The sequence below is a fragment of the Fulvia fulva genome, chromosome 8, assembly GCF_020509005.1.
Source record: "Fulvia fulva chromosome 8, complete sequence".
Lineage (NCBI taxonomy): Eukaryota > Fungi > Ascomycota > Dothideomycetes > Mycosphaerellales > Mycosphaerellaceae > Fulvia > Fulvia fulva.
Genome location: NC_063019.1, coordinates 3777766 through 3849250, shown reverse-complemented (window position 1 = coordinate 3849250; position 71485 = coordinate 3777766). Strand labels below are relative to the sequence as shown.

Here is a 71485-nt window from a genome sequence, read left to right as displayed (position 1 = left end):
TATCTAGTAGCTTCCCCCCTAGAAACGCGTACGGGGGAGTGAATTCGAGTCCCTACTATAGGTAGTAGAGGTTAAAGTCGCCGAGGAGTACTTACTTTATGTCTTAGCTTAGGGTCCGCTCTAGGTAGGCGAGGGTTCCTAGTTCCCTACTCGTCCGACCCCGCGGTAGCGGGTTATAAACGTTATAGATCTAGATAGGGCCTTATGTCGTATCGATCTAGATTAATGTTATGTCTCCTAGGTTACCCTACTATAGTAGTATAACCTTCTACGACTTAAGGTCTATAGTCTTGCTTACGTATAAATATGTCCTTAGGATAACGCCTCGTTAGCCCGCGATTACGGTATAGTATCTCCGGTCATTATAAGTAGCTAGGAGTCCTACGTAGGGGTTGATCTATAGTTCCTATACCGTAATAACGTAGTACCGTAGCGGGTCTAGCTCTTATAGAAAGTAGCGCTAGACCTTGTCCCTACTTTTGTTTACGTTATACTATACGATAGTAATGTCGTCGTATAGTATTATTCGTTATCCGTAAGGTCTATCTCCGTGCTAACCTACTATATCTCCTAAGCCTATATCTCGCTATCCGGCTAGCCCTAGGGCCGCTAGGGCGCCCTAAAGATTCGTATTTAGCCTAGTTCGTTAGTAGCCCGGTTAAGGTGTCGAGGCCTACCGGGAGGTAGATACGTTTACGGTTAGGTTCCCTTGTTCGTCTCTTCTACCCTCTTCCTTTTACTCGGCTCGAAGCCCTTATATACGGTAGGTCCCTCCTACTATCGTTAGGGGTACCTAGCTAGTAGAGAGGTCCTTGCTTGTCTCGCTCGTTCTTATACTACTATTCTAGCTAGGCATTAGCTTGAATATACTAGGTGCCTTCTACCGTAGTATACGTACCTACTCTCCTTTTTAGGCATTCCCTTCCCTAGTATAGGCCTACGTAGAAAGGACACCTTAGGGTCTTCTCCCCGTATTTTAGGGCTATATTACCGTACTATTAGCATTAGAAGCATTATAGTACCCTATAGCTACTCTAATAGATCTCCGTGTCTATTCTCTCGTAGTTCTAGAACAGTCTATTATCTAGTATCTAGTTAGCTTGTTCCGCTATCTCTACCTAGATAATAAGCGATAAATACGTCTTCTCTCGGTCTACTATCTTATATAGCTATACCGCCTTTGTTAGTCGTACTCCCGGGGAGGTGTTCTAGTTCTATACTTAGAGGTAGGGAAGGTCTTCGACCTTAAATATCCTAGGGACTCCGTAGGCAATAACGGTATACTATTAGTAGGAGACTCGTACCGACTTCGCGACTTTAGTAGTCTACTCCTTATAGGTCTCTAGCTTTCGTCTATTAGACTCTTATACGGTAAAGAGTCTTACTACGCCTATTGCCTCTACCCTCGCCCTAACTACCTCCTTTTGGCCGATTCTGTCGACAATCTCCTTGCTTATTAGGGCTACGATTTCTTGTTTCTCCGCCGGATTAGTAATATATAGGCGTACCGCCTTACTTGCCTTCGGAGGGGGTTAATTCTTACCTACTACTACTATTGCCTATATAGTTAGTCTCTAGGCTACCTTCTATATTACTTATTAGATTGTCTTCGGGATTTAGTATAATAGCGCTTTTAGCGCTCCTAGTAGCTATACTATAGTGTTCTTATATACCCGGGCTAGGTGTTCGTTATCCCCTAGTAAGTTTTCCGCCTCCGTATATAGGGTCGTCTACGCTATATTATTTGTCGTTAGCCTCTACTTTCTATATAGTAGGCCTTAGCTTATGTCCTAGGTTTTCTCTTAGTTTGTTCCCCGGTTTAGCTCTTAGTAAAGAATGTTCGTAAGGCTATAGCTCTCGTTAGTTACTATCCTTCGCTACTATTCGGGGTCGCGCTTCCTAATTAGGTAGTTATCCTCCGTAACTCCGTAACTCTAGGGTCTACCCCTAGGGGAACAGAACCTTAGTTTTAGGGTTCTTTATACTACGATTACGCCGCCGCTAGCGTAGGCGGGTCGCTACTACTTAAGTGGATTACTCGTCTTAATAACGGCTATCGAATAAATAGTCCTCGTCAATAGCCAATTTATTAATAATCTCGGACCGTGATCGAGAATCCTTATCCTTACTATATAATATCGTTAAGAACATACCTATAAAGCGAGCTTAATAATTATCCCGAAAGACTTCTTTGTTAGCCTCTTCTTCCTCGTCTTTATAGGTAGCGATATGACTCGTACGGACTTTAGTCCCTTCTTAGCTAGCTAACTTACGGACGGTAGTAAGCTAAGACTATAGATTAGGGGTATTTACTACTCTCCTAAATAAGGTAGTCTTAAACTAGCGACTATACCGAAACTAGTCCCGGGTATTAACGTTTAGAAACGTAGTCTAAAGGATTTGATTAATCTAATAGGTCACTCCCTCCTCCTTAGTAACGGGCCTATCTCCTATACCGTACTATCGGACGTAGTTATTAATCCTTATCGTCTTCGTATTCTATAGCCGTTTACGCTATACAAATAGGGCATTAATAGGCCCTACCGGCTATTCCGAGAGCATAGGCCTTAACTTAGCTCGAGGCTTAGGTGTCCTTCTTCTAAGAGTCTTCTCTAACGCTACCGTTAACTAGCTTCTACTAGCCCTAGAACCGGCGTCTCTAATTATCGCTACCTCCTACTAATAGAGTTCTTCCTACCGGATCTCCTCTTCGAGTTCTTATCGTATAGCTTTAGCGGCCTCGGGTCGTACCCTTAATACCTATATACTAGACCTAGTTCGAGGATTCGGGTTCTTTATAATTCCTAATAGAGCTTTGCCTCGAGATTTATTACTCTAGATTAGGTAGGCCTTAACCTTAACCTCGTCGTAGTTTATAATTTTACTCCCTTATAGAGCCGGTTCTTCTTCTTCCTTAAACTAGATCTAGTAACTACTAGCGGCCGTCGGTTACTACCTAGATCTAGTATCTTAAGGGCCGTATTCTATAAGGTGTCGGTTATTAGATAGAGGTTTAGAGTAGTTAAGAAGCTCTACGCTTAAGACACTAGTATAATCTCGACCTATCTATTGTTTCTAAAGCGTAGGGATTTTTATGTCCTTATTAGATAGAATTGGGCTATAGTGTTCCTTAAGCTACGGAAGTATATAAAGGAGCTTAGGTTTACTATAGTCCCGTCGGAAGTTAAACTTAGGGGGATTTAGATCGGTCTTCTTTCCTAGGTACTACTAGTTGTTCGTCGCTAAAAAGACATACCCTTATAAGATAAGGAATAGTATCGCGGGATACCTATTAGCCTAATGTTCCGTACTACTATAGTTATAATAGCACCTATTAAGCGCTTTAGACTACTCGCGGTTCTATAACTACGGGCGCTATATTAAGTAAACCTATAGTTTAGGTACGCGATCGGGGTTCTCTAGTTATATAGACCTTTAATTTTTACTAGGGTTAAAGGATCTAAACTCCGCCGCGCGACCTTATTAGTAAGCTTAAATACTTATTTCTACTATTTTCTAAATAACGTTATCGTCGATAGTAGCGGAAATAGCTATTTTATTAAGTGTATTAATCTTAGAGATTAAGCGCGGTATCTACTTTATGACTAACTAATAAAGCTACGGTAAAGTAAGTAGAAAGTCCGTATATACGGCCTTCTATCCTTCTTTACTATTAGCGATACTTGTCGCCTCGTCTAGTATCTTTTAAAAGCGCCGAAACTTCTTAGGCTACTTTAGATAGAGCCTACATTTCTTATAAACTGCCTTAGTAACTAACTCTAGGAGCCCCTAAAGTAGAAGACGGCTACGGGAGCTATTATCGAGGTCTTCGGGATCAATTAGGTTACTAGAGGCTACGAAGAGACGGATAAACTCCTTTATATCCTATTCCTTAGGGCTTTTCCCTTACTCGGCCCGGACTATCTCTTCTAGATATTCTCGACTTCCTAATATCGAATAGGTATCGAATCTCGAAAATTTAGCTAAGAAGGACCTCCTAAAGGTGCTCCGCCTCACTTACTATCCCTCTAACCTTATTACTAAACGTCGGATAGTAGTCTTATAGTTACGCTCGAAGCGACCCTAGAAGTTTTAATTAATAGCCTTAGTAGATACTAGTCTATAAGATCATTAAACCTCTCCTAGAATTTAGTAGCGTTCCTACTATTAAAGAGGGGGTTTTCCGGACTCCCTAGAGTAGGGAAGCGAGGTCCTACATTTTCTATAGTAATAGTAAGACGGCTAAACAAGGCTACTATCGTATCCGGACTATAGGGCATTCCTAACGTTATAGTGCCCTTATTTTGGTCATCCTCTTCTTAGCCATTTCGTCGTACTCTTTCCTTACCCTTATTAGAGCCTAAAGCCTCCGGGGTGTTGTCTTCGTCGCTATCCGAGTCTTCTATCTCTTCTAGGATTATAGCCTCCCTATAAGGCCTATAGGCCTTCGTTAGACTTTCTAGTAACTCTTAGCTAGCTCTAATACTAGTAAACGACTCGAACCTCGATAAAGACATAACTAAAACTTATAACCTTATTTGTAACCTTACTTATAACGTTATACTTACTTTGCTTAATACTAAGAACCTTAACCTTAGGTGCCTTAATACCTTAAGATTTCGACTTCGAGTCGACCTTAAACTTGATTTTACTAAAATAAACTAATAATACTAACGTACTTTACTACCGAGCGGGCTATACTACCGAGCGGGCCACTTTTACTAAGAACTATACCACTTCTATAGATATAGCTATATAACTACTATTATAGCGTATATTATCTTCAAACGAGGCCAAACTGACCTTAGCTATCTAGGCTACGAAACGCGACGCGACAATTACGAATCGACTTACTATAAAGGTATACGACGCGTCTCGAACTATAGTAGGGTATCGATTGAATAGACGACCTCCTCGGGGTGACTATAAGCCTAATTCGAAGAAGCTTATAGAGCTAGAAGAGAGGGTGATACTTGAGTATATACTCGAGCTAGATCTTAGAGGTTTCCCGCTATTAAAGGCTAGTATATAAGTAATAGCCGATTTATTACTATAAGAGAAGGGTCTTAAGCCCGCTAGTCTTAATTAGATAAACAGGTTTATTAGGCGGTATCGTGAGCTAAAGGTTCGTATAATACGTAGATACGATCGTTAGCGAGCCCTAATAGAAGATCTAGACGTTATCGAGAAGTAGTCCTTACTTATACGTAATATAAAGGAGAAGTATAGTATCCTAAACTAGGACACCTATAACTTCGACGAGATAGGGTTTATAATAGGTGTCATTACGTCTTAGAGCGTCGTTACGGGTTTAGCAAGGCGTAGTAGAAAGAGGAAGGTCGTTTAATAGGGTAATAGAGAGGGAGTAGAGAGATAGCGTATTAGATAGCTCTTATACAATATCACGGGTAGTGATCTATAAGACGATAGTGTAGGGTTACCGTAAAATAAGCGTTGTTCGGTAAGGCTACGAAAGAGAAGCGCGAAGTGTGCGAGATATACAAGGAAGCGCTAAGGCGCGCGACGTTACGTAGTAGTGAACCGTAATAGTACCCCCCCCTTTAGATCGCTATTCGTCCTCGGACGGCTCTGTCTCTATAGTAGTACATCTACGAAAACTATATCATCCTCTAGTCTACCTTGTTTAGCTTAAGTATCCTCAAAACCCTTAATATCCTCCTTCCTATCGATTACTATATCCGTCGGGCGGCTAAGCTAGTACGGCTATATAGAGGCTTAGGGTATATAGTAACATCCTTATTCTAACGCTTATTATAGAGACTTCTATCCGTTATTATCTTTATAGAAGTAGGTACACGCGGTTTTATAGTAGCCCTAGCGTATTAAGTATCCGAGTCTATATCTATAACGTTTGTTTCTATAGAGCTTTATAGATTAACTATAGGCGTATCGACGGCGGCTATAGGATAAAACTCTATCGCACTCGTATTAAGTCTTGTCGAGTAGCGTAACGTCCTTACTTATAGCTTAGACGCCGTTACGGGCGTATTAGTTTACGGTATAACTACCGGTATAGACGTACTCGCGTTCTCCGTAGGCAACTACCTAGACTTAGTATAAGATCGTAGTATACTAGTAACTCGGTCCTTATTAGGTACCTAGTCGTACGGCGGCTTAAAGTCGGCGGGTATAGACTTCGTCGGAAAGTTATAGTAGAAGTCTATAATAGAGGCGGCTACTCCTACTAATACTTCTAGTAGCTCCTAGCTCGGCTCGCGGTATTCTTTTTACTTTACTAGGTACTTATACTCGTCTTACTTCGGTAGTAAGTGTTTTAGTAGTCTTCCCTTTAGCTTAAAATATTTCCTATCGAGTATATCCTCTACGAAGTACTCTTCGGATATTTCGCCGTCGTCGTTACGGGTTATCTCGATTAGAGGCGGCGGTGCTAGGATCTGTCTAGGTTCGGGGTTATTAGTAGCTAGTTATAGGAGCGAGGCGTAGAAAGTATTATAGAGATTACCTAACTAATCGGGTATTATAACGCGGTAAGCATTTTAATACGGGAGTACTACGGTGATCTCGTACGGCCCTACGTTCTTAATATCGAGCTTCTTAGACGGGCGTATTATTAACTAGTTAGTAGTATTAATATAAACTTCGTCGCTAATATTATAATTCGGAGGTAGCTAGCGATATACGTTTATAAAATCTACTTATAATGCTTAAGCTAACACAATTTCTTGCCTTAGATATACGTATATCTAGTTTATACGCTTAGTAAACGCATTCGTAGATTCTATATCGAGTTGTTACTTATAGGGCATAAGCTTTATAGGGGTAGTTAGACTAGTATCTATAAATTCTAGGTTACGACCGGTATTAGCGTAGAAGGGTAATACTCTAGTAGTAGCTAATATATAATTGTTATCTATTATTATACGTTCTAGGAAAGGAGGTAATACACGGATAGAGGACTATTCAATCGACAGCCCTTATTAAGACGGGCAATCTACTTAAGTAGTAGCGACCCGCCTACGCTAGCGGCGGCGTAATCGTAGTACAAAAAACCCTAAAACCGAGGTCCCTTTCCTCTAAAGGTAGACCCTAGAATTACGGAGTTGCGGAGGACAACTACCTAATTAGGAAGCGCGACTCCGAATAGTAGCGAAGGATAGTAACTAACGAGAGCTATAGCCTTACGAACATTCTATACTAAGAGTTAAACCGGGGAACAAACTAAGAGAAAACCTAGGACATAAGCTAAGGCCTACTATATAGAAAGTAGAGGCTAACGATAAACAATATAGCGTAGACGACCCTATATACGGAGGCGGAAAACTTACTAGGGGATAACGAACACCTAGCCCGGGTATATAAGAACACTATAGTATAGCTATAAGGAGCGCTAAAAGCGCTATTATACTGAATCCCGAAGACAATCTAATAAGTAATACAGAAGGTAGCCTAGAGACTAACTATATAGGTAATAGTAGTAGTAGGTAAGAATTAACCCCCTCCGAAGGCAAGTAAGGCGGTACGCCTATATATTACTAATCTGGCGGAGAAACAAGAAATCGTAGTCCTAATAAGCAAGGAGATTGTCGACAGAATCGGCCAAAAGGAGGTAGTTAGGGCGAGGGTAGAGGCAATAGGCGTAGTAAGACTCTTTACCGTATAAGAGTCTAATAGACGAAAGCTAGAGACCTATAAGGAGTAGACTACTAAAGTCGCGAAGTCGGTACGAGTCTCCTACTAATAGTATACCGTTATTGCCTACGGAGTCCCTAGGATATTTAAGGTCGAAGACCTTCCCTACCTCTAAGTATAGAACTAGAACACCTCCCCGGGAGTACGACTAACAAAGGCGGTATAGCTATATAAGATAGTAGACCGAGAGAAGACGTATTTATCGCTTATTATCTAGGTAGAGATAGCGGAACAAGCTAACTAGATACTAGATAATAGACTGTTCTAGAACTACGAGAGAATAGACACGGAGATCTATTAGAGTAGCTATAGGGTACTATAATGCTTCTAATGCTAATAGTACGGTAATATAGCCCTAAAATACGGGGAGAAGACCCTAAGGTGTCCTTTCTACGTAGGCCTATACTAGGGAAGGGAATGCCTAAAAAGGAGAGTAGGTACGTATACTACGGTAGAAGGCACCTAGTATATTCAAGCTAATGCCTAGCTAGAATAGTAGTATAAGAACGAGCGAGACAAGCAAGGACCTCTCTACTAGCTAGGTACCCCTAACGATAGTAGGAGGGACCTACCGTATATAAGGGCTTCGAGCCGAGTAAAAGGAAGAGGGTAGAAGAGACGAACAAGGGAACCTAACCGTAAACGTATCTACCTCCCGGTAGGCCTCGACACCTTAACCGGGCTACTAACGAACTAGGCTAAATACGAATCTTTAGGGCGCCCTAGCGGCCCTAGGGCTAGCCGGATAGCGAGATATAGGCTTAGGAGATATAGTAGGTTAGCACGGAGATAGACCTTACGGATAACGAATAATACTATACGACGACATTACTATCGTATAGTATAACGTAAACAAAAGTAGGGACAAGGTCTAGCGCTACTTTCTATAAGAGCTAGACCCGCTACGGTACTACGTTATTACGGTATAGGAACTATAGATCAACCCCTACGTAGGACTCCTAGCTACTTATAATGACCGGAGATACTATACCGTAATCGCGGGCTAACGAGGCGTTATCCTAAGGACATATTTATACGTAAGCAAGACTATAGACCTTAAGTCGTAGAAGGTTATACTACTATAGTAGGGTAACCTAGGAGACATAACATTAATCTAGATCGATACGACATAAGGCCCTATCTAGATCTATAACGTTTATAACCCGCTACCGCGGGGTCGGACGAGTAGGGAACTAGGAACCCTCGCCTACCTAGAGCGGACCCTAAGCTAAGACATAAAGTAAGTACTCCTCGGCGACTTTAACCTCTACTACCTATAGTAGGGACTCGAATTCACTCCCCCGTACGCGTTTCTAGGGGGGAAGCTACTAGATATAACCGTACGCTACGGAATGGCCTTAGTAATACTAAAGGGAATAGAGACGTAGAAGGCCCGTACTAGTATAAGCACGATCGACCTATACTTTCTATTACGAGAACTTAAAGAGAGACTAGTCTAATGCCGACCGAACTACGCGCTAGAAGCCTCCTTAGACTATATCCCTATCTAAGCGACGCTAGGGGTAAAGGCGATAGAGGAGCTAGTAAACGAACTACGCCGTAACTAGAAGAAGGCACGCTAGGACGACATAAGAGGCTTCCTAATAGCGAACCTACTATAGTATAGAGAACTCGAGACGACAGCTTAGCTAGATTAAGTAGCGGAACAGATTACCTCGGTTATATAGTAAGTAGCGGAACAATATACGCCGTTACTCCGGCCCTTAACGTAGTAGAAGGCCTTCTAGACCCCTAAATACTCTACGAAGGTAAGGGAGGCTAGAAGGGCAAGGCGATAGTAGACGAAGGAGCATACCTAAGAGACGTAGGAGCAATACTATTACGCGACATAAGAGAAGAAGGCATAGATAAGATGCGATAAGCTATAGGACTAGAGAGCGACGATCGGGCTCGTTATAGAAAACCCGGAATAGATATAGAGACTTACTAAATAGGTACGACTACCGAAAGAGTAACAAGCCCCTTACTTCCCCCTAATCGTAGACCGCGAAGGGATTGCCTAGGCTACGCCCCGGGGTAAGGCAAAAGCGTTAGCCGACTATTTCTTTTCGACGTAAGTAGAGGTAGACCTTATAGACATCGGCCCGAGTATATACCCGGAACCCCTAGATATAGATTAGACGGTTAGCTCTAATATAGTAGTAGAAGTTATAAGTAAGCTAAAAGGACGAAAAGTCCTAGGCCTAGACAGGATACTAAACGTACTACTAAAAGAGTATAGAGAAGAGATCGCGCCGAACCTTATAAACCTATTTACCGCGTGCCTACGGCTAGGGTATCACCCGAAGCCGTATAGAGAGTCTATGATAGTAGTGCTACGTAAGCTATAGAAGGAAGACTATACTTAGCCTAAGTCGTATAGACTAATAGTACTTCTAAATACGATAGGGAAGGTCCTAGAAAAGATAGTAGCCTAGAGACTTACGTAGCTTACCGAGGACAACTACGTACTCCTAGTAATATAGATAGGGGGAAGAAGCTAGCGATCGATACTAATAGTAATAGAGCTAATTACGGAGCAAATTCAGACCCTCTAGTACTACGGTAGGAACCGAGCGGCGTCCTTACTATCCCTCGACATTGTAGGGGCCTTCGATAACGTCTTATACTAAAGGCTAATATATATCCTATAGCAGAAAGGTATCCCCTAGTAGACAACGACGTTTGTCTACTCCTTTCTCTAGGAACGGACGATATACCTAGTCCTAGGAAGGTATACGTCCGACCCGGTAAAGGCAGAGACTAGAATACCTTAGGGATCTACTCTCTCCCCTATCCTATTTCTAATATTTATGTCTGATCTAATCCCCCTACTTACCTCTCCGCAAACCTTAGCATCGGGGTTCGTAGACGATATAAACATCCTAGCCTAGTCAGACTCGATAGAAGAGAACTGTCGCCTCCTTAAAGATAGGCACAAGAAATGCGAGGAGTAGGTAAAGAAGTATAGTGCCCGGTTCGCCCCTAAAAAGTACTAACTTATACACTTTAGTAAAGCGAGAACATACTATAATATAAAGGCGGCGGTAAGAATCTAAGGCTACGAGACTAAGCTATTAGCGGAGCTACGAGTACTAGGGATCTAGCTCGACCCGAAGCTAAGCTAGAATGTATAGATTAAGAAAGCCTAGAGTCGAGCGCAAGTTAATAAAGCCTCGATAAAGAGGCTTACGGCATCTATATAGGGAGCAATATTTGATAAGGTAAGAGTAATATATAAGGCGATCGTTAGACTAGCTATATTGTACGGGGTATAGATTTAGGGAACAGGAGGCGTAGGTAAGCCGATCCTAAAACGGATAGAGTAACCCCTAAATAGGACATAGGTAGGCAACCTACGTAGGGTACTAGGCGTATATAAGACAACGTTAATAAGTACGGTAGAAATAGAGACAGGAATACTACTAATCGGCTAGTATATCCGGGGAATGAGAATTTAATACGCGGCAAAGACGATAGGTTACCTAGTACAAACTACGATCTAGGAGGCAAAGAATAAGATAGAAAGCCGCTACCGGAGAGGGGTAGGACATAGGACAAGCTAAAAAGAGGATGACCTTACTACCTTTACGGCCGTATAGATAAGTACCGAATGGCTAGCACGAAAGGAGGAGGAGCGTAGGACTCGCTAGGCCGGCGGGAGTAAGGCTAAGACCTAAAGCCTAGCGGAATAGATAGCGAGCTACCTATAGGAGCAGGACTAGAAAAGGAAGCCCCCTAAGACAATAAGCCCGATAGCGCTCCGAGCCTTCTAGAGACATAATTACTAGCTATATAGGGACCTAATAAGGGCCGAAGTAAGCATAGCGATCCAAATCAGGTCTAAATATATTAGATTAAGGGCCTACCTATTTAGGAGACGCGTACTAGATATCTATAGCCTAGCCTACTAGTGTGGCTACCTATCGTAAAACCTAGAACATATACTACTACGATGCCCGTAGTAGGCGAGAGGTAGGGGAAATTGGGCACCGAGCGGGAAGGAGAGACTATAAGTTAATTATTAGGGACAAAGGTAACATTCGCCGAATCTCTCGGTAGATACTATAGTAGGGATACCTCTAGTAGTTTAGCCTCGCGAGCGAGACGGAGGAGTAGATAGATAAGAGGCGGAAGCGAGGGGGGTTGTAGATAGGGTAGTCATTAGGGTAGGCCTATAACACTAGCGTACCCCTAATAAGGGAAATTTAAGACGATAACTAGGAGGAAAAGATAGGCGGGAAGGAGGAGGGGTTTTCACTAATACGGTTTCCCCTCTATATATACAAAAACAAGATAGTATAGCTATATAGGCCAAAGGGCACTATAATAGCTTAATGAAATATCTATCTATCTATCTATATAATTGTTAGTAGTAAACTCGGCAAGTAGTAACTAATTAACCTAATTATCTTAGGCGTAGTTAATATAGGCCCTAAGGTAGAGTTCTATAACCTTATTCGTGTTTTTAGACTATCTATCGGATTCTAGGTAAAAGGCCGTCGATAGTCGTTATTAAATACCGAGTAGGGAGTAAACTCGTCTCTAGAACGTAGACGTCTACTAGGAGCCCCGATCCGAGACGATGCTCTTAGGAATGCTATAACGAATAAAGATATAGCGGATAAAGATATATACGATATATAGGGCGTCTATCTATAGCACTAGGATCAGGTATCTCTCCTTAGTAAGCCTATCTGTAACTATAAGGACGTTCTTATACGTTTGTCTATCGGTTAAGCTCTTACTTACGGGCAAATCTATAACGAAGTTAATAGCGATATCCTCCTATACTCCGAAGGGTGCCGGTAATAGTATAAGGAGGCACTAATACTACTGATTTGACGGAACCGTTATTCTATAGATAATATAATTATAGACGAATCTCTTAATCGTTTGTACTATACGTAGCTAGCGGTAGTACCTACTAATCAACTCGAATGTCTTTTTACGGCCGGGATACCTAGCCGCGGGTATGTCGTAGAAACGTTTCGTAATTAGAGTACGAAGTTCTACTACGCTAGTAACTTCTAGGACAAATAAGCTATATCCTCCGTAGGCGTTCTTTATATAGATTATACTATCTTCTAATTTAGACGTACGATCGTCAATCTTGTGTTTACGTAATAGAGGTACTTACTAGTTCTAGGATAGCTATTATATAGTAGCCTAAACGGTCTCTTTATTATATAGAGCCTTGACTTATATAAGTAAATCCTACTATACTACTTACTACGCTACCTCCCCCTCCCGTAGCTCGCTTAAATTGAGCTTAATATCGAGGCGAGCGGGCGGTAGGATGACCTAGCTCTAATACTATAGACGTAGATTGCTTAGATCCGACGGTAGATCTTACGATCGTCTAGTAAGACTATTAGGCTTTATACCCTATATAGCTAGACGATAGGTAATTTTAAATACAAACTGTACTAGGAACTATACCTAGCGTACCTACCGTCTATCAAATTGTTTCGTGCTTATAAAGTATTCTAGGTTCTTATAATCGGAGTAGATAATAACGGGATTGTTATCTATATCCTTTATATTCTCGAAATCGGTATCTATATTATCGTCTAAGTTAACGGTAAGCTTAGGTCTCTATTCTTCGAAGGCGAGGACGATAGCTAATAGTTTCTTGTCGTAAATCTCGTAGTTATACTCCTATAGTAACATCTTCTTAGACATATATACTACCGGTCTCTAGACGTCTCCGTATTTCTATAAAATTACTACCGTAGTAACGAAATCTAAGGCATCTATTTCGACTATAGTTTCTGACCCTAGTACAAAGTATATAAGTACCGTGTCCGTTAAGAATCTATCTTTTAATTCTTAGAAGGCTGCTTCGTATTCTATTGTCTAAACGAATAGTTTCTTACTAGTCTTTATTAAATTCGTAAGGAGTATATAGATTTTAGAGAAGTTCTATATAAACCTTCGATAGGAGTTTCCGAACCTAAGGAATACTTATACATCCTTTAGGCATATTAGAGTAAGCTAGTTCTTGACTACGTCGACCTTTTCTAGGTCTATACGGATACCGTCGACTCCTATAATAATACTAAGGTACTTCGTCTCTATTTAGTAGAACTCGTATAATCAGGTCTAAATATATTAGATTAAGGGCCTACCTATTTAGGAGACGCGTACTAGATATCTATAGCCTAGCCTACTAGTGTGGCTACCTATCGTAAAACCTAGAACATATACTACTACGATGCCCGTAGTAGGCGAGAGGTAGGGGAAATTAGAGGCACCGAGCGGGAAGGAGAGACTATAAGTTAATTATTAGGGACAAAGGTAACATTCGCCAAATCTCTCGGTAGATACTATAGTAGGGATATCTCTAGTAGTTTAGCCTCGCTAGCGAGACGGAGGAGTAGATAGATAAGAGGCGGAAGCTAGGGGGGTTATAGATAGGGTAGTTATTAGGATAGGCCTATAATACTAGCGTACCCCTAATAAGGGAAATCTAAGACGATAACTAGGGGGAAAAGATAGGCGGGAAGGAGGAGGGGTTTTTACTAATATAGTTTCCCCTCTATATATACGAAAACAAGATAGTATAGCTATATAGGCTAAAGGGTACTATAACAGCTTAATGAAATATCTATCTATCTATCTATATAGTAAGGATACTATCCCTACTACCGAGTTATACGAGAACATTGAAAAGATCGGTCTCTCTAGTATACTAGACGATTTTGTAATAGTACCTAGCCCTTAGGTAGTTACCGAGCTTAGGACTAGTAAAGGTTTGACTCGAGCCCTACTTAACGAGGGATCTAGAGTCACTATTATTAGCCCGAGGATAGTACATAAGTTTCGCTTACCTATCGTACCTAGCGCCTACTTGTCCTTTCGAGGAGCGGGTAGAAGAGCGAAGTTTAAGGGGGTAATTTCAAAGCTTGATACTTAGGTATTTAGTATATACTACTAGATCGACATATTTGTCTCCGCTAATTTAGATTCGCCTACGATCCTTAGCTACCCTTAGTATAGGAAGGTACGACTAATAGGCCGTAACTACGACGATAGATTATAGGAGGGAACAATCGCTAGTAGGAAAGGTAAAAGTATAATGTTTACGGCTATTATAGGTACTAATAAGTACAAAACTCTTTAAGAACTTCTATAGTCCTCGAAAAATACGAACGCGGGTTAATTCACGGTAGTTAACCCGCTATAAGTATTAGAAGTCCGGTTTTAAAACAAGTCCGCTTTTCGAGTCTAGTCGGGGAGACCTTAGTAAATTTATTAGGGGCGGGGTAATCTAATAATACGGCGTATTAATATCGATAAGAAGGCATAACGAAGCTAAAACCTAAGCCTATAGACACGACTATCTTCGACTACTTTAAGAACTACCGCGGCCCCGTATTATAATAAAGAGAAAATGTCCTCGACCTTAGCCCGTATTTAAAGAAATTACTAGGACTACTCGGGAACCGCTAATACTTAAGCGCTAAGGTGACTACTAACGCTCTAGGAGAGTAGGTCATTATAAATATGTACTCTGTATAGGGCGACTAGTGTATAGAGATCCTGAAATAGGGCTAGATTAATAGGTAGGCTTAGAAACGAGACGTAGGGTTATATAGACCCGGTATTAGGATGCCGTATATATTTACTATATATAAGCGAAAAGCTAATAAGAGAAGACCTATTAATACGAGCGTTTATAAGAGGCCTTAGTCGAAAGTAGATAGTAATATAGATTAGAAGCGGAAGGCCCTTTCCTAGGAATCTCTAATACTAGTAGGGCAAGGCCCGTTCGATAGGAAGTATCTTATTAAAAAGTTCTCTAGTATCGAGCGCGGCTCGAGGATTATACCTAAAAGGCTCGCTAGTATTAAGGTTAGTATCGCTCTCTCGGCTAAGGAAAGATAGCTATTTAATAAAATACTCTTTAACCGAGAAGGTATCCTAGCGTAGAATTTTAGCTATATATAGTAGATTAGATAGAATGTTATACCTCCTTAGAAGATTATAACGATTACGTATAAACCGTAGTAGGCTCGGAATATTCGGTTATACCTAAGCTTACGAGCGATTATAGAATAGATAATCCGCGCTCGAATTAAGAACAGAATTCTTAAGTATAGTTAAGGTATATTAAGATGTAGCATCTTAAAGGGAGTCAATAATTAGGAAGTGATCTAGTAGCCTAAGGCATCTACGATGACTTAGCTTATAGGGAGATACCTTCTCTCCCCTTTAGCTTAGATAGACATCCAACACAATTAATATATTAGTTCCTAATATATTGCTATATACTCGTGCTATTAGTCAGTTAAAGATTAATCTCTTACTCTACTCCGCTACTATCTACCCGTACCTATTTAGTAGGTTATAAGCCCGGGTTTATATAGGAATAAGAGCAACCTATATTAGTATAGGTTACTTATATCCCTTACTATCGTAGTAGAAAACATCTAGGAATCAGAAGTCTACCCCGTCTATCCTATTAAGGAGCTTAGTTCGATACTAAGTAATAGGTAACCTAGATAAGGACTCTATACGGCTTACTTAAAGCCAATACCTTAAAGATACTCTGTAGGTAGAACTACATCGAGATACTATTAAGAAGGACTTCAAGTAAGTCATTTGAAGCTCTGCTAGGAGAGATAGACCTGTGTCCTAGCCCCGAGACCTTATACCGCTCCTTCTTTACTTTACTAAGTAGGCCTTAGTATCTATACCTACGAACTTTCCTATTCTATACTAGAAGCCTTAGTAGGATCTGAGCCACTACTTTAGAATATACATACCTTGTTTTATTATATTCAATTTATTATAGATTTATACTAAGAGAAGATAGAGGAGAAGGGAGGCAAAATCCTAATTGTTAGGAGGGACAATTAGAAGAGACAGTTCAACCTTTAGAGATATAAGATAGAGAGCCAATTAGCATTCTTTATAATTGATGACCTAATAGAAGTGTCTTATAATAACATTAAGGGCAAGACTCTAAAACTCTAAGAAGAGGCTATAACTAAAGAGATCCTTAATACGCTAATATAGACAAGACATAATATAGTGTACAACTTCAGTATCCTTAGTAGGATTATAGAAGAAGATAAATTTAAGCTTAAGGGCTTTTATAAATCTAGAAGAGCTACTAAGAAGTAGGTGTATCTCTAGAACAAGTATAGCTAGGTGCTACCAACCTATATATATAAGCTTATAAAGCAATTTGTGACCTTGAAGATAAGTGAAGAGTTCACTATTAGATCTGTATAGACACACCTAGTTTCTCTTAGAAAAAAAATTGCTAATGTTGACCTAGAGGTTCAGTATTATAGGAAAGCTAATATAAGGATGACCTAGCTCTTAAGCTCACTACTATCTAACTACTATATAGCTAGGGATACTATTATAGCTTAGCTAAAGATAGATCATGAAAGGACCTTAAAGATCCTTAAAGCTTAAGAAGCTAGGTTAGATCCCTCTAAGGCTAAGTATAGTATAGCAGCCACCTAGGTTAAGCCCTTAGGTCTAGTAAGACCACTCTCCTACCTTCTCTATAAGAAGGATCATCTGATTAAGGACTGCCCTAGTTTACCTAAGGTAAGAAAGGTCCTTAGATCTCATTCCTAACTACTATCTTCCTAGAATACAATATATATTAAGAAGAAGAGAACTCTACTACCCACTTCAAGGAGGACACTAAGAGAGAAGTTCTCTATAGAAGAACTTAAGAAAATGGTAAAGAAACTCAGCTCTGACATACTATTACTCTAGAAGAACTAGGCCTAGTCTTATACCTCTAAAGCAAAGAAGACTAGAAAAGGTTTTTCCGCCTAAGAGTTACGTGACTTATATAGCTCATCCCTAGAGACAATGTCTAATGATAATGAGTATAATAAAGTAGCTTACTCAACTATAGAAGTCTAAGGCAAGTTCTCCTCGTTAGAGTAGTTACTTAACTCCTATACTTTATCCTATATAACTAACTAAAGCTACCTCTTTAGATCTATAACTCCCTTAATAAGGAAGAAATAGATCAAAGTAGGAGGTGGGTTTTTATTAGCCACTTATATTAGGAATGTAGAGATGAGTAGGAGAGCTGGCAGAAAAGTTGTTTTAGAAGATGTCCTACTTATACCTAAGCTAGGAGTGAACCTGGTTTTATAGAACTAGTTTAGCAAGCAGTTTAGTATATAACCTCTATCATTTTCTCTTATTTCCCCTTCTAGTAAGACTATTGTCTAGACAAAGCTCCTTAGGGGGGTTCTATTTATTAATAAGATTTCTCCTCTCCTATAAGAACGGGCACATTACTTGTTATATACACCACTAATAGAGAATGCCTTTGTGACTGCTTAATTAGAGACCGACCTAAAGTAGTAGGAGCTTTAGTATAGAAGATTTGTACACTTTAGGAAGAATTTGCTCTAGAATCTTTATAAGGTAACAGACTTAAAAGAACCTATTCCTATCCCTAAGGATAGCTTTCACTAGTGTAGAGTATGTTTAATAGCGAAGATGAAGAAGTACAAAGGCAAAGTTATAGAGAGAAGACCTAAAAGACTTGCCCTTATATCTATTAACATATATAGCCTACTACTAATCTCAAGACTAGGATTCAAATACTAGCTTAAAATTGTTAACAACTTCTCTAGGAAGAAGTGGACCTTTCCTCTTAGGAAAAGAGAAGATGCTCTAGTTGCTCTCTAGAACTAGAAGATCAAAGCAGAGAGGAAATCATTAGCGTAGCTAAAAGCAGTAAGACTTTATAATATAAAAGAACTTATTATATTAGTAAAGTAGTAGGAGAAGGATTTAGGGATTAGGCTCGAGCCGACTAAGGCATATAACTCTCTACAGAATGGACTAGTTAAGAGGTCAATACAAACCTTAGAGGACTCTATAAGGGCAATGCTTAAAGAGGCTAAAATGCCGGTTGAATTTTGGCCTAAAGCACTAGAGGCCCAAACTTATATAAGGAACAAACTGCTAAATAGCCTAGATTACGATAGGTTTAAGGTTTTACTAGATAAGGCTTTTGATAGTATCAAACCGACTATCAACTATTTGAAAGTTTAGGAATATAAAGCTATTGTCTATATAGACATAAGATCCTAACCTTAATAGGCAAGAAGTAACAAGCTAATAAATAGGGGTAAAGAAGTAGTGTTTATTAGGTATATTAAAAACATAGCTAAAGCCTAGCTCTTTTAGGAACTAGACATAAGAGCTGTTAAGCAACACATATATATAGACTTCTTTAAGGACTAGCCTAGAGGTGATATAGGTCTTAATATTCTAATATTGAATCTACTAAGTAGTGTACTAGCTAGGAAGCCCTTAGGAAGGCCGAGGAAGAACGTATACTTAGGACAATCTACCTACTATTTAGGCGTCTATTAGAGCACCCCCGAAATAGATCAGCTAATTAAGAGCCCGAAAGTCGCTTAGCCGAGAAAGCTGTTTATGTAACTTCTCTAACCTCCGGAGAACGTAGGGAAATTTCAGAAAATCGATTAGCTAATTAAGAGAAGCTCCCTAGATCCCTAGGAAATAGACGTTACTAGGTCATAAGTAACGGTCCCTAAATTATCCCTTAGAAAGAGAAAGGCTGACTATAATGTTAAGGGCTATGACATGAAATAGAAAGCCCTAAAATCTATAGTCCCTAAGCCCGAACTAACTACTAAAGTAGGAGAAGCAATAGACCTCTTAGAGAACCTTGCTGCTTTTCACTAAGCTTTCTTTGTAGCTATGCAATCAGTGGACAGTTCAATACTATAGGATAGCGAATTCCTAGAAGAAGTTAAGGAAATAGCCTTTGTAGTAACTATAGAAGCTATTATATATAAGCAAGAGGTCCTAATTCCAAAATCCTATAAGGATGCTATAAATGACAAGAAATAGGGACATCTTTAGAAGGAAGCAATCCAAAAGGAACTAGATGCTCTATAGAGTAACAACACCTAGGAAAATTCTGTTCTACTAAAAGGAGCAAATCTAGTTATATTAAGATAGGTCTTCGATATTAAGAGAAGTATTAGTCGAGCTATTGAAAAGTTCAAGGCTAGACTAGTTATAAGGGGCTTCTTATAGAAGTTTAGTGTTGACTTTATAGGGACATTTACACCTACAGTAAGACAGGACACCCTAAGGGTGTTTATAGCTATTATATATAAGAAGGATCTTCATCTTTACTAAGTAGATATGAACAATACATTTATAGAAAGTACCCTCTATAAAGACATCTTTATATTACTACTACTAGGAGTTAAGCTTCTACTAAACATAGTGTTCAAAATCCTTAAAAGCTTATATAGACTTAAGTAAGTAGCTAGAGATTGGAATCAACTCTGTGTGTCAAAGCTTAGAGAGATTGGATTTATATAGTTAGAAGTAGATCTATGCCTACTTATCTATAAGAAGAGGGAGATCATAATCCTTATATATATAGATGACATTCTAATTGCTACACTAAAGTTAATAGATGTTCTCTAGTTCAAAAGACAACTTGGCAAGATCTTTAAGATCAAAGATCTAGGTGAACCTAAAAAGATCCTTAGCATAAGAGTTATAAGGGATAGGAAGAGAGGAATCCTGAAACTTGACTAAGGACACTTTGTTAGAGATAGCCTAGCTAAGATAGGAATGAACTATAAGAAGGCAGCACCTATATACTCACCTATAGACAGCTATAAGGCCCTCAAACCTTCAAGCTATATAGATGAGAGGTGTGACAAGGTAGAGTACTAGAGTATCAATAGTACTTCGATATAGCTAGTAACAATTATAAGGCTAGACATTGCTTTTGCCCTAGGAAGGATAAGCTTATTTATGAGTGACCTATCCACCTACTATATAAAGGCTTTAAAGAAGATCACTAGGTACCTAAGATCATACCCTGATCTAGGACTTCAGTTCTTAAAGTCTAGAAAAGGACACCTTATTAGTTACTATAATTCTGATTATGTAATAGACAAAGTAGATAGAGTCTCAATCCTTAGGTATGTCTTCTTCCTCTATAGGGCACTAGTTTCTTAGATAAGTAAGAAGCAAAAGTCTGTAGCAACATCTATAATAGAGGCTGAATATATAGCTATAAATGTATATACGAAGTAGTCCTAATTCCTAGCTTTACTACTAAGAGAAATGGATTGTCTAGAGTTAGTAGGAGACTATTCCTATCAACTAAGAATCACTAGAAACTAGGAGACTGTATCAAATTTGAGACTAGTCTAATTAAGAGGTGACAATCAAGCTGCCCTTACCCTAGTAAAAGATGTACATGTTTATAACAAGTCGAAGTACATTGACATTGCCTATAACGCTATTAGGAAACTTTAGTAGAGGAGGCTTATTGCTATTAAGTATACCCTAACCTCTAAGATAGTTACAGACGGGTTTATAAAACTAAAGACTAGTCTATACTTCTAGAGGTTTGTAAGCTAGCTAAACCTGTTATAAAAAGGTTCAAGTACTATTAATAGGAAGTGAGCAGACTGTAACCTCCTATACGAGATGAGTAGGAGTATTAAGATATAGCATCTCAAAGGGAGTCAACAATTAAGAAGTGATCTAGTAGCCTAAGGTATCTACGATGACTCAGCTTATAGGGAGATACCTTCTCTCCCCTTTAGCTTAGATAGACATCTAACACAATCAACACATTAGTTCCTAATATATTGCTATACGCTCGTACTATTAGTTAGTTAAAGATTGATCTCTTACTCTATTCCGCTACTATCTACCCGTACCTATTTAACAAATACTATTAATAATCGGACTATTAGGTAGTCTATTTCTGATTATAGTCTATACTTATAAAGCTTCTAGCTAGAACTTAACTAGTATACTAGAGTCTTTAAGTATAGCACGGACTATATTTTTAGAGGCTTGAATTAACCTTTCTATAGGTCTATTTTAAAGAGAGTTGTAGGTATTAGTTATGTCTATCTAAGTACTAAACTCCTTCTCCTACTCTTTTAGTAAGGCGAGAATTTCCCTTATACTATTACTACGGATCGTAGATAGAAAGCACCTTAACTACTATTCTACCTAGACCTTCTAATCCCGTAGGGCTATAGGAGCGTCGCTCCTAGCCTTTAAAGGGATTACCTACTTCTTCCTAGAGAAGTTATCTATAATCTTAAGCTAATATTTGTATCCTAGCCTAGAGACTACGCCCTAAAAAGGCCTATAGATGTCAATAGAGACAAGGGCTAGCCTTTCTCCTTTTCTCTCTATAGTAGGTCCCTTAAACTTCCTTATATTAGTAAGGGAGTATACCTTATAACTTAGGTGTTTAGAAGGAATAGGGATAGGATCTTTCTTAGTAACTCTATAAAGGTTTCTTAGTAGTCCCTTACTAAGGTGTACACATCTTCTATACTATAGCTCCTACTAATCTCTAGACTTAGTATTAGCTATAGCGGTACCGTCACGTTCTTAAGAGAGTATACTAGTATACTATAGCTTAAGAATTTCCGAGATCGAGTAGATAAACGGTACTTCTCCTCGAAGTTAAGTCTAGATAACGGGTTTACTAGACAAGGATTTTAGGGTGAAACTAGGTAGTTAGATAGCAAACTATTAGCTAAACTAATTCCACAAAACAAGACTAACTCTAAGGCTAGGAACAAACAAGACATTTTCTAAGACAATTTGCTTTCTAGAAGGACTACCTATTACTACACTTCCTATATATATAGCTTGTAGATAGCCACTCCTAACCTTGATCTACTTCCTCTTTTAAAGAGGCTTTAGTGTCCTAAATAGTAAATCTTAGTCAGTTATGTATAATGAAGCATAAGAGTTAAGTAACTACTCGGACGAGGGGTACTTACCCTTGGCTTCTATAGTAGAATAGGTAACCTTATCAACATTATTATCTTCTAATAGTATCTTAGAGTCTTATACGTCTTCCTAGGTCGTATATGCCCTTATAGGCTTCTTACTAGAGGAGGCCTTTAGCTTACGGCTCTCCTTTATCTACTTTATAAGGTCCGTTATTACCTTAAGGACATTACAAAGGTTTAGTAATAATGACCTCCTATAAGGTAGTGACGGTTGTCTCTTAGTAGGGTAGGTAACTCTAGCTAGTTTGTCCTTATTCCTAATAGCCTACTAAGCTATAGAAAGGTATAGGCACTTACTTATAAACTAGTCACTATCGTAGAGATAGTACGTAAGCTTACCCTAGAAACCCTTCTTAGCGAACATAGCTATCCCTTAATAAATTATTGATTCTTACTTCTCCCTAAGAATTATAAGAATGTCTTATAGTAAGAGATTTACCTAGGTATTAATTATATCGCGAATTAAGCCAAATGAGTCTAGTAGAGCTACTAAGAGTTACTAGATCTTTCTGTCCTTAGTCTTAATATCTTAGAACTAAGGCGAGATTAGAACAGCCCTCCTTATAATTAAGCTAAGCTCCTACTAGGCGTTATCTATTGACTAGTCCTCTATTATCACGAAATTGGTGTATTGCTAAAGCAAACTTCGTCTAGTAGTAAGAAGTCTTCTCTTATATTTAGCTTTAGCCTATTCCTATAACTCCTTCGTATACCGGATCTCGTATATTATCTCTTAATTATCTATAGATAGATAGATATACATCTTATATAGGGCCGTTATATTGTGCCGTCTATACGATGCCTTCCTTATCGCTTAATCTAAAGGAAGGGATGACTCCGATAATATAGAGGGTGTCGCTATAGATAGGGTTATAGCGGGAATGTCCGTAATAATGTCTTCGAGGACCTAGTTAACCTACTTTAATACTAGGTATACTCTTATTAGCTTGAACTATATTTTGTGGTTCTCTCTTATTAGAACAGGTACTACTCTCTTTCTTAAGAACCTAGTCTCGTTCTCTATTTTTTGTAAGTTAAGGGACAGTTTAGCTACCCTTAGGTAAAAGGATATATTCGGTCGGTAAGGATTGTATTAGTACTAAGACACTATAGCGTAACTCTCTTAGTAGAGGGGGTTTCTAAGACACTACGACTTTCTTAGAATAAATAGTTAGTCGATACGAACGCGATGTCCGGAGAGCGACTCTTCTTAGTAAGCTCGCCTACTTATCTAAGGTATTAGTATAGGCTCCCTAACTCGGAGTCTAATAGTGCCTTACTAGGCTCTTTTACGTCTTATATACACCTATAGCACGGCTATAGCTTCCTATATAAGGCGGGTACGGCCTCTAGTCTGCCTTCCTTTTGTTCTAAAGAAGAATAACTCTAATACGACTTTATCGAGGGTAAAACACCGAGTTACTAACCCGGGCTTATAACCTATTAAATAGGTACGAGTTACGTAGTAGTAGAAGATAGCGGATTATACGAAAGACGAAGAAGAACTTAATAGGATAGCGTATATCTATATATAGTATCGCTAGTATTAGTATAGGTAGATACTAGGTGTCCGTAGGTTTACTAGCCTATAGGCTAGTAAACCCTAGTTACGTAATCTAGTTATATAACACACCTATACCTATATACTTGACCTACGGGCTATATGTTCTTAATAGAATATATCCGAGGGAGAAGTTACCGCTTTACTTAGGAAGTTACCGGCGAGGAAAGCCCCGGGGCCGGATAGGATCCTAAACGAACTACTAAAGAAGTATAGAGATTAACTAGCCCTAGTAGTCGTAGCGATCTTTAACGCCTACCTATAGACCGGCTACTACCTAATAGTATTTAAATAATCGACGATAGTAGTCCTACGTAAGCCGTAAAAGGAAGACTATACGTAGGTTAAGTCGTACCGCCTAATCGCGCTCCTTAATACTCTTAGGAAGGCGCTTAAGAAGCTAGTTATAACGAGACTCTCCGAGGCGGTAGAGGAGTACTCCCTACTCCCGGATACCTAGATAGGTACGCGCCTATAGCGATCGACGCTATCCGTAATAGAACTTATTACCTCTTAGGAAAAGGCTTTCTAGTATAGGAATAGGGATAAGGTAGTATCCATACTTAGTCTAGATATATCGGGAGCCTTCGACTACGTATTATACCCGCGGCTACTCTAAATCCTAAGGTCGAAAGGACTCCCTAGGTAGCTTATTAACTTCGTACGGTCCTACCTCTAAGACCGTAGTACGTCGATCCTAGTCGGTTAGTACAAAAGCCTATTTTAAGTAGTCTATACTAGAATCCCGTAAGGCTTAATACTAGTACCTATCCTATTCCTCTTCTTTATAGCGACGCTACTCCTAGCCCTTCCTAGCCCTAGAATCCTAGAACACCGCTACGAGCGGCTTTATAGACGATACGAACATCCTAGCGTAGTCGTCCTTAACTAAGGAGAACTATAGGCTACTAGAAGAGAAGTATAAGATCTACGAGGACTAGGCTAGGAGGTATAGGGCTCGGTTTACCCTAGAAAAGTACAATCTAATACACTTTACGCGCCGGCTACGGTTCTATAATATATAAGCTTCTATCTAGATATAGGGGTATACGATAAACTCGGTAAATTAGCTTAGGATCCTCGGACTATAGGTAGACCCGGCGCTACGGTAGAGGAAGTACGTATAGATAATATTACGGAAAGCTAAACGGAATAGAGCATTATACTAGAGGCTTACTACGTCTATATAGAGGGCGGACTTTCGGCAGTTACGACTTCTATATACGGCTATTATACGGCTAGTCCTTACCTATAGTAGCTAAGTATAGTCCTTAGGCGAGAGGGCCTACCTATTAAAGAGACTCGTCGCGCCGTAAGCGAAGATCTAAAACTAATACCTAAGGAAAGTCACCGGGGTATATAAGTCGATACTAATAAGGATACTTAGGTACGAGACCGCTATACCGCCGATCGACCTATATATCTAGGGACTACGGACCTCCTACTTAGGTAAGTCGGTATAGTACCTAGTATAGAAGGTTATTGCTCGTATAGTCGTAAGGGCCCGCAAATTAGTACTAGCGTATAAGGGCATTCGACCTAGAAACGAGCCGAACTACCGGGTAAGGGACGAATAGCTAGTAATATAATAAGAGGGTAAGAAATCGTTTATAGAGTAACTATAGAGAGAGAGGTAGAACAACTAGGTTATAGGGTATAGTAGACGCCCTTAGCTAGCGGGATAACCTAAGGGATAGTTAGCTATAAAATCCGCGGTTAAGTACCCCCTAAAGCTTATCTACTACCGCCTTATAAGGGTATAGAGTAGTATAGTAACCTAACTACGAAGCAAATATATCGGCCTCTAGGGGTATCTATTATAGAGGAAGGTTCTAGAATATACGAATACTAGCTACCCCTACGGCTATTACTCCTAGAATATACGGTACGTACTCCTCGTCTATCCGAGGTAGTTACTAGGAAGGGGGGAGTAGATAATAAAGGCGAGGAATCGGACGATTAGGGCACTTCTTAATAAAGTTAAGGACCTACGGCGTATTACGAACTAGATACTAGAGAAGGGCTAGCTAGAATAGTACCGCCTAGTAGGAGTAGTATAGGAAGAGAGGACACGGCGTAGCGTAACGAGACCGGCTAGGAGCGGGGGCTAACGGGGTAGTAATATAGACTACGTACGTTTAGAGGGAAAGCTAATCTAGATAAGGAAAAGTTAGGGGCGGGAAGGGTTTTTACCTATTCGGGTTTCCCTTTATATATAACAATAGATATATACCTATATAGGCCGAATAGGGTCTTAGAATAGGGAAATAACAAATCTATCTATCTATCTATATTTAACGACTTTAATAGATAAGAACTCGTAATTAGACTTATCGATATTAATCTAGCTCTAAATAGTAAGATTAACGTACTTTACTACCGAGCGGGCTATACTACTAAGCGGGCTACTTTTACTAAGAACTATAACGTACTTTACTACCGAGCGGGCTATACTACCGAGCGGGCCACTTTTACTAAGAACTATACTACTTCTATAGATATAGCTATATAACTACTATTATAGCGTATATTGTCTTTAAACGAGGCTGTACTGACCTTAGCTGTCTAGGCTACGAAACGCGACGCGATAATTACGAATCGACTTGCTATAAAGGTATATAACGCGTCTTAAACTATACTAGGGTATCGATTGAATAGACGACCTCCTCGGGGTGACTACGAGCCTAATTCGAAGAAGCTTAGAGAGCTAGAAGAGAGGGTAATACTTAAGTATATACTCGAGCTAGATCTTAGAGGTTTCCCGCTATTAAAGGCTAGTATACGAGCAATAGCCGATTCATTACTATAAGAGAAGGGTCTTAAGCCCGCTAGTCTTAATTAGACAGACAGGTTTATTAGGCGGTATCGTGAGCTAAAGGTTCGTATAACACGTAGATACGATCGTTAGCGAGCCCTAATAGAAGATCTAGACGTTATCGAGAAGTAGTTCTTACTTATACGTAATATAAAGGAGAAGTATAGCATCCTTACTAGGACACCTATAACTTCGACGAGATAGGGTTTATAATAAGTGTTATTACGTCTTAGAGCGTCGTTACGGGTTCAGAAAGGCGTAGTAGAAAGAGGAAGGTCGTTTAATAGGGTAATAGAGAGGGAGTAGAGAGATAGCGTATTAGATAGCTCTTATACGAAGCGAGAGTAGTAAGCTACGTAAGTCTAACGAGGCCCTTATATAGCGAAAAGTACGAAAGCGCAAGTACATTTAGTCTAGAGGGTCTCTAACCTTCGATAAGGGGTCGTAATTAATACCTCTAGAGGATACTAGGAGGTAGGAAGTGAGTAGAGAGTCGCTAGATAGTGTTCGGCTAGTACTAAGGCTACGACGCTATAAGCGATATAGCGAGTCGGGGTATAACGTACGTACCTATTAAGTAGACTCGCTAGATAGCGAAGAATCTAAAGAGGAATTATCCTCCTAGTAACGATTCTATAGGATGTTATCGTATTAAGATACCGTCGTAATTAAAGTAGAAGTAGTATAGTTTATAGTAGAATCTAAAGAGGAATTGTCCTCCTAGTAACGATTCTATAGGATATCGTCGTATTAAGATACCGTCGTAATTAAAGTAGAAGTAGTATAGTTCTTAGTAAAAGTAGCCCGCTCGGTAGTATAGCCTACTCGGTAGTAAAGCACGTTATATAATATATAACCTACTTTCAAAACACCCTATATAAGCCCGTATAATAACTTCCTACTATACGCTTGTCGACGAAGTCAAGAAATAAACGAGAATACGGCTTTCTTTATATAAATCGAAGCGTATTTACGAGGAGACAAACGTAACGAACCTATAGCTACGTATTCGCGCGATCGCGCGCGTAATTACCCTCGAAAGAGACCTAGAAACACGACGGTCAAAGAAAGGGGAAGACCCTAAAATTTGCGGCGACCTTCCCCTATAGGAAGGAAGTAATTCTAATAGACATCGATACTACCCCGTCCTCCCCGGACCTACTCTCGTAATAACTAAGGACCCCGACATAACTATAGCGTAACAAACGCCCGATTATATATAGCAATATACCCGTCCGCCTAAGTCTATTTGTATTCTCGTAAATATAAGAAAAAAAAAGTCCGAAATCGAAAGAAAAATCCTCGATATAAGAGATCTTATCCTAGGAGTATCTGTCCTAGTATAAGGTACCCCGGAACAGAACGACCTTCTTAACCTACTTAAGATCTTCCGTAAGTATATAGAAAAAAAGAAGGTCCGTCAAACGTCGTTAATCCTCGTAAAACAAATTAATAACCTCGGAATAGCGACCAAAAAAATCGAGACTATAGAGAAGTAGCCTCGAACCTATATAGCGGTTACGGGATCGAAAGTATTAAATACTACGAACAATTCCTAGTAGTCTACTATCTAAAAGAAGAAACCGACGCTAAAAGGGATAATTCTTAAAAAGAGAATTATTAACGTACTTTACTACCGAGCGGGCTATACTACCGAGCGGGCCACTTTTACTAAGAACTATACTACTTCTACTTTAATTGCGACGGTATCTTAACACAACGACATCCTATAGAATCGTTACTAGGAGGACAATTCCTCTTTAGATTCTTCGCTATCTAGCGAGTCTACTTAATAGGTACGTACGTTATGCCCCGACTCGCTATATCGCTTATAGCGTCGTAGCCTTAGTACTAGCCGAACACTATCTAGCGACTCTCTACTCACTTCCTACCTCCTAGTATCCTCTAGAGGTATTAATTGCGACGCCTTATCGAAGGTTAGAGACCCTCTAGACTAAATATACTTGCGCTTTCGTGCTTTCCGCTATATAAGGGCCTCGTTAGACTTACGTAGCTTACTAATCTCGCTTCGTATAAGAGCTATCTAATACGCTATCTCTCTACTCCCTCTCTATTGCCCTATTAAACGACCTTCCTCTTTCTACTACGCCTTTCTGAACCCGTAACGGCGCTCTAAGACGTAATGACACCTATTATAAACCCTATCTCGTCGAAGTTATAGGTGTCCTAGTAAGGATGCTATACTTCTCCTTTATATTACGTATAAGTAAGAACTACTTCTCGATAACGTCTAGATCTTCTATTAGGGCTCGCTAACGATCGTATCTACGTATTATACGAACCTTTAGCTTACGATACCGCCTAATGAACCTGTCTGTCTAATTAAGACTAGCGGGCTTAAGACCCTTCTCTTATAGTAATGAATCGGCTATTGCTCGTATACTAGCCTTTAATAGCGGGAAACCTCTAAGATCTAGCTCGAGTATATACTTAAGTATTACCCTCTCTTCTAGCTCTATAAGCTTCTTCGAATTAGGCTCGTAGTCACCCCGAGGAGGTCGTCTATTCAATCGATACCCTAGTATAGTTTAAGACGCGTCGTATACCTTTATAGCAAGTCGATTCGTAATTATCGCGTCGCGTTTCGTAGCCTAGACAGCTAAGGTCAGTTCAGCCTCGTTTAAAGACAATATACGCTATAATAGTAGTTATATAGCTATATCTATAGAAGTAGTACAGTTCTTAGTAAAAGTGGCCCGCTCGGTAGTATAGCCCGCTCGGTAGTAAAGTACGTTATAACTCTTATAAATATAGATAACGAAGTAGACCTGAAACGAACCCGCGACGAAAAAATAAGGCACTCGGTACGACCGCCGTAGTAGCCGTAGTAAGAATAAGGAATAATAACGTCGTACTTACGACAACCGGGAAGGTCTTAATAAACTCTCTACTAGAACAGAAAGAAAAGTAGACTAACGCCCTTCTAAAGTAAGCTTAGGAGGTAAGAAAAGACGAAGAATAGTACCGAGTAGCTATTTATAGAATCCCGATCGCCGTAGTCCCGGACCTCGCTACCCTTAGTAAAGAGATAGGGAAATATAACGAAGACCTTACTCTCGAAGTTTACGGTAAGCTACTCTAGCTAATAACGAGTAAAAAGAGACAAACATAACGATATAGCTCCGTAGTAGTCGTATTTAAGACAAAAGAATAGGCCGAGAAGGCTATTCGATTTCGTCTCTACGCGCTCGGACTATCTCTAAAGGTAGAGAAATATATCGTAATCCTAAGAACGATATAATGCCCGAACTACCTTAGTTTCGGACACCTACCGGAGAAATACCGTAGATAACCGAGATGTAAATACTACGTTAAAAGCTACGCTACGAGGGAATACTCCTACCTCGAATACGGTAAACGTACTAACTACGAATACGAAGCGGTAAAGTATATAAACTACGGAAAAGGATACCTAGCTACGGCTAAGGAATACGAGATCTTCCGGTTATTACTACGCCCGAGGACGTAATACTAGAAAACGACTCGATCGACGTAAGGGAACTACGAATACTTTAATATAACCTAAATAGATCGATCGCGGCTACGGAGAGCATCCTAGACCTTATAAATCAACTCGACGTCCGTATTATCTTCGCGTAAGAACCGTAGTTCTTAAGGGAAGAGAACTACGAAAATACGAGGTTAATAAACTACTAGGCCTTCGACTAAATCCGACTAAAGCTAAAGAATAAGGAGATCCGTCCGAGAGTTATTACGTAGGTCCGAAAGGACTACCCGTACGAAATACGATAAGGACCTAGCGAAGAAGAACCTAATTACTAATTCCTCGATTTAATTATTAGGAAAGAAACTACCTAGGTTATATATTACTATAACGAACGAGATCTCGAGACACGGTTGTAAAGGACTATAAACTATATACTCTTTTAATAAAACCTTTCCTATATACTACCGAATACGATCCTACTCGGGGACCTAAACCTATATTACCCTAGGTAGGAACCTACCTACACCTCGCCGAGCGGCTAAGAAATAGTATTTATAGAGTAGATTAATAGACATCATTTTACTATTTCGAATACTATCGGTAAAGGTACCTTCTTCCGGCCGAATATACTTTAGGAAAGCGTAATCGACCTTACTTTTATAAAAGGCAAACTATAACAAAACATAAGGGACTAGTAAACGTTACCTACAAATAAGTCGGACTATAAACCGATCTTATTTACCCTTATAACGTAGGAACCGACAACCTAAGAACAAACCGAAAGGCTCGATTAAAAAAGAGCCGACTAGGAAAAATTTAACAAAAAGATATAAGACAAAGCTATAAGGCTCCCGGACGATTTTCTACTCCGTAATACTACTCTCGAGAGGCTATAAAGCAACCCTTCTTAAGATACGTCGACACTCGATTTAATAATCGAGGAATTTACGGCTATTATCTAGGAAAGTATAAACGAAGCTATACCGAGGGTAAGAGTAAGTATAAAATCAAAGGACTAGTAGAAACCGGAGCTAAAAGTACTACAATAAGGCCTAAACCGAAGCTACCGTTCCCTTTAAAAGGAACGAAGCCTATATAACGCCGTAAGATACCGACTAGTAAAGAACCTCTACTTTTAGAAGATAAAAGAGGCAAAGAGGGACTACTAGAACTAGTTCCTCGAGAGTAACGATCCGAAAAGCGTCTTTAAGGCAATGTCCTATATAAAAGATCGGCGGAACTAGTAAATACCGAGTATAAGAAACCCGGGAGATAATAAACTCGAAGATACGTTTCTAGGAAAATACGAAGTACTCCGGAAAGGACTCTTCCTACTCCCCCCCTCGAAAGGACCTACTAAACTAGATAGGATATACGTAAGGAAACTAGAAATGGCCTAAACTCTTAGAACTAGAACTAGCTACGGTATGTTCTACGAAGAAAGTCAAAGGAAAATCCCTAGGACCGGACGGTATTATATTAGATATAATCGCGAAAGCCTATAAGGCTATCCCGTAAGTATTCTACCGTACCTTCTCGGCCCTTTTCGAAGCCGGATACTATCCGAAAAAGTGGAGAGAGGCTATAGGAGTAATCCTACGAAAAGCCTCGAAGCCGGACTACTTAATACCGAAAGCCTATCGAGTTGTCTCGCTTCTTAACTACCTTAGGAAAGTCCTCGAACGATTCTCGCGAAAAGGCTTAGCTACCTCGCCGGAACGACGTAGCTCCTTTACGACTTATAACTAGGAGGAAGACAAAAGAAGTCCGCTATCGACACGGCCTTTATCCTCCGGAATACGATCGAAAAGAATAAGCGGAAGAGATATAAGACAAGTATACTATTCCTAGACGTAAAAGGAGCCTTTGACTACGTCGCGAAAAATCAACTTCTTACGGTTATAAAAGTATACCGACTCCTAGCCTCGCTAATAGCTTAGACAGACTCCTTCCTATCGGACAGACAGCTCCGCCTACGATTCAACTCGAAAACTAAGGAATTTAGCCCGATAGAGACGGGGATTCTATAAGGAAGCCCTATTTTACCAATACTTTTCCTTATCTATATAAGAGACCTATACGACACCCTAGACGTAGCTATACGTCCACTCTCCTATATTGACGATGTAGCGCTTACGACGAGTTTAATAAGCCTATAGAAAAACATAAAAACACTCGAAAAAGTAGCAAAAAAATCCACGACCTAGGAAAAGACAAAGCAATTGAATTCGACCTAGTAAAGATAGAGTTAATCTATTTCACGAAAGTGAAAGACTTAGATAGAGGGATACGACTACCGGGAGACAACTACGTAACCCCGAAACTAGTCGTTAAATAGCTAGGATTCTACTTCGACTAGAACCTCTCGTTTAAAACGTATATCGCTACGAGAACGTTATAAGTACGATAAGCATTCGAAAGGATGTCCCGACTAGCTAGTACGGGCTTCGGACTCTCGGTAAACGCTCTAAGGAGAATATATAGAGCGTACGTAGTAAGTATAGTAGATTACGGGTCTCTAGTATAGATAGAGGTCAAAATCCTAAAGGCAAAGATTAGGCCCCTATTAGGACTTCAAAACAATATTACTAACAAAATACTAGGGGTGTTTAAGACGGCCCCTACGCTAGCCTACGAAATTGAAAGCGCTTTACTTCCCCCGGGTCTTAGGCTAGAAAGATCGGCGCTATTATACGCCGTAAGGATAGGAAGCCTTCGATAAAATCACCCTATCCGATAAGAATTACAAAGTAACCCCGGAAGGAGAAAAGAAACCCTCCTAGAAAAATCGACGCTAGCCCTCGCTACCTACGTTAATAAGGACGAAATCGAAAAAAAAAAGAATACCTTCTTACCCCGTAGGATAATACCCCCTTCAACCTTACTATAATAGAGAGCTAAAGCGAAGGCCCTCGTAAAACAAAAAAAGAGATAAAAAATTATCTAAGAACATACCGAAAAGAAATAGTACGTAGCTACGGATAGAGAAAAGCCCTCAAAGTATTCACGTACATTCGAAAGACAAACCGCCGGAGAGCTCCGAAAGGAGATAGGGAAGATAGAAGCTAAAAGGGTAACTACGAGTACCTTCTTCTAAATCAAAATCGGACACGGCTATATCCAAAGCTACCTCTAAAGATTCGGCCTTACGATAATAGATAGATACCGCTACGGGTAGCGCAAATCCCCTAAACACCTTCTACTTTACTACGAGAAACACAAAACCTAAAGGCAAACCCTCAAAAAATATTCGAACTATATACCCTGATAAATCGAGTATAATAGTCGAGGTAATAGTAGTTAAGAGTAGTAGACTTGCTTTGTTTCTTGTCCTATCTAGAGGGCTAATTCTACTCTTATTTATATTCAATTATAGACTCCTAGAACCTTCTATACTACGTAATCTATTACGTAGTACACTTATAATAAGAAGCGTATTTATAAGAATTTATATCTCGTAGATTCTATAAAATTATATAGCTTGTCTTCTAGACTACCTAGAGCGTTCTAGATTTTAATATAGTTAGAACATAGCTAGTTCTAAAGATCTTATAAGCCGGTAGTCCGGCGCTAGCCTATTACGGCCTAGACAAGCATTTCTGTACGATCCTAGCGATACTAGGAACTTACGGCTTATTAGAATCTATCGGATTTAATAGTCTACCGCTTTATAATAGTATATCTCGCTAAGTAGCTATAACGTACTTTACTACCGAGCGGGCTATACTACCGAGCGGGCCACTTTTACTAAGAACTATACTACTTCTACTTTAATTGCGACGGTATCTTAACACGACGACATCCTATAGAATCGTTACTAGGAGGACAATTCCTCTTTAGATTCTTCGCTATCTAGCGAGTCTACTTAATAGGTACGTACGTTATGCCCCGACTCGCTATATCGCTTATAGCGTCGTAGCCTTAGTACTAGCCGAACACTATCTAGCGACTCTCTACTCACTTCCTACCTCCTAGTATCCTCTAGAGGTATTAATTGCGACGCCTTATCGAAGGTTAGAGACCCTCTAGACTAAATATACTTACGCTTTCGTGCTTTCCGCTATATAAGGGCCTCGTTAGACTTACGTAGCTTACTAATCTCGCTTCGTATAAGAGCTATCTAATACGCTATCTCTCTACTCCCTCTCTATTACCCTATTAAACGACCTTCCTCTTTCTACTACGCCTTTCTAAACCCGTAACGGCGCTCTAAGACGTAATGACACCTATTATAAACCCTATTTGTCGAAGTTATAGGTGTCCTAGTTAAGGATACTATACTTCTCCTTTATATTACGTATAAGTAAGAACTACTTCTCGATAACGTCTAGATCTTCTATTAGGGCTCGCTAACGATCGTATCTACGTATTATACGAACCTTTAGCTCACGATACCGCCTAATGAACCTGTCTGTCTAATTAAGACTAGCGGGCTTAAGACCCTTCTCTTATAGTAATGAATCGGCTATTGCTCGTATACTAGCCTTTAATAGCGGGAAACCTCTAAGATCTAGCTCGAGTATATACTTAAGTATTACCCTCTCTTCTAGCTCTATAAGCTTCTTCGAATTAGGCTCGTAGTCACCCCGAGGAGGTCGTCTATTCAATCGATACCCTAGTATAGTTTAAGACGCGTCGTATACCTTTATAGCAAGTCGATTCGTAATTATCGCGTCGCGTTTCGTAGCCTAGACAGCTAAGGTCAGTTCAGCCTCGTTTAAAGACAATATACGCTATAATAGTAGTTATATAGCTATATCTATAGAAGTAGTACAGTTCTTAGTAAAAGTGGCCCGCTCGGTAGTATAGCCCGCTCGGTAGTAAAGTACGTTATAACTCTTATAAATATAGATAACGAAGTAGACCTGAAACGAACCCGCGACGAAAAAATAAGGCACTCGGTACGACCGCCGTAGTAGCCGTAGTAAGAATAAGGAATAATAACGTCGTACTTACGACAACCGGGAAGGTCTTAATAAACTCTCTACTAGAATAGAAAGAAAAGTAGACTAACGCCCTTCTAAAGTAAGCTTAGGAGGTAAGAAAAGACGAAGAATAGTACCGAGTAGCTATTTATAGAATCCCGATCGCCGTAGTCCCGGACCTCGCTACCCTTAGTAAAGAGATAGGGAAATATAACGAAGACCTTACTCTCGAAGTTTACGGTAAGCTACTCTAGCTAATAACGAGTAAAAAGAGACAAACATAACGATATAGCTCCGTAGTAGTCGTATTTAAGACAAAAGAATAGGCCGAGAAGGCTATTCGATTTCGTCTCTACGCGCTCGGACTATCTCTAAAGGTAGAGAAATATATCGTAATCCTAAGAACGATATAATGCCCGAACTACCTTAGTTTCGGACACCTACCGGAGAAATACCGTAGATAACCGAGATGTAAATACTACGTTAAAAGCTACGCTACGAGGGAATACTCCTACCTCGAATACGGTAAACGTACTAACTACGAATACGAAGCGGTAAAGTATATAAACTACGGAAAAGGATACCTAGCTACGGCTAAGGAATACGAGATCTTCCGGTTATTACTACGCCCGAGGACGTAATACTAGAAAACGACTCGATCGACGTAAGGGAACTACGAATACTTTAATATAACCTAAATAGATCGATCGCGGCTACGGAGAGCATCCTAGACCTTATAAATCAACTCGACGTCCGTATTATCTTCGCGTAAGAACCGTAGTTCTTAAGGGAAGAGAACTACGAAAATACGAGGTTAATAAACTACTAGGCCTTCGACTAAATCCGACTAAAGCTAAAGAATAAGGAGATCCGTCCGAGAGTTATTACGTAGGTCCGAAAGGACTACCCGTACGAAATACGATAAGGACCTAGCGAAGAAGAACCTAATTACTAATTCCTCGATTTAATTATTAGGAAAGAAACTACCTAGGTTATATATTACTATAACGAACGAGATCTCGAGACACGGTTGTAAAGGACTATAAACTATATACTCTTTTAATAAAACCTTTCCTATATACTACCGAATACGATCCTACTCGGGGACCTAAACCTATATTACCCTAGGTAGGAACCTACCTACACCTCGCCGAGCGGCTAAGAAATAGTATTTATAGAGTAGATTAATAGACATCATTTTACTATTTCGAATACTATCGGTAAAGGTACCTTCTTCCGGCCGAATATACTTTAGGAAAGCGTAATCGACCTTACTTTTATAAAAGGCAAACTATAACAAAACATAAGGGACTAGTAAACGTTACCTACAAATAAGTCGGACTATAAACCGATCTTATTTACCCTTATAACGTAGGAACCGACAACCTAAGAACAAACCGAAAGGCTCGATTAAAAAAGAGCCGACTAGGAAAAATTTAACAAAAAGATATAAGACAAAGCTATAAGGCTCCCGGACGATTTTCTACTCCGTAATACTACTCTCGAGAGGCTATAAAGCAACCCTTCTTAAGATACGTCGACACTCGATTTAATAATTAAGGAATTTACGGCTATTATCTAGGAAAGTATAAACGAAGCTATACCGAGGGTAAGAGTAAGTATAAAATCAAAGGACTAGTAGAAACCGGAGCTAAAAGTACTATAACAAGGCCTAAACCGAAGCTACCGTTCCCTTTAAAAGGAACGAAGCCTATATAACGCCGTAAGATACCGACTAGCAAAGAACCTCTACTTTTAGAAGATAAAAGAGGTAAAGAGGGACTACTAGAACTAGTTCCTCGAGAGTAACGATCCGAAAAGCGTCTTTAAGGCAATGTCCTATATAAAAGATAGGCGGAACTAGTAAATACCGAGTATAAGAAACCCGGGAGATAATAAACTCGAAGATACGTTTCTAGGAAAATACGAAGTACTCCGGAAAGGACTCTTCCTACTCCCCCCCTCGAAAGGACCTACTAAACTAGATAGGATATACGTAAGGAAACTAGAAATGGCCTAAACTCTTAGAACTAGAACTAGCTACGGTATGTTCTACGAAGAAAGTCAAAGGAAAATCCCTAGGACCGGACGGTATTATATTAGATATAATCGCGAAAGCCTATAAGGCTATCCCGTAAGTATTCTACCGTACCTTCTCGGCCCTTTTCGAAGCCGGATACTATCCGAAAAAGTGGAGAGAGGCTATAGGAGTAATCCTACGAAAAGCCTCGAAGCCGGACTACTTAATACCGAAAGCCTATCGAGTTGTCTCGCTTCTTAACTACCTTAGGAAAGTCCTCGAACGATTCTCGCGAAAAGGCTTAGCTACCTCGCCGGAACGACGTAGCTCCTTTACGACTTATAACTAGGAGGAAGACAAAAGAAGTCCGCTATCGACACGGCCTTTATCCTCCGGAATACGATCGAAAAGAATAAGCGGAAGAGATATAAGACAAGTATACTATTCCTAGACGTAAAAGGAGCCTTTGACTACGTCGCGAAAAATCAACTTCTTACGGTTATAAAAGTATACCGACTCCTAGCCTCGCTAATAGCTTAGACAGACTCCTTCCTATCGGACAGACAGCTCCGCCTACGATTCAACTCGAAAACTAAGGAATTTAGCCCGATAGAGACGGGGATTCTATAAGGAAGCCCTATTTTACCAATACTTTTCCTTATCTATATAAGAGACCTATACGACACCCTAGACGTAGCTATACGTCCACTCTCCTATATTGACGATGTAGCGCTTACGACGAGTTTAATAAGCCTATAGAAAAACATAAAAACACTCGAAAAAGTAGCAAAAAAATCCACGACCTAGGAAAAGACAAAGCAATTGAATTCGACCTAGTAAAGATAGAGTTAATCTATTTCACGAAAGTGAAAGACTTAGATAGAGGGATACGACTACCGGGAGACAACTACGTAACCCCGAAACTAGTCGTTAAATAGCTAGGATTCTACTTCGACTAGAACCTCTCGTTTAAAACGTATATCGCTACGAGAACGTTATAAGTACGATAAGCATTCGAAAGGATGTCCCGACTAGCTAGTACGGGCTTCGGACTCTCGGTAAACGCTCTAAGGAGAATATATAGAGCGTACGTAGTAAGTATAGTAGATTACGGGTCTCTAGTATAGATAGAGGTCAAAATCCTAAAGGCAAAGATTAGGCCCCTATTAGGACTTCAAAACAATATTACTAACAAAATACTAGGGGTGTTTAAGACGGCCCCTACGCTAGCCTACGAAATTGAAAGCGCTTTACTTCCCCCGGGTCTTAGGCTAGAAAGATCGGCGCTATTATACGCCGTAAGGATAGGAAGCCTTCGATAAAATCACCCTATCCGATAAGAATTACAAAGTAACCCCGGAAGGAGAAAAGAAACCCTCCTAGAAAAATCGACGCTAGCCCTCGCTACCTACGTTAATAAGGACGAAATCGAAAAAAAAAGAATACCTTCTTACCCCGTAGGATAATACCCCCTTCAACCTTACTATAATAGAGAGCTAAAGCGAAGGCCCTCGTAAAACAAAAAAAGAGATAAAAAATTATCTAAGAACATACCGAAAAGAAATAGTACGTAGCTACGGATAGAGAAAAGCCCTCAAAGTATTCACGTACATTCGAAAGACAAACCGCCGGAGAGCTCCGAAAGGAGATAGGGAAGATAGAAGCTAAAAGGGTAACTACGAGTACCTTCTTCTAAATCAAAATCGGACACGGCTATATCCAAAGCTACCTCTAAAGATTCGGCCTTACGATAATAGATAGATACCGCTACGGGTAGCGCAAATCCCCTAAACACCTTCTACTTTACTACGAGAAACACAAAACCTAAAGGCAAACCCTCAAAAAATATTCGAACTATATACCCTGATAAATCGAGTATAATAGTCGAGGTAATAGTAGTTAAGAGTAGTGGACTTGCTTTGTTTCTTGTCCTATCTAGAGGGCTAATTCTACTCTTATTTATATTCAATTATAGACTCCTAGAACCTTCTATACTACGTAATCTATTACGTAGTACACTTATAATAAGAAGCGTATTTATAAGAATTTATATCTCGTAGATTCTATAAAATTATATAGCTTGTCTTCTAGACTACCTAGAGCGTTCTAGATTTTAATATAGTTAGAACATAGCTAGTTCTAAAGATCTTATAAGCCGGTAGTCCGGCGCTAGCCTATTACGGCCTAGACAAGCATTTCTGTACGATCCTAGCGATACTAGGAACTTACGGCTTATTAGAATCTATCGGATTTAATAGTCTACCGCTTTATAATAGTATATCTCGCTAAGTAGCTATAACGTACTTTACTACCGAGCGGGCTATACTACCGAGCGGGCCACTTTTACTAAGAACTATACTACTTCTACTTTAATTGCGACGGTATCTTAATACGACGACATCCTATAGAATCGTTACTAGGAGGACAATTCCTCTTTAGATTCTTCGCTATCTAGCGAGTCTACTTAATAGGTACGTACGTTATGCCCCGACTCGCTATATCGCTTATAGCGTCGTAGCCTTAGTACTAGCCGAACACTATCTAGCGACTCTCTACTCACTTCCTACCTCCTAGTATCCTCTAGAGGTATTAATTGCGACGCCTTATCGAAGGTTAGAGACCCTCTAGACTAAATATACTTACGCTTTCGTGCTTTCCGCTATATAAGGGCCTCGTTAGACTTACGTAGCTTACTAATCTCGCTTCGTATAAGAGCTATCTAATACGCTATCTCTCTACTCCCTCTCTATTACCCTATTAAACGACCTTCCTCTTTCTACTACGCCTTTCTGAACCCGTAACGACGCTCTAAGACGTAATGACACCTATTATAAACCCTATTTGTCGAAGTTATAGGTGTCCTAGTTAAGGATACTATACTTCTCCTTTATATTACGTATAAGTAAGAACTACTTCTCGATAACGTCTAGATCTTCTATTAGGGCTCGCTAACGATCGTATCTACGTATTATACGAACCTTTAGCTCACGATACCGCCTAATGAACCTGTCTGTCTAATTAAGACTAGCGGGCTTAAGACCCTTCTCTTATAGTAATGAATCGGCTATTGCTCGTATACTAGCCTTTAATAGCGGGAAACCTCTAAGATCTAGCTCGAGTATATACTTAAGTATTACCCTCTCTTCTAGCTCTATAAGCTTCTTCGAATTAGGCTCGTAGTCACCCCGAGGAGGTCGTCTATTCAATCGATACCCTAGTATAGTTTAAGACGCGTCGTATACCTTTATAGCAAGTCGATTCGTAATTATCGCGTCGCGTTTCGTAGCCTAGACAGCTAAGGTCAGTTCAGCCTCGTTTAAAGACAATATACGCTATAATAGTAGTTATATAGCTATATCTATAGAAGTAGTACAGTTCTTAGTAAAAGTGGCCCGCTCGGTAGTATAGCCCGCTCGCTAGTGAAGTACGTTATATAGAAACCTACTATATATATACTATAAGATGAGATACGCGTGTATATAGTATATCATTACTATTTTAAGACTATTCATCGCGTTATAACGCGTGCTGAAAAGCGCGATATCAAGAATTGCATTGAGATAGGGTATTTTATTGAGGTGGCCGACACGCGCTGCGCGGGTGCTTTGGGACCGACACGGCTACCCCAGATTTTCCTTATGTATGCGGACTTGGGGTCTTGGGGCTAAGGTATCTTGGGAGCTCTTGGAGCTGGAGTTGAGGGGTTTGATTGCTGTGTCCACAACAAATTGTGTACGCGATGGTTGTCCTGGTGGTCGTATCGTAACCGAAGTCCAGAACAGGTCGATTCGTTCCTCGTGTGGATGCTGTGTAACCTGATCGACATTGCCTTGACATGGTAAAGGGGAGTCAGTCGTGCAGGTATGCGACAGTTGCCACTGCCATTATGTGACAAGACGACGATACCATGGCGGGATCGCCAAGTAGATGTGGGCCTTGATGCCAACACTTTCGGACCACCGAGGTCTATTGAAGTCGCCAAATGGAGCATGCTACAGTACGAAGGTAAGCCAGACGTTCAATTTTCCTAATTGAGGCGGCGCTCCATCCGGGTGGCCGCGAAGCATAACCCATGTGCCACGCGGCGTGGCGGACGACTAGCTAGGATGTCGTTCGTACAGAGGTGCGAATTGTGCGATCGCTCTGAGGGACGACTTCACTCGTGCTTGTGCAATCCGTGGACTTCGTATGTTGGCGACAATTGAGTCTCCAAAGCGGCATCGAAGTCCCAACAGCCTATGGCGGCTGTGGACGATAGCAAAGTGTTTTGTTGATTTGCAGTATTGACTAAGATGTATCTCTCTCCAGTATTAGTCGTAGAATTGTCATACGCCTTGAACTCCTTGCTCAAACACATCGCTCGCAGAATCTCAAGACTCATCAACGGCAGTAGCCTCTTTCGCACTCAATCCAGTATGCTGCCTCGTTGCCGCCTCCTCTTTACTCATCCTTCCTTTATCAAGCCACCTCTCAAAGTCCTCACTATGCATAATGACCGGACTAGCGAACCCATGCTCCTGCTCCAGATGCGCCCGGAACACTTCATCTTCCTTGAAGATACTGACCCTATCTTCTCCACAGTGGTCCCAAATACAGCTGATCGCTCTAGTATGTGCGCCATGATGTCCGTCGTGACATCATATCCGCCAGACGAAGCCATGGTAGTCGATCGCGTGCTTGCGTAGAGATTTGCGGGAGGTGAAAGTTACGGCTTCGCAGTCTTTCTCACGGCAGCAGTAGGTTAGGTGTAGAGCGAAGCGTTCCCAGCGTTCTGTTTGTGCGCGCGCGCATCGGGTCTGGAAAAGGATCTGGGCGCAGGCATCGAGGTCCCTCGAGGTGGAATCTTGGGCCAGATAAGCAGCCACTGCTGTCTCCATATTCTGCTTGGTTGTTTGGCCTGTAGCTGGAGGTTGCCATTCGTCTAGTCTGATGTTGGAGATGTCGGGCACGTTGAATCGGTGGTAATGGATGTGGTTGCGTTCTCTGCTCTGCGGATCTTTGTTCTTGCGATTGCTGTCGTTGACACGGCCTCGAAACCGTTGATGTGTTTTCTCGGAGTCCGTGATCTGATTTTGGAGCTGCTCGAGGTCTCGCCACATTCGTACAGCTTGCTTCAATGGGCGGAATGGGATGTCTTTCTCCCATGTCCGGTCAGGCTCAAGTCCAGTGCCAATGGAGAGTATCAACAATGGTTCACGCCGGAGATGCATTTGTTTCACTTCCTCGTAAGCCAGACTGACTGGATTATTCTCTCCAAGACCTCCATCCTCGAAGCGGCCCTCTGCTATTTCTAGCATGAAGAAGTAGCCAGGCGCAGCACTCGTGGCTCTTGCGGCCTCCCATATTGCAGCTTCCGAAGCAGGTCCATGGTTCAAATGCAAGACACGATCTCCGTCTGATGCAGACGGCGCAGGATGATCGTAACTCCGGAACAGATATGCTTCACGCTTCATGTTACCGCCGTGCGAAACGACGATCGTGCGAGCCGCATCCAGATTCTCGTTCCTGAGGCGACACTGCCGGGCACTTGTTTTGAGCTGTTTGATCTGTATCCTCTCGTCCTCAGTCAAGCGTTTCCGATCCAGTATGCGCGCTCCTACTCGGGGGTACATGGTCTTTCGATGCTCAGATCGCTCGACTTCTGCTGCGACGCCTTCTAGCATTGCGTTTTGTAACGCAGCATTCATGTTGTCTGCACCGTATCTTGTGCGGCCAAGGCCCATCAACGCGAACTTGCGAGGGTGCCCAAACACTTGTGTGCCAACAATGTCGTACTGCTCGATGGCTTTGTCGACGGTCATTTGGAGACGTCCAAGCATGATTGCGCTTAGACCGCCATTACTTGTGCCCACGCAGTAGTCGAAGTAGTGATGTGGTCGAAACTCGCGAGCACCATCCTGGGTGTGGCCATCTTCGCTTCCAGAGTTCCAAAGATAGTCAGAATTGCTTTGCTGACTTTCATCCTTGCTTTCTTGCCGTTCCAGAACTTCTAGTCGACGCATCAACTCTCTCAGGATCAGTAACGAGGCATATCCTCTTACGCCACCACCATCTGTGCAGGCTGTCAGTCTCGTCAACTCTGTGATAAGCGATTGGAACTCACCCAGTGACAGAATGACCTTCCGTGCCCACGGACTGTTAGCATGCGTGTCCGAGTTGAACCTCCTTCCCCAAGCTGGTGAGACATAATCGGCTGTGTGCGTGCTTTCCGCGACATGAGTGCTGCTGGTGGAGATAGCCTGACCGTCATCCATACTGGGCTTGAGAGCCTGCATTGTTGTTTGTGCCATGATGCCGGTATTGTGTATGGTTGTCGCAGCGGCCCGTGAGTCAACCTTATAGTATTTACCTGAGATTGGGCGGCCTCGAGGGCGCTGCAGAGCCGCATGTTGGCCCCCAGACGGCTGCCCTCTGGAGATCTTCAGCCCTCTGGCTGTACCTGAGATGTTTTAAGGCATTGTATGCAGTGGAACTGTGGCCGGCCAGTGACAAGCGAGTCCCCTCGCGCTTGACCACTAAATTTGAGGATGGGCCTGCACAAGCTTGGAATAGCTGGGTCAAGCTTCTCTATTCTGCATCGTGGAGTTGTTATGCGCGGCTGCATAGCTCTATTTTTCACCGGCGGGGCTGTCGAAGGTAGCATGAGCTTTCACACTGTAGATAAGGAAATGTGCTCGGGGAAACAGGTCGGTCTATAGGCAATGTCAGCTGGATAATATGACAAGATCCGATCGTGAAGCGGGTCGTCATGGCGAAGACTTCGCGATAGCGACGGGATCTGGTCACCCGTAAGCAGCGCCACGCTGAACCTCGACTTCGCCTGATGCTTGTCTGGCTGGCTCGTGGAGGCACCCACGCTACACAGCATACTTTAGCCCCAGCAGCAAGCCCAATCAGACGCATCCTCTATACACCAGTAGGCGGCCTCTTGCGTGGTCCTGTTGTCGATGCTCTATTTTAGTGTGGGCAACTCAAACGCGAAGCCACCGGTGAGGGAACAGTGCCACTCTGTCTTTAGAGGTCGCTGAGCTGGGTCCGGTCAGTGGGCGGGCGAGGCATGTGCTGGGCTTGATATACAAGAGCCTCTCGACACCAAACCTTGCAACGTAGTATCTACACTTCGTTATCAGCTTTTGATTCTTGTACACGTTGACGTTATTCACCATGAACGTCTTGAGGACGAATAGCTGCAAAAGCGATGATAGCATAGACGACGGCAAATATGCCCTTGTCTACATCTGCTCCGACCACAGCGTATCTCTACAGCCTATAGAAGTCGCGAGAAGTGAGTGATTCCGGACCCGTACCGGCGATTGGCATGACTGATGTGATAGCAGATCCCTCAAATCGCCTGCTTCGTACGATGGAGATATCTCGACTGCCATGGAAGACAGAGCAAAGGATTCGTGTTCCGAGACGGACGTCTTCATATTCCAACAAGATTTCGACAGCATCTGACGAGGAGATGGAGACCGGCTGTGACTGCTACTCGTCAACGCTGATGTTTAGCCGGATCTCCAAGAACATGGCCTGGAAGCGTATGACTGGGGATGTGAAGAAGATCATGGTCTTCGAGGAGCCAATATCATTGTCGCCGACTGCTCCAGCTGTGATGTCGAAGCTCTGAGCCGACATGAGCAGGCCTCAGTGAGCGGCTTGATGCCAAAGCAGGTAGCTTGATGGTCGAATGTGAACTTAGCAGGAACTGTTCTCCAGCGGCCCATGTCTTGGGATCCTATGCCCCGGCTAGTGGCATCATATGCAGATCATGCTGGTGTGCCCAGTCGAGCCTCCTTGAAGATATACCGCATCATGCAGGTCCGCTATTGAATTGCTTGAGCATACGAAGTTGCCTGAGGTCACAAAAAGTGCTTGCCCGCCACTCCCGGCTTGTCGTCGCGGCTTCCAAAGTTTTGTGATGACCAAGAGACGCCCACGTCGTCGCATCCATTAACGCGTCATCTCGAAAACATCTGCCAGCGCGACGATAACCTGATTCGGGTTGTGGTTGGTTGAAGAAAGAAAGATGAAGCAGGTCCGAGGATGAAAAGTTGAACCTCAATTCCCCAGCCACCAACACACAGACCATGGCGCAGGACAACACCATCCAAAGCTCAGAGCAACCTCCTGCGCAGCCATCATATGTACTCCGAGGACATTCTGCTCAGATACATGCTGTGCACTTCTTCCGCGACAATACTCGTCTGGTCACTGGAGATGCCGACGGCTTCGTGGTCATATGGAGCACAGCCAGCAAACGCGCCGTGGCAGTGTGGAAACCTCACTCAACCACGATCGTGGGACTGGCAAGCTGGAATGATGACAAGATAATATCGCATGGACGAGACAACAAGCTACTGGTGTGGCAACTGCCGGGAAATGCCGAGTCTGACTGCTCAACGATACTTCCCATCGACGATGCCGAGATCGAGAGGAAACAGCCGTGGTTACTGCACAGTCTTCGAGTCAATGCCTGGAACTTCTGCTCGTTCACATCAATTGTGCTCAAGCCAGATGGACACAATGATCTGCCAGCGGAGGGGATCCTGGTGGCGACTCCGGGCGTGCAAGATGGGCATGTTAATGTTACTTGTCTCCCAGACGAACAGAGAATAGCGACAATTCCCGCTCCGCAGGATGTCAAAACTGGTATGGTCATGGCAATTGGCCTGCAGTTCCAGCCAAACGGAAGGAGCATGCCAATCAACGAACTCCTCGTTATTGCCGGTTACGAATCGGGCCTTGCATGCATATGGCAGCAGGAAGGGGCGACAAGGAAGTGGAATCTCGTATATACGCAGAAGCATCATTCGCAGCCCATCCTATCACTGAACATATCGCCCTCACAGTCATGCTTTTTCACTTCCTCTGCAGATGCTGTGGTCGCCAGGCATACTTTTGGGAACTCACCAACACCGGCGAAGATTGTGCAGACGAAGCATGCGGGGCAGCAGGGATTGGTGGTGAGGAATGACGAGAAGATTCTTGCGACTGCTGGATGGGATGCGAGGGTGCGGGTGTATAGCGTGAAGACAATGAAGGAGCTGGCGGTGCTGAAGTGGCATAAGGAGGGATGTTATGCATTGGCATTTGCAAAAGTCGGAACGGGGGTTGAAAGCAGTAGGGGCGAAGATGGTAAAGGCAAGAGCAGCGAAGTGGAGGAAGGTGAACGCACGGTTTCTGAACGAAGAGCTTTGGCCGCGCGGACCACGCATTGGCTGGCGGTAGGGAGCAAGGATGGCAAGGTATCTCTGTGGGAGATATACTGAAGCTCGCCACAGTAAGCACGGCGATCGGAAGAGCTGGTGATTTCACAGAAGAATTGTTGGTTCCAGAAACAGCAGGCCAATAATTGATCAGCTGTTGGCGTTCGAGTGCAACGGCTTGTGACCGGTGCCGTGGACTTGGGCGCACAAGATTCGAAGATCCCGCAAAAGATATCTGAATTCTTTCTGCAGTGCACATCTTCGTATAATGGGCTACTCACTTTCTGCCACAATACCAGCGACTACCCGCAGTACCAGCTCCGCTTCCGCCATGAAGAGCTTCCTCGATCTCCCACCGGAAATTCGCAATACCATCTACGAGTTTGCTGTGACTTGCGACAACGATGAAGACTGCAGAATCACAGCCTGTGCACCATGGCCTAACGCTGCCGACCGCCCGATACAAGAGCTTTGCATGGAGCCGGCCCTCACCAGGACATGTCGACAGATCCGCCACGAAAGCCTGCCGATGTTCTACAGCATGAACACATTCTGCAGCGACAGCAATCATTTCACGCTAAAGTGGCTACAGCACCTCCGACCTGAGAAGTACGTTGCGCTGACATCGCTCCGTGTTGGCGACGAGCATTTCGCACCGCTTAGCCTTACATACGCCGAGGGGCAGTTCGCGTGGTTCACCCTAGAGATGGGCAGCGATGATCTGCTACAGCGTGGAGTACTGAGAGTACCCATGAGGGTAGAGGGCGAGGGGGTTCTTTGGGTGACATTGGCGGATCTGCTTTCGTTCGAGCGTGGGTTTGTGGAGTGGGTATCTGATACTGGCCGTCGCTTCACGACGTTGGGTGTCTTCCGCAAGCGGAGATCCAACACGTAGGATATCATAGCGATTGCCGGGCTCGCTGAGTATGAGTCACTATAACACGGAGATGGAAATTGGTGGCTCACATGTCCGCCAAGCGTATTTATCTCAAGCGGGTTCAGACTGCGGCTGGTGCCGAGAGATGGAGGGTCTGAGGCGGTGCATGATCTGGAAATGGAAATAGCAGCTTTGCCATCATCGCGCATACAGTAACTCGCGATGTCGTCGAGTATGTACCACCAATGGTGGCACGCAATTGCCAGGGCAATGGCTCCGCCACCGAAGCCGGACGACCACTGTTCGCAAAGGCAAGTCCGCGTTTGCATAATGTTATGCCTAGAGACTAACCTCGAGTAGCGCACAAAGCAAACCACCTTCGCCGTCCCCCGACAAGCAATACCTTCTCAACCTACCACCCGAGCTTCGGAATAGGATCTACGAATACGCGCTCTTCCACTCGACCTGCATATCCTTTCCAAACTGGCTCATCACAGAGCCAGGCCTGCTCCGCTGCAACCGACAGATCCGCGAGGAGACTTACTCGATGTTCTGGAGCCTCAACACTTTCCACTTCGGCGACACAAAGACCGCGGAAATTGGTCTCACTGGTCTCCATGCCAAGAAGATCGTGGCCTTGCGATCTGTTCGTGCCTGCAGCGCAGATGTCGCGGTTCAGTCTCGAGACTGGTTGAAGTATGTTGACTTCAGGCTACGCGGATTGTGGGCGGCGTGTGAGGAGAAGGGTCTGGCGCCGGATGTAATCAAGATGCCGCTGAAGGTTACGGGCGAGGAGGAGGTTCAGTGGGTCTCTCTGGAGGAGGCGGACGACTTCGAAATCGGAGTAGGGGGCTTTGTGGTGCGAAAGAAGGATTTGATGCCACACTGAAATTTGACTTGCAAGAAGTGAATGTTTTCGAGGGAGTCAACACATTCGTCAGTAACGCTAGATGTTGCTTGGTGTTATGTGCTCATACGAAAATGTATGTTAAGTCGTCCTCTGTCCACGCCCCTGATTCTAAGCAGTTGATGACCACATACATACCCTGGCACCCGTGTCCTCACTCCGAACGATTTTACCACCTTCGACTGAAATTCCACAGCAGATCCTACCTGTCCCACGACCAAACTCGTCAGTCCGCAAGCACAAACATCCCGCATCTCGACCATGGGACTTCTTGACCTTCCCCCTAAACTTCGCAACCCTATCTACCAGCTCGTATTGGTAGACGAAGACAACGACCACTCCTTCCATGACCCAGATCAGCCACCAAAAGACCCGAGTCTTCTCTTCACCAATCGCCAAATCCGCAGTGAAGCCTCCGGCATCTTCTGGAACAGCAACACTTACTGTTTCGAAGATTCCACGAAGACCGTGCTATGGCTCCAGCGCCAACCGGCACATAAGGTCGCGGCCTTGGGTTCAGTGCTGTCCTCCAACCCGATCAGGGCAAGAATCTGGTCGTGGGAATTTGTTCAAGCGAAGCAGAATCTGCTGGACCTGTTCACATCACTATGGAGGAAGGGATCGCGCAAAGATGTGGTGAAGCTACCAATGCTGCTCAAGGAAGAGGGTAAGGATGAGAAGGACCTTATTTGGGTTTCACTTGCAGATATTGATGGCTACAAGAAGGTCCCAGGCGGCTGTGTGGTCTGCAAGGCCATTGAAGAGGAACACTGAAAGTGATGACTAAACACTACGAACATCAGCGGCAGCTCCGATATACGTCTAGCAGCAACAACAAAACATAAGACTGAGCTTTGCAATGGCGTCCACAAGCAGCAGCATTGAGTCGTGCCATATCATCACCACAACCGCACGACAGGAACAGCCCGCAGCGATGAACAAGCCGCAAAGCGCAGGATAACGTATGCTAAACATCACCGAGGTCCTTGGAAAGATTCTCTTCGCACTTGCAGCCCGGCGCATTCTCTCAGCTCAACTTGTTAGCAAGACCTTCCACGCCACAATCGATTCATCACCCCGTCTCCAACAAGCTCTCTGGTTCGCCCCGAAGCAAGGAAAGGCCGACTCGACCCGTCTCATCAAGCTCAATCCCATTCTCAAAGAGCGGATGCAAGGCAGCATCCCCATTGCCACGCACGTCATGTACGGTGAGCATAGACGCATCAATGTCTTGATCGACGGGCAGGCCGGCGCTAGAGCTTGCAGAGGTGCTTCGTTCGGGAAGATGCTGCTGTGAGACTCGCACACCAATGAGGTTGAGCTCCACGTCCTGATCAGATGCGGTGAACTAGGGGTTGCAGGAGTGCCAACCGTAGCGGAGCTAGTCAAACTTGTGCATCTCCACCAGGACACAATGGTCACTCGCGGAATGTAGAGAGTACGAGCCACTTGTAGCGGGGAATCTCAAAGCTCAGAGTCATGTCGGTAGCTCTTGGTCATTGTACTTCTGTAAAGAGTCGACGCCAGGGTGAGCTGAGTCATGCCTATAGTTTCCTTATAAGTTGCTGTCTCTGCAGTATGCTCTATGCTTTCCATGTGACGTGGACCTCTCTCAATTCTCACGCTAAGCATGTGAAAGCCACACAAAGCCGATAAGGACCTTATCATTCCACTTTCCAATAACCGCACTTCCAACACCACCCCTCATCTCCAACAAATAACCACAACCCCATTCCAGTATCGCAATGACCATCGCCAGCAGCAACAGTAAGCCACACCACGCGATTCAAAAGCAGCATAACACTAACTGCTTGCAGCCATGACCTCGACCACCTCAGCCGCTGAGCGAACTCTCAACATCCCCGAGCTCCTCGAGCAAATCCTCCAACACCTCCCCGCGTAACACCTCCCCCTATCCCAACGCGTCAACAAAACATTCAAAGCCACCATCGACACTTCGCCTCCACTCCAGCGAGCCCTCTTCTACAGACCAACCAACTCACCTCAAACCTTCGAACTCAACCCCTTGCCCAGAACCGTCATGCGCGACAGCAAGCGCATTCAGCTGGGGGCCTTTGAGGGATTCAATAATGATTCGCTCTGCATTTGCGTCCGCATCCTTGCAGAAACCGCATACAAAGTCCGCGACGGGGCCAGCTTTGGGAAGATGCTGTTGTGGAACTCACAGGGGCAAGATGATGTCTTGAGCATCAAATTCCACCCACCGTTCTGCTCGGGGAAGAAGATGAGACAGTTGCACGGCACGTATCGCGAGCTTGGGATTGTTGCGGTGCCTACGGTGGCTGAGCTGATCAAGCTTGTGGAAACTCATCCGAAGTCGTATTGTAATTCATGAGGTCGTCGGAACTTCACTCTGAGAGATCTGTATCCTGAGGGATTCGATGGGTTGGAGAACTACGAGGATTGATACCGATAGGGGATGGTGCTGGCGATCATGGCTGCTGCTAAGACTGGATAGTCACTCGATGGTCTAGAGTAGAAAGCAGCGGCGGGCAGGAGAAGTCAGTCGGAAGTCAGATATGCAGGTCGACGAGAGGAGGAAAGCACTTCCAAGGCTGACGGTGCTCATCAAGTTCTCATTACAATGCAGTAACGCTATCAAAAACCCAATTGAACGCTCACATTTCATGGTTCGTAATCCATCATTAGTCTGCCGTCGTCGATTGCTCGAAGTCTCAACCTCACACTGTACTCCAATGCTTCCCCAACCTCTGCCCATCCTCCTTGACGCCTAGAGCGCGAGCATAGCAGCTCCGAAGACCGCCGCAGCCACTGCACTTCCACCCATTACAGCACCAGTAGGTCTCGCAGCAAGACCACTACTGCTGGAGCTTTTACCAGTCTGCGTACCCGACGGGCCCGCAGTCGACAGACCAGACCCATCGCCAGGGCGGTTAGCACCATTGGCAGGTCTGATCACAAGGCCGCTGATCTCGCCACCGTTAGTAGCGTAGACCGGGACGTTGACCTCGGTGTTTGTTACTGGGACGATTGTGCCTGTCGGCGCATTCGAGACACCTTGCGAAATGAGAGCTTCAGCGCCGCTTGGTGGTTCGGGGATATCGAAGTCTGTGCTGAAACCAGACTCACCAATGAGACCGGCGCTGCAGCGTGGTGGTTGCAGGTTCGTGGCCGTCTCGTTTTGCGTGGTGATCAGAGTTATGTTAAGCTTCTGATACTGCGCGAGCAAGACGTCGAAATCGGGCAGGAGGGAGGCTGAGCCGTTGCTGTTGGCTTCGAGGAGACCGTAGTTAGAGGTCTCTTGTGTCCATTCGTAGACAAGGCCACCGGAGAGGACTGTCATCTCGGGGCCGTAAAGTACTGGTACTTCGTCGAAGACTCGTGGTACGGGGTCGTTGCAGCCATACTCGCTGAAGAAGACTGGGATCGTAGTGTTGCCGAAGGTTTGGACCAGTTGATCATAGCCAGAGATGGTGAAGCTGGACTGGCTACCGCACCAGGAGTAGGAGTTCAATCCGAAGAAGTCAGATCGAGACATGTCCTCGCCGGTGTCCGAGTTGTTGCACTGGAGGTATGCCCACGTATCCTGTAGCACATCCTGAACCTGAGCCGCAGAGTATCCCACCGGAATGGTCCTGTCCGCATGCGCCGCGATGTAGTTCTTCAGATCTCGCTGCACAGCACGCATGTACGGAGGATTATCCTCAGCAGTGCCAATATCATTGATAATCTCATTCCCCCCAAAGAAGCCCAAAGTGTTCGGATAACTCTTGAAAGCCTCCACAACGGTGAAGATGTGCCTGAGGTAGTCGGTGGTATACGTCCCACTTGGATTCGTCCGATCAATCGACTGTCCTCCCAACGGCGAGTTGACATCGATCAACATGTAGATGCCCACCGAGTTGAAGATGCTCGCGCACTCATCGTGGTTGAGAGTCGGGTCGACGTTGTAGGAGCGAATGGTGTTGATGCCCATGTTCTGCATGAGCGCCGCATCGCGCAGACAGATCGTGGCATTGCTCAATGGGTCTCCGCCTCCAGTGCCGTAAGCACCTTGTCCGCCTGGCTGGTAGTCGACACCAATGATCATGAACCTCTCGTTGGTCTCCGAGTCGACGAATTCCTGCTGTTGAACGACGATCGGGTTGACGGCGAGGGTGGTGGTGGCGAGGGCGCAGAGTGCGAGGGATGTGAGCTGGGAACATGTGTGTTAGCTCGGAAAGCGCATTGGTGGTGGTGATGGTGGTGGTGGTGTGGTATACTCACAGACTTCATGGCTGCGCTGTTTGGAAGCTACCGGAGCTGATGTATAGTATTAATCTGATCTATGGCGCCCTTTTGCGCCTCGTGACACTCTTCCTGGAGTGCAATGCAAGATGTATTTGTGTGAGCAAGCCAAGGTGGTGTTTATCAGCAAGTGGTGAGCGGAAGTCGCGATGGATGTTGTCACAAGAGAGGAGGGAACGGAACAACAGGTGAAGAAGAGGAAGCTCGCTCACATGCTCTAGTGCCAGAACAGACCTTTCGCCGCCACAGAGGATCTGCTCTGCGGCTCATGTTGGTCGTGAAGCAAGATTCGAGAAAACGTGCTCCACCACGGTCAAACCAGCTCCAACGCCAAGCATACCAATCACCGTTGCACCCGGGACACAAGCGTTCATTGTGGAGCCTCAAGAAATTGCTTGTGCTTCTTGGATGGAGATCTGTCTCACATATAGATCTGTGCTTTGACGAAGAGTGAGATGTGAGTGAGATGAAGTGCAACGCCTCCACATGTTGTGCTGACTTCCCAATCAAGCTGTCATGACTGCACTAATGCAGCTCTCATGCGGGCAGCCGGTTGCTGTGAGGTACATGTATGAATAGCTTCGGGAGCCCGCGTTGCTGACGCGGTTGGAGAGGAGATGCGAAAGTCAAACAGAGCTATCGTTGAGTACGATTTTGCCTCATTATGAATGTGTTGTGAAAGAATCTACAAGAACCTGTGGTATCCGTCGCCACTTCCAATTGTCAAAAAAGCCAAATGCCCATCCTGCGGCCATGCTATGCGCCTATCCAGCTCCTCGCTCTGAGCACAATATGACATACAACCATTAGACATTAGTTAGCCACCTCTCTACGTCTCCTTCAACGTCGGTGTGAGTGGACTCTTCCGTGTAGGGCTTGCTCGCCGACTGTGACTTCTCGGCATGTGTAATCGCTCCTTGCTCTCGGTACGTGACAGTAGTCCAGCACGATCGAAGGGCGTGATGCCTAAGCCATTCGAGGTCCCAGGGGGTGTGTCGGAGTCGAAGTAATTCTTCGCTCGTGGCGAGTTGCGCGATACATCTGGAGACAGACCTCGCAATGCTGGAGTCACCATGCCAGAGGTTCTGCCACTGCGCATAGCGTCCAAACCGTCGTTGCTTGAATCTGATCGTCGGTCTTCGTCCGATACGTCACCCAGCTCGAACTCCTCTGGATCGCCTTCTTCCAGTACGCGATCGTATGACGGCGATGAGCTGCCAAAGATCTTGCCGCCCAGTCGACCCGGCGGCTTGCGTCGTTTCGACCCTGGCTGGCCCTTCTTACCCAGCATCTTGTGGTACCATGACTGTCTCCGCTCACGGCCGCAGAGTAGATACACTGCAAGTACCAGCATGACCAGGAAAATTAGAATGCCTGGAACACGCCTCGAGTAGCTGCTCGACAGAATCTTGTCGTGCCAGTCCAGGTCATCTTCGTGAGGGCTCGTCTCATTGAGCTTCGGTAATCCTTCGATTCGTCCACCTGGGTACTGGAAGTCTCCTGGTAGCTTCGTTCCCTGGACGTTGCTCCCAAAGCCGACAGCCATTGCGCCATCAGCAGGCGGTACTTGCGATGATGCATAAAGCACAACCTTGCCCAAAGTCCAGCTCACCTCCTTATCGTCAATCTTGTCCACGGCCTGGAAAGGGTCGAGGAAACCCCGATCTTTCGCGCCATCCAGAATCGCCTTCGTCTTGTTCTCTCCGCTGCTAGGCTTGCCATCTTCAATGCCTACTCGTGGTATGCCAATGCCTTCGTGAAGCATGTTGATCAGCCAGCTCGCCTTGAAGCACACCTCCTCGACCGTCTTCTCGTCCACCTTCTTGCCCCAGGTATGTTTTGCGACGTCTTTTTCTATGTCCTTCCAGTCTCTTGAGCAGAAGTCTGTCACCTGCTTCTGATATGTCTGGAAGTCGTATGCCTTGTCCTTGTGCGCCATTGCGAATACTTCGTGTGTGGTATGCCAGTACTCGGAGACGCCGACGAAGTGGTTCACGTTGAAATCGATCGCAGGTGTGTGTTGGCCATTCAGGAGGCATGGGGCATCCGTACATTCCTTCTCTTTCTCCAGCAAAGGGTATGTGCTCTTGAGGCATTGCGTAAAGTCGCCAGTACCTAGCAAGTAGGGTTCCTTGCCCTTCAGATCTCCCGAGCCTGCCTCCAGCACCTCGCCGGTCTTCTTGATCGTGATGCCCACTGGCAGACATGGGTCCGGAAGTTCGTGCGCGCTCGGTGATACGTCCAGTAGGTGCTCAACATACCTTCTCCTCGCCTCATTCGCTCCAAATCCAAGCCAGGTCGTCACGAACACCCTATACTCCGCAGCCTCGCCATTAACCTTCCTCAATCGCAACAACTTCAAATCGTCCGCATGCTTCTCAGCCTCAGTCGCATTAGGCGCGAACGCAATCTGCGCCGATGCGCCACCCATATCCAGGAAGCCATATGTATGGTGGTTCTTGCCATGATCATGGTCATCAGCCGCGCCAGAGTCAAATCCACCCAGTAGGTAATTCGCAGCAATCCAGCCATAAAGACCCTCCGTCTCGCCCTGTATGACCTGCACATGCAAGCCACAATCCGGCAGCTGAAACTTCGTGTTCCGCTGAAAGTACGAACACGTACTACTCAGCAGATCCGCTCTCTGACTATCCGGTAGCAGCCTCATCCCCGCTGTCGCGAGCAGGAAGATGGGCGTGTTCTCATACTCCTTCTTAGGCACGATGTCCTGCGCAAACTCAACCAGCTCTTTCAAATGCTCCGATCCCACAGCCTCAGGCTTATCGCCAAAGGTTGAGATTCCTGGGTGCACTTTCTTCCTCCATTTCTTATTGGTCTTGATGCGCGGGAGTGAATCCAATTTCTCATCGTCGTACTTCTTCCGCGCATATGCATTCTTTCGCCATCGGTAGACGTACACTCTCGTGCCTGAGGAGCCGGCATCTAGCACGATTGCGTAACTGTGCTTGCCCATGTTGATCTCTCCTTATCGCAAAGTCGCCTCTCCTGTAATCGCGGTCTATAGGTCTGTATCCCGTTGGTCGCAATGCATTCTGTGGTAAGGCAAAAGAACGAGTGTGTTATCAGGATGTGAGTAGGGAATGTATAGGTGGACAGAAGGTAAAGAGAGGAAGGAGTGTTACAGTACACAAATGCTCAAGTCCCAACGAACGAGACCCTCCTCGCGCATGGAGAAACTGTGGGAACGCGCAAGCCTAAGCTTCCCACGCTAAACTCTATGGCGAACGCTGGTGCCACCGTATCTCATTGGTCGGCCTATGCCTCTTTCAATCTGACCGAGGCCGTTGAAGACAACCACTCGCCGACCACATCCACGCAATACGAACGCCTTCTGAGGAGATCGTCTGCAACATCACTTCTATCGCCAGGGATCCTCTATCTGTATCGTGCTCGTGCTCCGAGGCACACATGCTTGTGTTCCACCACTGTCGCGCATTCGGTCTTTCACTCCTCGAGCAAGAACCGGATGAACGCCGCGCTCACAGCAACACCATCGTGATGGTTTCGTACCCTCTTCATGCCATCCGCATACATTGCATCGTCGAAAATGCCCTTGTCGTGTCTATTGATCAGCAACTCCGACACGATATCGGCGTTGAATTCGGGATGTCCTTGCACTGTGATCAAGCGGTTCTTTGCGTACATTCCTTGAACGCCGCAACGCGGTGAATGTCCGAGGGGTTCGATGCCTTTAGGATACTCGTAGACGATGTCGCGGTGCATTTGGTGTATCGCCTGTCGACATCATCAGCCTCTGCTCACCGAACATCACTACCCGTGATATACTCACCAACTCATCAATCTTAAACACCCGTCTCCCCTGCTCCGTCAACTTGACATCCGTCACAGAAATCTCCCACCCCCGATCACTCCGATCAACTTTCACATCCAATGCTCTTCCAATAATCTGATGTCCAAAACACACTCCAATCAACCTCACACGCTCTTGCGCCAGCACCTTCCTCGTGAACTCCACAAGCTTCAGAATCCACGGATCATCATCGAACGAGTTGTGTCCTGCTCATCCACCCACCAGTCAGCCACCTCCTCCCAGCACAAGACCAATTTCCCCAAGTCTCCATGGTATGACTTACGACTCCCCGTCAAAAGCACCGCATCAACATCCTCCAACTTCGGATAAACCTCATGCTTCACAACATCATACTTGGTAACATCCAACTCCGGCACCTCCATTCCATCCACCTCTTTCACCCTCTTCACTCCATTCTCCAACAGCTCTTTAAACAGATTGCCATAACCTCCATACTTCTCAAATGTACGACCGATAGGCTCATCGCATTCGAGGACGGCGATTCGCAGAGGGGCGCATGGCATCGTACCGGAGCGGGGATGGAGTCGTGTCATGACAATAGAAGGGCTGTGTGGTTGTGATGGGGAGGTAGGGTACTAGGTGGCAGGAGAACGGCGAAAGAATAAAATGTATTGCGACTTCGCTGCCACACTGTGCTACAGTCCTGGGCATAGTTTTTACAGCCCCTGTTCTTCCACCTTTCCTCATTAGGAAGGATGTATCCACTGCTTGGCGTAGCTCACCACCTGGTGTGTCCTCCATTGTTGGCTATTACTGCCTCGTAGCGTTCTCGCATACTCTTGCATATACGTTGTATGTCCTCAGGTGTGAGCTTGGCCCATTCAATCTTGCTAGCAGCTATTACCTCATCTCGTGTTGTAGAAAAATGAGCACCTACCCTATGCTTAAGAAGAGCCCATAGATTCTCAATAGGGTTGAGATCTGGTGAATTGGCCGGCCATTCTATAAGGTGTAGGCCCTTCTCCTTAAATAGACTCACCGTTGCCTTCGCCTTGTGGATTGAGGCGTTGTCTTGCATAACAATGCAGTCCTGCGAGCCTGTTGACACTCGCTGCTTCTCAATTGCCGTGTGGATTAGAGGGACAATCTGGCTGTGATACACCTCACCGTCGACAGAGCCCTTCTCGAATATATGGACTTCCATAGGTCCATCTGCAGAGATACAGCCCCATATCATACAGGCTGAGAACTTGCGGAAGCGTGCTCTAAGACAGTGTTCGTGATAAGCCTCATCTGCCCTGCGTGTCATATAGACCTGTCCGAATATTCCACACCTAAATGAAGCTTCATCTGTCCAAAGGACCTGAGCCCACTGTTCCACTGTCCTTTTAATATGAGCCCTTGCCCATCGAAGCCGTGCCTCCTTATGTTTCTCAGTCAACAACGGCTTGCGTGTTGCGACATATCCTGAGAAGCCCTCCTTCTCAAACGCAGCTCTTACTGTCCGGACGTCGCTGAAGATGCCCTCTATCGCGGCAATCTGTTCGTATCGCAGGCGGCGGCTGTTAGCATCAGTGGTGGCTCGATGGACAAGTCGCTGACGCTTGGAGGTGTTGATTACAGGTAGTGGGCCTCTCTTCTTCGGTGTGGAAGGTGGCCCTCTTAACGCCGTGAGATTACTGAAGAGACAGAGCCTTCGTTAGTGTGAAGGGCGTCTGCAATCTGCTGCAGCGGCCAGTGGGCGTGTTTGTGAAGAGACCACATCTCGCCCTTCTCGAATTCGGTAAAGACGCGTCCCTTCGGCATGGTGGCGATAGATAGCGCGTGTGTGAGTGTGTGGATAATGAGATTGAAGGTAGCAACACCTTCTGAGATGGACATGGATAGCAGGAAGGGGTGAGCGTAAATACAGGGGTTGTAAGAACTATGCCCAGGACTGTATGACAACAAAGACGGGCGGGCCACAGCCGGGTAAATGTTCTTCGCGATAGGGCAGATAAGGAAAGTGCAACCTTGCAAGGTTCACTAAGCCGATATTTCGGCATGTGGCGGGCTAGTATCTTTTGCTTCGAGATATTTCAATTTCTGGACAGGAATCATGAAGAGAGATATCGAATTTCATTCGCCTCGTACACCATCTTTTAACAACCACAAGAGCGCTTCAAGATTCTGCTCGTCCCAGCATCAAGCAAAGCCGCTTTCGTCCCCAAGCCCTTCGACGCCCAAGAGAGAGAATATCCCATACCCCTTCCACATCTCATCCCAGCCTTTTCATCAGCTTCCACAAATATACTCGCACATCCCATCCAATCCCATCCCATTCCCAGCCCGCCCAGAGGAAAGAACAAGATCCCGTCATCCATCACCCCTCTGCTTAGAAAATGCAGAACCCATTAAATCATAACATCATAGATCATAAACAACATCAACAAGCGTCCAGCGCCCAGCATCCCATCAACAAGACGATGAGTCCAAGGACGTTCAGCTCGACCACTACCACTGCCACAAGGAGCCTATCCCTGCCGCGAGTACGGCTTATTCATAGCCGCGATTTCGCGCGCAATCGTAGCCCATTCGAGTTCGCGGCGGAGAGGTTTGCCGCGTTTTTGGCATTGAGATTCTTCCCATTTGAGGAGTTCGTAACTAACGAGAGTGTTAGATGCTGTGGGATGACATGCAGGACTATCAGGAGTACTCACGAAAAGCGAAGATGAGGCTGAATGATCACGTTCAGCCGCCGCGCACGAACGAAGCAGTATGCGCGAGGGAACGACAAGCCCAGCTCGTTCATAACCTCAGCAATGCAGATCGTCGCAGATCGCGACACACCGACACGGCAATGCACAAGAGTGGCAGTGCCTTTCTTTCGACCATTTTCTGCATCAAGCATGTCAGCTGGAACACCTCACGTTATCGCCGGTATTGCACTCACCAATGAATTCGAGGCACTTTCCAAAATCCTCCGTCAGCGGATCGACGCCATTATCCTGGACTTTGTCGATGAACATTGTGTTTTGTCGTGGCCACTCCGCTAACGCGTCCTTCGGCCACGTCACGGGTTCGCCGACACTCAGGACCTGGCCAATGCCGAGCTCTTGCAGGAGTTTGGGGTTGTTGGCATGCCCCAGATTACCCAGATACATGTACGGCAGGATTCGGCTCGGTAGCGACCCGTCCATCTTCTCCAACCAGTCTGGCACTTGTGGGCAGAGCATTCTCAAGTCTCCAGAATGCCTGGGTGATGCCTGGAGCAAACGAGGTTCGATGGCTCTCAAGAGATGCACATCAGATCCGTACGCGAAGAAGTTGCGGCCTTTGTTGATGTGCAGTTGGAGCCAGGCATCATGCACAGGAGCGGCGTTGGCGTACATGTAGTATGCCAGGGCAAGCAGAGAAGACTCAGTGTAGCCATCTGTGCAATGAATGAGAATCTTCCTGCCACATTGAGGCAAGTCGTCGCTATGCATGAAGCTGTCGCCATCGGCGTCACGAGGTGGTGTCAGCGACAGCTTGCTATCTCGTCGCTTGTCCATTTCTGGAATACCGCGGTTTGCTTGAGCGTGGATCCATTGGCACGTGGACACGAGACCATCGACTTCGGTGTGTGACCAAGTAGGTGGCATGATCGAGCCAGAGCCAGGGAACTCCAGTTGATGCACAACATTATCTGCAAACGGACCGTTCTCCTTCTCGTGGAGCAGATCTTCCAGACATTTGAAGGCCTTTGAATCCGGAATCTGTGCGATGTCACTACATTCGATAAGGAGATCGAAGTCTGGGGCATCATTCTTAATGCCATCGGGACCCATATGGACATTTGGATCTGGAGTCGGTCCAAGCCAGACGTTTGGTGCGATCTCGCTGGGCGCAGACATGGAGCACATCTCGAGTCGCTCCCAGTGGAAGAAGTCCATCACGTTGTCGGTCATACAGCCTTCGGAATCAAGCTGTATCAGATCGTCATGGTCACACTCCACGATGGTATAGTCTTCTGCTTCATGTCAGTACGTGGCCAGAAACAATACGCTCGACAAGACACTCACCAGACAAGATGAACGTATTAAACAACCTCCCAGAAGAAAATGCGCCTTCTGTCTTCTTCTGCCAGCTCGTCTGCGCTTTCGATAACCTCTTTGCTAACCTCACAACCTCTTCCCTTGGTGTCTGATTGTCGCCATACACCACAATATCACTCACAGTCCCCATCTTACACGCCTGGATCTGGAAATTCCTCACGCTGAATCCCTCCTTAGGGTCCGACTCCAAGAACTCCGGATCTTCGACATTCTTGTTCTTTGCGGCCTGTACGGGCTTCAACAGCTCTTCCGGCGCGATAGCACCTTTAATCCTGCTGTGTGTGAGGTCACCTCCGGCCTTCACGATGGTAATGCCACGAATGCATCTTGGCGTCTTCCGCAATGCCTTCTTCCTCGCGATGAAGAAGGCCAGTTGCAATTGGTTCTCGGCGTGTAGACCATGCAGCCACGGAAATACCTGCTTTGGCGAAGGCAGTGGTTGCGTTGCGAGGTGATCTAGTGCTTGCGAGAGTTTCTTTGCACCAATCGAGTACACGGGCGGATCATTAAACAGTTTCTCGAAGCCATTGGGTGGATGTGTCAATGATGTGGTCTCGATGAGTTGTGATGGACTTGGCGGGGAGGCTGGAGGGGTATCGAGCTGACGATTGCCAGGCCGTGGTCCGGGCGAGCAGAACGGCAAGTGCTTGTTGGGTACAGGCGCCGGTGTACCTCGTTGAGATGTGTTGATGGAGAGCTGTGGAGGTGGAGTGGCCGTTCGTTCTGGTATGGCCGTGGGTCTCGCGAGTACGGCGGCCATAGCATCCGCAGTGGGGCAGGCTGGCTGTCAATCCGAACTTCGCGCCGGGCGTGTTTGCGATGGTACAGTAGAGATCAGTGCAGCGTGTTGGTGTGGTCGTAGCGGCGCCGCTTGTCGAGTCGATCGTGACTCGCGTGCTTTGTTGGGGTTGAACGTGGGCGTGGGCGTGGGCGTGGGCGTGGATCGAAGGCAGTCACGACGACTGCGATATGGGTTGCTTGTTTCAACTCTCAGACGGCGGAATGTGCAGCGCTAAACATGTGCGCGACAATCCGGGGATCACGATATCGTGCGGGTGAGAAGCGATAAGCACCAGCATACACCAAGAGGAACAGCTCACGCGATGCCGATATCAAACGAGGTGACAATGGCGTGGTATGAGGTGTGAGTTGTGCATTGAAAGACGCACAGCACAGTCGCAAGGAAAGGCGTGGCTTCCTTCTGTGACTTCTCTCTCTCACTGCGAAACGTCTCCCAGTCTTCTTCCTGGGGCCTTGTGCCTTCCCCACCATCAACCTCCAACTCGAGATAGCCAGCACCCACATGGGCTAGCGGCACACTCCGGACCAGAGTCTGGCATGGCACTCACCAATCAACGCTGACCTTCAACCTCTGTTTCCACCCAGGATCAGCACGCCTTGAAACACCCTGGAACGTTGATCTGCTCGTCGCGACGTGAGCCTCATCATCATAACACCAAACACCAACATCCTCCATCAGTGCCAACCTGCAGCATCTGTAACACCGCATTCCGCAAAGTATCTATCTTCACACATTTCCACGCCGCAGCAAGCGTCTCGCCTTGATGAACACCAACAAACACACCACCCTTCCGCCTCGACGCGAACGGCACGCTTCAAACGGTCCCAGGGTCCTCCCTACCCGCGAGCGAGGGAGGCTTGGGGTCTCGCTGGGTCTATCGGCGATGCCTGCAGGAAAGCTGCTGCATGTTCCCAGCATCTTGCCACGCTCCACACTGACCAAACCGCCCAAAACAACTGGTGGGATTATGTTCATTTCTGAAGGTGTTGTTCTATCTCTCTATTCACATCCACACCACCTTGTTCTTCGTTCTGCTGCGTCTATAGTCACAATGTGTATCTACTGCGTTCTTCTGACCCCTGCTGAATATGATATTCTCCAATCTCTCGGGTGATATGGCTGTCTTGAGCCTGCAGTGTCCAGAGCATTGCGCACCTGATGCCTTGTGGGTGCGAAGAGCGGTTTGAAGGTCTTAACAAGGTCTCTTTGCGAGCACTTGATGCCCTTAAGTCTGCAGTAGTGATAGGCTCCTACTATCTGATTCTTTTGAGGTGTTGAAAGGTGTTTGGTCATCTTGCAGTAGCTTCTCCAATCCAAGAAACAGGTGAAAAGTTTGCGACGGTAGCATGCGACAACAACACCACATATAGCCAATCCAAGCACGACAATTCGTTCAGTGATGTATCCAGATACGTATATAAATTTGCTGGTTGCAATGGGCCTGATATTGGATAAAGAAAACACGATTGAAGATGTGGTGTTGTTTTTTGGTGGAGGTGGGCGCTTTGGTCCGTATGACGCGTGCTTGCCTACCGCGTACCGTGCCTCGCGAATGCAGCCAAGCACCCCGCCCCTCTTCACACGCCTCCAAACACAACACACATGCGCATACAGTATGCGAGCGTGCGTGTTGCCCTCCACCATCGTTCGATTTCGAGAATGCGGGCTACGTAGCTTCTGTCGCACAGGTTGGCAGCTTTTGTCGGTACTTGGACGGGCCATCGTATCATGATCAGATTTTGATGTGATGGACATGCCTGACATGCGTTAGACTTCCGGCCCACTGCTTGCGCAAGATGACCAGAACTACGGACCCTACTAGAGCTGCGGCAGCTGCGAGTGTGAACTCTCGCCAGTTGTAGGTAGATGTCAGACAAACAGGGTTGTCGCTGCCGACATTGCATTACGCTATCACCGTGCCGTCTCGCCAATGCAAGGTGTGTCTACCGTATCGTGTCCGTACTTAGAGTGAGATAGATTATAGCACTTAACTACTATTCCCTGATTCAGAAGGCTACCGTCTATTCTAAGTCGTTATTACTACTATTAGGTATTATTAATACTACTATATTACTATCGGTTTAGATACTATAATACCGCTATTAGTATACCTATAATAGATAGAAAGATACTACTAATATAGAAGTATTAGTAGTTATTACTTCTACGCCTTAACTAGCCTATCTAGAATATTACTACGTACCTTCTTATCTAAGTATTCTTCTAATATCTTATCGATACCGTTATTATTATCGGAGCTTACTTTAAGACTACCTTAATAAGTAGGGCTTACTTATTCTTACCTATTTAATATTCCTTAGAAGATATTCTAAGAAGCTATTATAAGTAGGTATAAGTATATAGTCGGGTAAGGTATAAGTCGAATAGATATTCTATCTAAGGGAGGCGCGGAGGGCGCGAGAGTTATATACGGGCGCCAAGCCGCTAGTCGGATTAGTCAGCGGGCGCGAGGTCTAGGTACGTGCCCGCGGGTTTAAGTAAATATACGCCGGTACGGTAATACTACCCCCCTCCCTCTTAGAGTACGCTCTAGAGTACTCTCCTCTCCTCTTATATCTCTCGTATCTATTATATCTCCTATTACCTTCGTAAACACCTTATTATCTATTAGACTATATATATCGCTCTCTTTCTTATAAGCCCGGAGGCCTCGTTCTACCGGTATTAGAGTTATCGCTACTTATACTAGTTAGCGCGCTATACGTATAATATACTTTACTACTAAGCGGGCTATACTACCGAGCGGGCTACTTTTACTAAGAACTATACTACTTCTACTTTGATTACGACGGTATCTTAATACGAAGACATCCTATAGAATCGTTACTAGGAGGATAATTCCTCTTTAGATTCTTCGCTATCTAGTAAGTCTACTTAATAGGTACGTACGTTATGCCCCGACTCGCTATATCGCTTATAGCGTCGTAGCCTTAGTACTAGCCGAACACTATCTAGCGACTCTCTACTTACTTCCTACCTCCTAGTATCCTTCTAGAGGTATTAATTACGACGCCTTATTAAAGGTTAGAGACTTTCTAGACTAAATATACTTGCGCTTTCGTACTTTTCGCTATATAAGGGTCTCGTTAGACTTACGTAGCTTACTAATCTCGCTTCGTATAAGAGCTATCTAATACGCTATCTCTCTACTCCCTTTTATAAGCTAATATACCCCTTCCTATAACGAGTTTAGCGATAAACCTACCCGGGCACGTATTTTGTTCGTTACTAGTGTTAATTAAGAGTCGAATTCTTTTATAGTTTGTAGTGTCTTCGACTCCTAAGGGGAAGAGTCTAGAGCTAGAGGGGTTAGCGTACGTAGCTTAATATTAAGCTTATCTATCACTACCTATAGATTGAATAGAACTAGACCAGCGCCTCTAAAGCTCGATAGGATGTTCTCCTATCTAAATATAGCGTTATAGGCTGTCTAGAAGGCGCGTAGGAACTCTACTTTATCGATATAAGCAATACGCTAGCGTACTAAGCCCGAGAGCTAAGCTTAAAATAGTGGAATCGGGTAGCGACTCTTCGTCGTAAGCGCGTTTAGAGCTCTATAGTCTACGTATACTCGTAGCCCTCTACCCGGCTTTTTAACTATTAGAATAGGTACTACTACTAGTAACACGCTTCTCTAAATAAAACCTTTCTTAAGTTAGTCGTCGATCTACTTCTTAATCACCTCGTTCTCTCGTATAGAGAAGGAGTATAGCCTTCGAAATGGCGGTATCTAACTATTCTTTAGCTTAATCTTATAGTCTACGCTAGGCCGTCGCGGTAGGACCTTATCTACTTCCTTACGGCTAAGTAGCCTAGCTATTTCTCTAAACTCTACTAGTAACAAAGGGATAGGATCCTAGTCTTTGTCCTTACCGTTTATAAAACGTTAATAGTCGTTAGCTAATATAGTAGAGACGTTAAGTTGCCGCTAGGTATAGTCACCCTAGGGCTCCTCCTATCTATCTATATTTTCTTAAGTATTAGTATCTGCTAATATCGCCGCGCTACTTCCTAGTACTAGCTTCGCTCTTATACCGAAAGCCTTTAGTATATACGCGGATAGCGGGTCTCGCGCAACTTACTTATTAGGATTTTCTTTCGGGTTAAACATCTATATTATATATACTTTATAGCCCTTCCTCCGGCTTATACGCCGAAGTACTTCTACATTAATAGGCTTAATATCGATCTCCGGCTTAGTCTCGACCTTTAGTTCTTTCTTTGTTCGACGCGCTAGGCGCTTAAGTATTTTAACCCTATCGGCGGGTAGTAGCTAGCGGACGTAGTAAGACGGTTCCGGTTTATCGTAGGTATTGACGGTATGTCGTATTACTACCTTCGTCGTGTACGTCTCCTATACTACTATAGGTTCGTCTTTATCCTCTATAAAGGGTTTGGCGTAATTAGATAGAGCTTAAGGTCGCGAACTCTCTAGTACTAGTATCTTAGTCTAAAGAACGCCTCTTAGTATAATACCCTTATCGTTAATAGACTATACGTATACTAGTTTAGTTCCGAGTATATAGTTCTGTCGACAATATAGTAAGAATAGGGTTATAGTTCCTAACGTATAGTAGAACGTAGGTCGATACTCGTCGTACTAGGGACGGCTAAGGACTATATCGTATTCTAGTAATACGTAGTAGCTAGACCTAGTCTCTACGTAGTTATCGATCTAAATCTATACCGTTATTCTATACGTAATAAGGTTACTAGTAGGTCGGCTATCTACTAATATTAGCCTTAACGGATTAGGTAGCTATATTATATTAAGGTTGTTCTTATACGTAAAGTCGATATTAAAGTACGTAGAGTTAGTTCTATTATTATAAAGGGTTTAAGTAGGGATCTTTCTATTTACTATATATAGTATTATTAGATAAGAAGCTATTACCGGATTGTGTTTATCTATAGAGTAGTTTATAGCTAGTAGGGAGTATACCGATATACTTAGGACCTTACCTCCCTTAGGAGGCTTATATTTATATTTATACTTTTTCTCGTTTTCTTATAACTCTAACTCGTACGGTCTACTACGTGTTACGCTTATAGAGTAGACTAGGCGTTTCCCGCGCCGCCGGTATTATTAGCGTTACTACTATTACTAGCGGTTATTACTTAGGTTATAGCCTAGCGTAAATAGGCGGCGGGCGACATCTCGAAGGGGGTACTAATCGGTATCGATACGGCGGTGACCTTCTTATTCGCATTTTAAGTACCGATTCTAATCGATATATTCCTAGGTACGAGTAGTATCTAAAGGTTAGATATACTAAAATGCCTAAGGTCGATTAGCCTACTTAGTCTTAGCGTTCGGGTTAGTATTATTACCGCTACTACTCGAAGCCGTATCCTTCTTATCGTCGTTACCCTTAGTAGTCTTCTTATTACCTTAGGTCTTATTACTATTACTAATCTTACCGTACTTAAGGTCGAACGCCTTAAACTTATCCTCGTAGTTATATAGCGTAGACACGACTTACTTAAGGGTCATATTGACTATATCCTCGTTTATAATACGGTTAACGTAGCGCGAGTTCAACTTACGGAGTAGGAAGTCCTTCTCGAGTTTCTTTTCCTTCGCGCCGTTATTAAGGTTAATAATATCGGCGTTCTTACGGAAGGATAGGTAGAAGTCACTAAAATTCTCCTTATTACCCTACTATAGACTATTAAGCTTAGTTATAGTATTAGTATAGGTATTATAGGTACCGTAGCGCCGGGCTAGATCTTCTATTATATTATCTATAGAAGCGTACTAAGTAGTCGTACCTTCCGTAGACTTAGTAAGACTAGGGATCTTTAAGTCGATATAGGTCTATATACTGTTCTTTAACTAGCTCTAGACGTTCTAAAGGGAGTCCTTTATAGTACGGTACTTCGAGGCTTAGAGCTTAGCTTCGGTAGTACGCTACTACTCTTAGAACTTAATATCGTCGCTCTTTAGATCGAACTTAGTAGGGGCCTTTAGCTCGTTAGAGGACTTAATACTAGTAGTTATATCGGCGTCGTAAGTCGTATATATAGAGATAGGGTTACTATCTAAGTCGGTACTCGGGCGATTCTTCCTACCCTTACGACTATACCCTTATTACCGTCGTCCTCGTCGTCTAATAAGTCTAATAAATCCGGGTCCGACTTCTTCTTATTAGGTTTGCCTCTATTTTACCGACGCTCTAGTAACTCTTTATAATCTACTTAAGTAGTAGCGACCCGCCTACGCTAGCGGCGGCGTAATCGTAGTATAAAGAACCCTAAAACTAAGGTTCCGTTCCCCTAATAGTAGACCCTAGAGTTACGGAGTTACGGAGGATAACTACCTAATTAGAAAGCGCGACCTTATCCCGAATAGTAGCGGAGGATAGTAACTAACGAGAGCTATAGCCTTACGAACATTCTATACTAAAAGCTAAACCGGGGAATAAACTAAGGAAAAACCTAGGATATAAGCTAAGGTCTACTATATAGAAAGTAGAGGCTAATAATAAATAATATAGCGTAGATAACCCTATATACGGAGGCGGAAAACTTACTAGAGGATAACGAACACCTAGCCCGGATATATAAGAACACTATTAAGATATAGCATCTTAAAGGGAGTTAATAATTAGGAAGTGATCTAGTAGCCTAAGGCATCTACGATAACTTAGCTTATAGGGAGATACCTTCTCTCCCCTTTAGCTTAGATAGACATCTAATACAATTAACACATTATTCCTAATATATTGCTATATACTCGTACTATTAGTTAGTTAAAGATTGATCTCTTACTCTACTCCGCTACTATCTACCCGTACCTATTTAATAGGTTATAAGCCCGGGTTTATGTAGGAATAAGAGCAACCTATATCAGTATAGGTTACTTATATCCCTTACTATCGTAGCAGAAAACATCTAGGAATTAGAAGTCTACCCCGTCTATCCTATTAAGGAGCTTAGTTCGATACTAAGTAATAGGTAACCTAGACAAGGACTCTATACGGCTTACTTAAAGCCAATACCTTGAAGATACTCTATAGGTAGAACTGCATCGAGATACTATTAAGAAGGACTTTAAGTAAGTCATTTAAAGCTCTACTAGGAGAGATAGACCTATGTCCTAGCCCTAAGATCTTATACCGCTCCTTCTTTACTTTACTAAGTAGGCCTTAGTATCTATACCTACGAACTTTCCTATTCTATACTAGAAGCCTTAGTAGGATCTGAGCTACTACTTTAGAACATATACACCTTGTTTTATTACATCCAATTTATTATAGATTTATACTAAGAGAAGATAGAGGAGAAGGGAGGCAAAATCCTAATTCTTAGGAGGGACAATTAGAAGAGATAGTTCAACCTTTAGAGATATAAGATAGAGAGCCAATTAGCATTCTTTATAATTAATGACCTAATAGAAGTGTCTTTTAACAACATTAAGGGCAAGACCCTAAAACTCTAAGAAGAGGCTATAACTAAAGAGATCCTTAATACGCTAATATAGACAAGACATAATAGTATACAACTTCAGTATCCTTAGTAGGATTATAAAAGAAGATAAATTTGAGCTTAAGGGCTTATATAAATCTAGAAGAGCTGCTAAGAAGTAGGTATATCTCTAGAATAAGTATAGCCAGGTGCTACTAACCTATATATATGAGCTCATAAAGCAATTTGTGACCTTTGAGATAAGTGAAGAGTTCACTATTAGATCTGTATAGACATACCTAGTTTCTCTTAGAAAAAGGATTGCTAATGTTAACCTAGAGGTTCAGTATTATAGGAAAGCTAATATAAGGATGACCTAGCTCTTAAGCTCACTACCACCTGACTACTATATAGCTAGGGATACTATTATAGCTTAGCTAAAGATAGATCATGAAAGGACCTTAAAGATCCTTAAAGCTTAAGAAGCTAGGTTAGATCCCTCTAAGGCTAAGTATAGTATAGCAGCCACCTAGGTTAAGCCCTTAGGTCTAGTAAGACCACTCTCCTACCTTCTCTATAAGAAGGATCATCTGATTAAGGACTGCCCTAGTTTACCTAAGGTAAGAAAGGTCCTTAGATCTCATTCCTAACTACTATCTTCCTAGAATACAATATATATTAAGAAGAAGAGAACTCTACTACCTACTTCAAGGAGGACACTAAGAGAGAAGTCCTCTATAGAAGAACTTAAGAAAATGGTAAAGAAACTCAGCTCTGACATACTATCACTCTAGAAGAACTAGGCCTAGTCTTATACCTCTAAAGCAAAGAAGACTAGAAAAGGTTTTTCCGCCTAAGAGTTACGTGACTTATACAGCTTATCCCTAGAGACAATGTCTAATGATAATGAGTATAATAAAGTAGCTTACTCAACTATAGAAGTCTAAGGCAAGTTCCGCTCGTTAGAGTAGTTACTTAACTCCTATACCTTATCCTATATAACTGACTAAAGCTACCTCTTTAGATCTATAACTCCCTTAATAAGGAAGAAATGGATCAAAGTAGGAGGTGGGTTTTTATTAGCCACTTATATTAGGAATGTAGAGATGAGTAGGAGAGCTAGTAGAAAAGTTGTTTTAGAAGATGTCCTACTTATACCTAAGCTAGGAGTGAACCTGGTTTTATAGAACTAGTTTAGCAAGCAGTTTAGTATATAACCTCTATCATTTTCTCTTGTTTCCCCCTCTAGTAAGACTATTGTCTAGACAAAGCTCCTTAGGGGGGTTCTATTTATTAATAAGATTTCTCCTCTCCTATAAGAACGGGCACATTATTTGTTATATACACCACTAATAGAGAATGCCTTTGTAACTACTTAATTAGAGACCGACCTAAAGTAGTAGGAGCTTTAGTATAGAAGATTTGTACACTTTAGGAAGAAGTTGCTCTAGAATCTTTATAAGGTAACAGACTTAAAAGAACCTATTCCTATCCCTAAGGATAGCTTTCACTAGTATAGAGTATGTTCAATAGTAAAGATAAAGAAGTATAAAGGCAAGGTTATAGAGAGAAGACCTAAAAGACTTGCCCTTATATCTATTAATATATATGGCCTACTACTAATCTTAAGACTAGGATTCAAATACTAGCTTAAGATTGTTAACAACTTCTCTAGGAAGAAGTGGACCTTTCCTCTTAGGAAAAGAGAAGATGCTCTAGTTGCTCTCTAGAACTAGAAGATCAAAGTAGAGAGGAAATTATCAGCGTAGCTAAAAGTAGTAAGACTTAATAATACAAAAGAATTTATTATATTAGTAAAGCAGTAGGAGAAGGATTTAGGGATTAGGCTCGAGCCGACTAAGGCATACAACTCTCTATAGAATGGACTAGTTGAGAGATCAATATAAACCTTAGAGGACTCTATAAGGGCAATGCTTAAAGAGGCTAAAATGCCGGTTGAATTTTGGCCTAAAGCACTAGAGGCCCAAACTTATATAAGGAACAAACTGCTAAATAGCCTAGATTACGATAGGTTTAAGGTTTTACTAGATAAGGCTTTTGATAGTATCAAACCGACTATCAACTATTTGAAAGTTTAGAAATATAAAGCTATTGTCTATATAGACACAAGATCCTAACCTTAATTGGCAAGAAGTAACAAGCTAATAAATAGGGGTAAAGAAGTAGTGTTTATTAGGTATATTGAAAACATAGCTAAAGCCTAGCTCTTTTAGGAACTAGACATAAGAGCTGTTAAACAACACATATATATAGACTTCTTTAAGGACTAGCCTAGAGGTGATATAGGTCTCAATATTCTAATATTGAATCTACTAAGCAGTGTACTAGCTAGGAAGCCCTTAGGAAGGCTGAGGAAGAACGTATACTTAGGACAATCTACCTACTATTTAGGCGTCTATTAGAGCACCCCCGAAATAGATTAGCCAATTAAGAGCCCTAAAGTCGCTTAGCCGAGAAAGCTATTTGTATAACTTCCCTAACCTCCGGAGAACGTAGGGGAATTTCAGAAAATCGATTAGCTAATTAAGAGAAGCTCCCTAGATCCCTAGGAAATAGACGTTACTAGGTCATAAGTAACGGTCCCTAAATCATCCCTTAGAAAGAGAAAGGCTGACTATAATATTAAGGGCTATAATATGAAATAGAAAGCCCTAAAATCTATAGTCCCTAAGCCCAAACTAACTACTAAAGTAGGAGAAGTAATAGACCTCTTAGAGAACCTTACTGCTTTTTACTAAGCTTTCTTTATAGCTATACAATTAGTGGCCAGTTCAATACTATAGGATAGCGAATTCCTAGAAGAAGTTAAGGAAATGGCCT

At 43.6% G+C, this 71485-nt stretch overlaps 11 protein-coding genes across 11 annotated transcripts; 6 read left to right on the top strand and 5 right to left on the bottom strand.

The window, feature by feature from the left end:
- Window positions 1-41923: 41923 nt before the first annotated feature.
- CLAFUR5_11577 (uncharacterized protein) lies at window positions 41924-43576 on the bottom strand (the record flags this gene model as incomplete). The annotated part of the gene is made up of 2 exons (XM_047910725.1): window positions 41924-43338; window positions 43390-43576. 2 exons carry the CDS (start codon window positions 43574-43576, stop codon window positions 41924-41926), a joined length of 1602 nt encoding a protein of 533 aa, XP_047764875.1.
- An 874-nt stretch (window positions 43577-44450) lies between these two features.
- CLAFUR5_11576 (uncharacterized protein) lies at window positions 44451-44913 on the top strand (the record flags this gene model as incomplete). Its single annotated transcript, XM_047910724.1, has 2 exons — window positions 44451-44571; window positions 44624-44913. 2 exons carry the CDS (start codon window positions 44451-44453, stop codon window positions 44911-44913), a joined length of 411 nt encoding a protein of 136 aa, XP_047764874.1.
- A 460-nt stretch (window positions 44914-45373) lies between these two features.
- Window positions 45374-46555, top strand: CLAFUR5_11575 (ASTRA-associated protein 1; the record flags this gene model as incomplete). The annotated part of the gene is made up of 1 exon (XM_047910723.1): window positions 45374-46555. One exon carries the CDS (start codon window positions 45374-45376, stop codon window positions 46553-46555), a length of 1182 nt encoding a protein of 393 aa, XP_047764873.1.
- A 268-nt stretch (window positions 46556-46823) lies between these two features.
- Window positions 46824-47387, top strand: CLAFUR5_11574 (uncharacterized protein; the record flags this gene model as incomplete). Its single annotated transcript, XM_047910722.1, has 1 exon — window positions 46824-47387. The coding sequence occupies one exon, from the start codon at window positions 46824-46826 to the stop codon at window positions 47385-47387; it is 564 nt and encodes a 187-aa protein (XP_047764872.1).
- A 204-nt stretch (window positions 47388-47591) lies between these two features.
- Window positions 47592-48258, top strand: CLAFUR5_11573 (uncharacterized protein; the record flags this gene model as incomplete). The annotated part of the gene is made up of 2 exons (XM_047910721.1): window positions 47592-47680; window positions 47730-48258. 2 exons carry the CDS (start codon window positions 47592-47594, stop codon window positions 48256-48258), a joined length of 618 nt encoding a protein of 205 aa, XP_047764879.1.
- Window positions 48259-48537: 279 nt separating this feature from the next.
- CLAFUR5_11572 (uncharacterized protein) lies at window positions 48538-49050 on the top strand (the record flags this gene model as incomplete). The annotated part of the gene is made up of 1 exon (XM_047910720.1): window positions 48538-49050. The coding sequence occupies one exon, from the start codon at window positions 48538-48540 to the stop codon at window positions 49048-49050; it is 513 nt and encodes a 170-aa protein (XP_047764878.1).
- Window positions 49051-50021: 971 nt separating this feature from the next.
- On the top strand, window positions 50022-50179 carry CLAFUR5_20336 (uncharacterized protein; the record flags this gene model as incomplete). The annotated part of the gene is made up of 2 exons (XM_059463172.1): window positions 50022-50043; window positions 50094-50179. 2 exons carry the CDS (start codon window positions 50022-50024, stop codon window positions 50177-50179), a joined length of 108 nt encoding a protein of 35 aa, XP_059319094.1.
- Window positions 50180-51028: 849 nt separating this feature from the next.
- Window positions 51029-52533, bottom strand: CLAFUR5_11571 (1,3-beta-glucanosyltransferase gel2; the record flags this gene model as incomplete). Its single annotated transcript, XM_047910719.1, has 2 exons — window positions 51029-52453; window positions 52525-52533. 2 exons carry the CDS (start codon window positions 52531-52533, stop codon window positions 51029-51031), a joined length of 1434 nt encoding a protein of 477 aa, XP_047764877.1.
- An 841-nt stretch (window positions 52534-53374) lies between these two features.
- Window positions 53375-55519, bottom strand: CLAFUR5_11570 (Golgi apyrase; the record flags this gene model as incomplete). The annotated part of the gene is made up of 1 exon (XM_047910718.1): window positions 53375-55519. One exon carries the CDS (start codon window positions 55517-55519, stop codon window positions 53375-53377), a length of 2145 nt encoding a protein of 714 aa, XP_047764876.1.
- A 491-nt stretch (window positions 55520-56010) lies between these two features.
- CLAFUR5_11569 (Putative glutamine amidotransferase-like protein) lies at window positions 56011-56931 on the bottom strand (the record flags this gene model as incomplete). The annotated part of the gene is made up of 3 exons (XM_047910717.1): window positions 56011-56301; window positions 56357-56583; window positions 56661-56931. 3 exons carry the CDS (start codon window positions 56929-56931, stop codon window positions 56011-56013), a joined length of 789 nt encoding a protein of 262 aa, XP_047765324.1.
- A 1920-nt stretch (window positions 56932-58851) lies between these two features.
- CLAFUR5_11568 (Dual specificity protein phosphatase PPS1) lies at window positions 58852-61174 on the bottom strand (the record flags this gene model as incomplete). The annotated part of the gene is made up of 4 exons (XM_047910716.1): window positions 58852-58981; window positions 59038-59215; window positions 59271-60329; window positions 60382-61174. 4 exons carry the CDS (start codon window positions 61172-61174, stop codon window positions 58852-58854), a joined length of 2160 nt encoding a protein of 719 aa, XP_047765325.1.
- Window positions 61175-71485: the final 10311 nt, after the last annotated feature.